General features: G+C 34.3%; 1 protein-coding gene across 1 annotated transcript; it reads right to left on the reverse strand.

The window, feature by feature from the left end:
• Window positions 1-6,791: 6,791 nt before the first annotated feature.
• Window positions 6,792-54,955, reverse strand: LOC136029306 (cathepsin L-like). Its single transcript, XM_065707572.1, has 13 exons — window positions 54,786-54,955; window positions 44,723-44,859; window positions 43,593-43,778; window positions 36,556-36,594; window positions 31,814-31,944; window positions 27,850-27,935; window positions 25,591-25,736; window positions 23,013-23,109; window positions 19,943-20,058; window positions 17,191-17,343; window positions 16,136-16,229; window positions 11,634-11,707; window positions 6,792-7,005 (listed from the first exon to the last, which is right to left on the reverse strand). The coding sequence occupies exons 1-13, from the start codon at window positions 54,847-54,849 to the stop codon at window positions 6,931-6,933; spliced, it is 1,398 nt and encodes a 465-aa protein (XP_065563644.1). The 5' UTR covers window positions 54,850-54,955; the 3' UTR covers window positions 6,792-6,930.
• Window positions 54,956-72,089: the final 17,134 nt, after the last annotated feature.

Genomic DNA, 72,089 nt, shown 5'->3' on the forward strand with positions numbered 1-72,089 from the left:
GACTTCTAACACTTTAGGGAAGTGATAATTATTACTACCAAGCAACAGAAACTCCAATCCTCTTGTTCCTTAGGAGATTCCTGCAGCCATTGTACTGCAGTAACTGCTAGTAAAGGATTTAATATAGTATATGAAAATGTTATACTAAATTAAAGGCCAGGATGTGGTAATTTCCTTCCAATACATTTAAATACTTGACCTCAGCTCTCGCATTGTGGACTTTGGCTCAAGGACAAGCAACTATCATCATATTTGGCCCCATGCAAGAATTATCCAGTATGAATCTGATTGAAAATTCCAGTATGTTTTGATTAAATACTCAGGCTATGAAGACCTTCGACGAAAATTACAGAGCCAAGGAAACCCGAACTGGAAACAAATCTGGTTGCATTGATTCTTAACGCTCTAATTTTCTTGTCTGCTGTTCAGGAATGACTATTAATTGCAAATGTCATTCTGGTCTTTAGCAGGATTTGGAGACATTAGTTATTCTCTGGTTTGAGGTAGTTTCTGTTTTCTTGAAGTTCGATCTGATTATTTATATATTGTTATTTTTATCAGCCAGGAACATTCAGACAATCAAAGAGGTACCATGCAACGGAAGGGTCAAGAAAAGAACAAATAAACCAAAAAAAAAAATTCTGTGAAGTTGTGTAAATGACAAATTATATTTAGCACACATCTTTAGATTAACTACACTTCGATCTGACTATTTGACAGTCGAGCACAACCACAGTGTTAGTGGTTTGTGTTCCTTTTTACTAGACTTCAGATTTAAAAAAAAAAATTAACAGATTTAAACTACTTTCTTGTTTTTAATCATGTTTGAAGTGATAGCTGCAACCTAGTAAACAACAAACCACAGCCCAGACTAAGCAAAAATTTAAAAAATGTTTTTAAAAAAAACTGGCTAGTGAGAGAAGTCACTTCAAGGGATACTTTCACTCAAAGGTGTTACCTATAGGAAATCAGCACTCAAATCCTTATATAAACGCAAAAAAGTCAGTTGCTGAAGGGTCTAGTCAAACTTTTCCACAATCTACGTTCAAGTAAGATTTTTTCAATAGCCTAATGACAAATGGAGAATCTTTTAAAGACATGTTTGCAAACTTACCAAAGATCATTTTTCAGCTCAATGACTACATCTTTTCCAACAAGAGATTTGAAAAATGAGAAAAATAACTGAAATGGAAAAATATTATGTAAAAGTATAAAACTAAACTGAACTAGTAATGGTTGGTCTTGTCAATAGGAAATCAATAGTATAGTTACAGTATTTAGTATTATATTGTCAAAATCTCATTCAAGCATTCAATATAGACATGATGGTTATCCCTTCTCCTCTATACCATATACACCTGCATTTGATTCCACCCACAGGGACAGCCTTGGGATATACAAGCTTTCTCTGAGTCCAATTGTGTAAACAAAAATCACCTGATTCATTAAACAATATCTTCTTTGCTTTTTCACAGAAATGCTTGAAAAAAATCAAATTGCTTTTAACAAATGGTAAGTTCCTTGCAAATGTGTTTTTTTTTGCTTGGCATTTATGGAAAAAGCACTTTTGTACCCCCTTCCCCCTCACCTCCAGATTTTTAAAAATATCTTGTTTGTGGTATTTTCATTGAAAATACTGTTTTTGGTATCTACATTGGAAAAATAAAAAAAAACTGCAAATTTGCCCCCTCTAGATAAAAAAATGCATTTTGCCCCCACCCCTCCCCCTGTCATAATTTCTGTGAATTGGCAAATGGGAGTTATTTGCTAGAATTAGCTGACCACCAAAAAGTGTAGTACGCAGACAATGAGGAAACCCTCTTCAAATGACATTACCTTTAAATCATACCAATGTTTTTTGTTTTTTTGTAGGTTGCCTTGTTTTCAAATTTTTACCTATCCTAACAGGCATATACATATAAATTTGGAAATATGATCTGTACCTGAAGACAGTAGATCCAAAAGCCTTGTTTTTGGATAATCAGCCCCTTTTATAGCCTACCCATATGTATTATTACTTGAAATCTCCATATAATGGAAAAAATAATAAAAAAGCCTATACCTCCATAAATTGGTTTCCATCATGGTACTCAGATAAGGAAGTAAAAGATAATATTAAATAAGAAGAAGTCTAATCATTTCCCTGGCCATCTTAAAGTTCATTTTTATGGCTCTAAATAAGGAGCATGGTAGAATTAGTGCCCCTTGCATCCCCACTTAAAACTTTATGCCTAAATCTTACTTTATACTTTCACTAGAAATCTGGACAATTGAGATGGCTTTAGAGGTATTTATTAATTCCATTATGACACTAAAAAATGCACTGGTTTTGACTGATTCTCAGTTAGTATTATCTCTGCTGGGTTTAGTCCATCTTTACTGTATAATTCAGATGTAAAATCAGCTTGTAAACTTATTTGCAAGTTGAGGAGCAAGCAAATGAGCTCAAAGTCCACAATATGCCAATTAATGTATTCAGAGAAACTTCAAAAAGATGCATCAAATTGTAATTTCATCTTTTATCTTGTAACATAACTGGGAAAAAATTTAAAACTTGTATAGCATATAAGAAGTTGTAATTAAATAGCAACCTTGAGCATTGGATAGAATGTCTAATGGTAAGTTTGCTTTTTGGTTTTATTTTTCAGGCCAATCTAATTTTTGCCTTGTAATAAACCTTACCATTTAGTTGCTTAAAATTGCAAACAAAGGTAGGGTGATTTTAAAGTATACCAAAAAAGAAAGTGAATAATATCTGTATTTAAATGCCCACCTGATGGTCCCATTTATAGCCCTAATAATATTTTTATTAGTAGAAGGCTAGAATTAGGGCTATGGAGAGGAAAACATGTTAAGGAAACAATTCTTATGCTACTTCATAAAATGCAGAAAACAGTAGTTAACACATTTTTTCTGCAGCTCCGCTTACTTTAACCCCCCCTCCCCTCTGATGTGCAAATATATAGCCCAAATTATATATTTCCCATGTTTTCTGTTTTTAATTTTGTAAGCAGTGATTTAATTCAGGCTATATGTAGACAGATTGGGTAAAATTCTAGTTAAGTGACTTTTTGCTATCTCAGAAATGGTTTGGGTTAAAAAAATGAACCTTTCAGGGATGGGTCTACAGGCTAAAGTATGTCCTGGGAGGATATTTTAAAGTACCCACCTCTACTCCTTCTCTCTCTAGAGGGCCCTGAAATTTGCCTACATGACAGGTGAACCTATTGAAATTTTGACAAAACAACATTTTACCTTAATTTTCAATTACTAGTTACCTTTTCTCTGCCTTTAGTTCTGAAAATGCAATTCCTGTTATTTGAGTAGAATTTTGAGCCATATCAATATTTTTTTCCAAAATTTAGGAAATGTATTTGCATATATTTAAAACCTTATAAAATGGAATTAAGCAAAGTTATGAAGCTGAAAACAATTTTAATGTACTTTAATTAAGCAGAAGATCTATTCTACATGGTTTCACTTTCATAAGACACATATTTTAAAAGGTCATCAAAGGTCAGGGGCCTCTAGAGGGAGAAGGAGTGGAGGTAGTTACTTCAAAATACCTTCCCAGGACATACTTTAGTCTGTAGCTTCATCCCTGAAAGTTTCATTTTCCTAACCTAAACCTTTTCTGAGATAGCAAGAAGTCAATTAACTAGAATTTTACCCAATAGTCCAAATTCTAGGGTTCTATCTTTTCCTCTATTGCATAAATTCAGCCATACCTTATAGCAGTAAAATTCTAGTCAATTGACTTCTTGCTATCTCGGAAAGGGTTTAGGTTAGGAAAATGAAACTTTCAGGGATAAATCTACAGGCTAAAGTATGTCCCAGGAGGGTACTTTAAAGTACCCACCTCCACTCCTTCTCCCTCTAGAGGGCCCTGAAATTTGCTGACATGACAGGTCTATACCTATTGAAATTTTGACAAAACAACATTTTACCTTAATTTTCAGTTACCAATTGTGTTTTCTCTGCCTTTAGTTCTGAAAATACAATTCCTGATATCTGAGTAGAATTTTGAGCCATATCAATGTTTTTTTTTTCAAAATTTGGGAAATGTATTTGCATATCTTTAAAACCTTATAAAATGAAATTGAGCAAAGTTATGATGCTGAAAACAATTTTGTTGTACTTCGATTAAGCAGAAGATCTATTTTGCAACCGTTTCACTTTTAAAACACACATGTTTTTAAAGGTCAAGGCCCTCTAGAGGGAGAAGGAGTGGAGGTAGTTGCTTCAAAATACCTTCCTGGGACATACTTTAGTCTGTGGATTTATCCCTGAAAGTTTCATTTTCCTAACCTAAAACCTTTCTGAGATAGCAAGAAGTCAATTAACTAGAATTTTACCCTTATAGCTTGTATGCCTATATAAAACCAACTGTCTTCCCAGTTTGCAATTTATCTTACTGTTTGATTGAGTAGATAATTTCTCAAAATAGGCTATTGTTTGAAATTATTTTAAAATGTACAGCCTATAATAAGAGAAGGAAACATAATAATCTGATTATTAAAAATATTCCTTGAAATATACAAGGTTCATTGAGGGAAGGGGTGTATTTGTGTAGATTAGGCTATGTTGACTGCACATTCTTAAGATCTTTAAGATGTAGTGGACCTATTCCAAATCTTTATCAAATTTTAGTTTAGAATAGTTAAATTTCAAATGCTTTAAGGTATTTCTGATCGGAAACAGGCTAAAATAGTGGCTAGAAGCAAACAGAATATATTAAACCATTTTGAAAAGTCAAGCAACGTGTTTTGAGCTTGAACTTTTACACTGCAATGCAATACGACAGCGTTTTCTCCTGTGATGTTGATCATTTGACGTTTTCTAACGGACGTTAAAAAGTCTTACCCTCTGATAGACTGTTGTGTTACAAGCATCCCATGTCAATATTACAAGGCTGAAATATCAGACTGAATGGTCGAAATAGATGATCCGAGGTTTTATTGGATTTAAACAATTTTTTTCTGGCAAAATTTTGCCTGGGTTTTGAGTTTGAAGGGGTGATATATGGAGTGTGCCAACAAAATCGTCCAGTGTGCCAACAAATGCGGAAACATGAGCTAAATTAAGACGCCTTGGAGCTTTGGGGGAAGTTCCCCCCTTAGCTGTACCCGAGTCTGTGATGTTAAGCAAGCTGACTATTAGCTTCAATTAAAATACCAAAATTTATATTCCAGTCTAAGAATTTTAAATTTTAACTCCTTCTTAATAAAAGAAAGAATAAATTAAGATAATGTTTAGTTTACGGTAGTGATGTTTTCGTTACCGCAATGTAAGTTATAGAGTTGCTTCAAAATATCGCAGTCACCGCCTGCAAGTGACAAGTACATTTTGGGAAAAACCTAGTTACAGCTTCCTCTACATGCAGTTTCCAGTTACATCAATGGTGCAACCCAAAGTTCTGAAGATATTGTTAGAAATATTCCCAGAAGAAACAACCCTATTTAGGATTATATGAAAGAATTACCTATACACGCTGCATGAAAATCTTTAGAAAACCTTCAATTTTTTCTATTAACCTTTAAATTTAAGCATTTCTGAAGAAAAGCCTTTCCCGTGCATTACTGATATTCATACCCAGAAGAATTGAAAAATTAGCTTTACCTTCTCCTCGGAAGTTGAAACCCAAGTTACATATTAGTAGGATATTGAGCTTACTGCGTCTTTTTGAAATGAGAGTCATGGAAAATTGTGTTTTATCCAATTCAAGAACCTTTCAGTACAACACATTCTCCTTAGCATCATATATTTGGACAACAGTTCTTTGGACTCGTGATTACGTAGGGATTATTTGGGCAACAGTCCTGCTACGATTAGATCGTAGTCTTTAATCTAAACGCGTTAAGTACATAGTAATGGTCTCTTATCATGTGTTTGAATCTTAGGACTGTCAAACTGTACACAGTTTTAACCACTATTCGAATACCTTATCGCTCTTTAACCATAAACCCTTCTCCAAACATACAAGTTGTGTATGTATGGACTGCGATATGGCAAAATATTTCAGAATACTGGACTTTCGGACTAACTGCTAAATGAATCTTCAGCAAAGAAAGTGTCATCGTTGATAAAGCAGAAGCTTATTTAGGGTTCCACCCAATCTAAGAGGTAAATCTGATTCCTAAGAAGAGGAATAGCTGACGGTTTGAAAAAAGAATAAGGTCACAATTTCTAAAATTACTAAAGTGCCTTTGGTGTCAGAACAGTTTCATTTTTATATAAGAAACTTTAAAGATTGTGGTGCCGCAAATAGACGCTTACTTGTGTGGAAAGGTTCCAAGATTTTGGTATAGAGACTCTTCACCTATCCTTTAGTTCACAGAAAGACCCATTTTGTGTTGAAATGGGTTATTACATGCGCTGTTAGAGAACTTCAGGGCACTCAACAGTAAAAAAAACGCTACAATTTTTTTTTAAAGAAAGAACCTAAGGATTATGATAACAAACACCTGGACCACAATAAACTACTATTTCTGCTAAATCTCATGTCAGTTTTGGTTGGTCTTGACAGGAAAAACTGATGTCAACAGTTGCGCTTGTACCCTATCTGATGCGTAGCAATGATAATGTCATGGAAAAGCCAATGCAGGTATCAGACCTTTTTTCTTTTATAAAAAGTAGATAAAAAGTAAGAAACGTTGACCCAAAAATATTTTAGTAACCTTTTCTCAAGGGTCACCGAACACTGTGTTCTAGGTACCAAACAAAACAGCCATAAAACAGTCAGCTAGTCATAAAAAGGTATTCCTACAGTTGGAATAAAAGATAAAATACGATTGTAAACGCTTTGAAAATCATATAATTGACTAATAACGGAAATACTAAAAACCACAGCAAAAGTAATTAAGAATCCATTCATATAAGTAAAGCTTTACATATATAATAAAATGAAAAGAAGAGATTCGCGTTATTGCTTCACTCCACAACGGCACTGGTGACCATTGTATTTATACCGCATGTACCATCACCCCGATAAACACGATAGTATCCCTGAAAAGAAAAAAAAGGCTGTAGATACTTGTGCTAAATTTCATCTTAGTATGTTGATCCCTGAGAGAAAAATAATAGTATCAATTTATAAACCACCCATATAAGAAAGATAAATAGTGGAGTATTTGGAAAGAAAAACTACAAACAGAAGGAACAGTTATAATACAAATGGATCAAAACTATAATAAGACGGCAAGCGCCGATACGACATTGCCATCATCTTATTGTGTAAATCGATCAGCTTCTCAATGATATTTGGAAGGGGAAAGTTTTCCACTATAAGCTTTATTTGATGCAATTTTTCAGCATAAGAGACATTTACAAATAGAAATGCGTAATTTCCCCTTGTTTAAAAAGAATTGCAACTATATTCTATTGATCGTTACCACGATTATGAAAACTGAATTCCCTCCGTATGAGAAAAATCAAAAAACACTTGGCGATATCAGTTGGCAAGAGCATTGACAACGTTCATTTTTTCATTTTCTAATTCATGTGCACCACAGTACTATTTGTAAAGCTAGACGTTTATAGCTTCTATTAAGGCCATCTTAAGGCCTATTTTGGTGGGGTATACCAGCAGCGAGGTCGTACCCGATAATAGCAAGATTTGAGTCGATCCTTCCCCACCTCAGGGTGCAAATTACACTACATTGCACACCATTTAGTTGTGTGATGACCAACTTCCAAATCAAAGTTCTCATTTAGGACAGTCAGCAGTCTCGTGGATGAAACTTTAAGTTTCAACCTGTCTTACAAAGTAACAAATACAAAGGGACAACTCGAACAAATTGCCCTGGAAAGTCTGATATGTACAAACAAGTTTCAGCCACAACTGGGATGAATTTACTAGTCGTACTTGAATATCACTGCAACTCATTTCAATAACAGAAAATTCTTCCGATGATGGCTGGATAGTTCTAACGCTTTTTCTAATAAGACATAAAACTGACCGTAAAAAAAGGAATCTTCCTTAATAGTACTTTAAACCCTGAAATGACTTTCAATCTTAGTCATACTAAAAAATAATGAAATATGCCAAATTTCAACAATTAATCAGAACTTATTCTTGGCAACAGATCAAGTATTTTTTTTTATTGATACAAGTGATGTTAACAGGCTACAACCTCCCCCTCTTTCAGTCAGAGATGAAGTTTGGCATGTAAACAACAATATCAAGAATACGGATTAAATCATTGATCATAGGCTTTAAGGCCCAGGAAATTTAGATAAATGTTTCCAAGATTTTCAATTGTAACTGGGTTGCATGAGTTTGTCATGTTAGTAACCATTGCTGACCAACCAGGACTAAACTAGGGACTAGTCTATTAGATGAAAACCTGCAATAATGCAATTTGGATTTACTTGCAGATTTAGACCATTAGTGCTGTAGGCAATTTTTAATTTCCAATGGCGCATCATCTGCAAATAATATAGCAAAATCATTTTCTTGTATATATCAAAAATTTGTAAAAGAATTTTTAAAAGTATCTTTCTTCAAAAAATCTTTTCCCCCTACATATTATCAATCAATCATTTTATTAATACTAAAGCACTATTACAAACGTAAAAAAGTCATTCAGCCCAAGAAGCTTTGCTTGTTATGGGCCATACAACACAATAATAGAACACTAAAAGAACCATAAATAATACCCTAAATCAAAAAATATATATGAAATGAGGAAGAATAAACACTAGCATAGAGTAAAAAAAAAAAAAAAAAAAAAAAAAAAAAAAAAAAAAAAAAAAAAAAAAAAAAAAAAAAAAAAAAAAAATGCTTCAAAATGCTTGATTGCAACATGAGCACGAAATTGTATTTTTTCAATAAACAACTTGCTAACTTTTCAAAAAATCTTGATGCTGTCATTGATGAACAGGATGAGCGATTCCACCAAGATTTGAAGGTCATATAGGCCCGGTGTGAATATAGATGGGATGTACATAATGGCTGGCTATTGCTGGAGCATCAAGAGAGAATTTTCACGGATTAAACACTTAAGAAAAAAAGCTATAGGTGGAATTATTTACCTGTGAAATATTTTCCGTTAGGTAAAAACAAATCTACTATTTGTGTGAATATAAATAACTACATACGACCTTTTCATAAATACTAATTTAATGTGAAGAGTAGTAAGTTTTATCTTTATCTACCACCATATGCACATTTTATGCGACTTTCAAGAGGAAAAGATGTTGCCATATAGCTTAAAGGGATGACACAAATGACATAAATTGGATTTGTTTTTGTATCCTAAGACCTACTGTTAATAAAAAACAAGTTGTAGATAGAAGTCAGTAAAATGACTGTTCCCTAATATTATTTAACTAATCATATGACGCATTGGATAAAAACCTGCTAAAACCAATGGAACAAATCTGTTCCTAGCTTTACTAGAGCTAAATTTGAGAGGAAGGTAAGTCAAGTTAAACTGTAGAACAAAATTTTTCAGTCATAAATATCATAAAAATCTTCTTGTAGTCGTTGATCAACAAAACAATATTTAATTATGACTTGTTAATTAAAAATTACATTTGTGAATTTGTTTGAACATGAGAGTTTGATGGTATAACAAAAAGCATTATTGATATTTATAAATAAGTTTGTTTATAAAAAACGAGGTTTTCATTGATTGCAAATAAAATTATCCTTGTAAGCTACATAATACAGTTCAAAAAAAAAAAAGTTAAATTTTACCATTTCATCCCAAATACAAATCATATTCGCTCCAATAAACAAGTTTTCAGCACTGCAGTTTGTAGTTACGAGATTGGAAGGAAACTCGTTACGAGAAGTTACAAGAAACATTCCCCAAAAATTAATGCGAGGGACCCCGACCCTGCTTGAATCTTTCGGCATAAAGATAATACTTTTTTTTAAATCTACTCTTTATGAACAAGATTCCTGGAATCAGGTCTGTGTGGTAAATAGGTTTAAGTCTCAGAGGATTTTTCAAGCGGAGAATGTTTCAAAAATCGAAAATGTACATTCTTCAGCCGAAGTTTTTTTTTAACTTTCTCGAGGAGTCTGTGTAGCAATTTTAGGATAGGAACTCCCCAAGACCTATTCACGAGTATTCCTAAAACCAGACAGAGTCAAACCCTAAGTTGATTTTTTCTAAAAGGAAGGAGGGGAGGGGAACTCACATACCTGACCAAAAGATCTATCGGGAACTAAAGGTCGCCCATCTTCATCATTATTATAGCATCATTTTAAGCACCATCGATACCATCGCCATGGTCAAAGGTCATCATTATGGACATTATCAGTGCTAATATTAACTGCCGAGTCATTATGAATTTTTGCTGTTTTTGAGGTCGAGAATGACAATTAGTGTCTTCGTTATTTTTCACGCAATGCTGATCACCTTAAAGATATTTTGTCCTAGGCATCCTAATCATCGACGTCATAAAATAGCCCTCTCAAAATGACCAACAAAGATTTAATCGCCTATAAACCCTCCCTCCTTCCGAAACGTTTACTAAACATCTTTCATTACAGTTTTCAACGTGGTCGGGGCGTCAAGAACATTGACTATGCCCCGGAGAAAAAACCATTCACTATCTTCTGGAATTTTGCAAAAAAAGTTGAAAAAATATGTAGAATTATGAAACTATCAAGGCTTTAAAGACGATACAAGCCTTAAGGTTCCCCTTCCTGCGCCGGGGTTCAATAATTGATTTTGTGTGCATTGAGTTTTGCCAGGTTGACTTTTCTCTGGTTGAATTCTCCACGGGTTAAGTTTTGTCCGACTGAATCTTTTGTCCTGAGTTTTGCGTTCAGCGTTCTTTCCAATTTCGCTGCTAGTTCATTAATATACATCTCTTTGAGCGAAAACATATGAAACTGACACAATCCATATGGTGAATGTGTCTGTTTTTCTTTTTTTTTGTCATTTCAATTTTTCTATTATGACAATACAAATCTGGTTTCATTGCAAATATTATAATAAATTCCGTCATTTCAGGCAAAAAAAGAAGAAAAAACCACCTCCTTTGAAAATGAGAGCCAATAGCGAATTACAGCTGATTCCTCCTGAATCATTGCGTGTAACTAAGGTTTACTGGTTGGTAATTTAAGTTTAACTTTATTGATACCAGGTCACCATTTTATTTAGAAAACACTTGGGCTTAAAGTTAATTTTTAGGGACTCGGAAGTTCTTCAATTGCTTTTGTTTCTTTGCCTTTTAGAAGGTCACGTGAATACTCTATACTTAAGCATTGCTTCCACTAGTCGAAAAGTAATTCTATTACTCATCACTAATCTTTCATTACTTCAAATACACTTTGAAAAGATTTTCCCTATTTCCCTATTTTTCTATAAAAGTTCCTTCCCTATTTACCTGACTAGTAAGATAACAATACTCAAATGAAACCGCAATTCTTAGCCGGCGTTTCACTGAAGAGAGCAATGTCCAAATCAAATATTACAAGAAATCCAAAGATAAGAGGATTTTCGCCGTTTTTTTAAAAAGAAAGATTCTCTTAGCATAATTTCTACTCTACTTACATATTAAACTTTGTGGAAGAATTATTCTTACGCAAAATTGTGCGTAAGAATAACTCTTTCTAGAAAATTCGTATTAAACGGAAAAATATAAAATGAAGAAGAATATACGAAATTATTTACCTGCTCACCCCATCTTGTTCCCCAGCTATTTTTCACAATCCAATATGGCAAAACTTTTTGTTTAACAGGAGTAACTGAAAAAGAAATTGAACAGAAGATTGAATAGAGAAGGTTGAACAGGATGAAATAGTATTTTCATGATGTAGGTAAGCTCAAGCACCATTGCTGATAAAACTAAAAACCAAAATAAACAAACAACGATAGATCAGTTTTCTGATTTTTTCTTCATATTCATGATGAGATTTTAATACTGAAAATACGCCCGTTTCGAAAGTATATTTAAGCTGATGCTTCTGATCACATTTTACCTTTCGCAATAGGGAATTAAAATGCTCAAACAACTAAAACCATAATCATCCCATTTGTCAGTATCTGAGATCTCATACAGGCCTTGTTTCTCTTCACAAGTATTCTATTGAGTAAATACAATAGCTCCTCTTAATAGTTCACTTATTTTTTATTCAAATTTTCAATTTGTTATTTATTGTTTGTTTGAAGTGTTTTGTTCATCAGGATAGGGTTCGCCTATTCGCCAGTAGCAAAACCGTAAGATAAATTCTGATTGATTCAGCTTAACTAAGCTCAGATCGATTGAACTTCAACTTTGGCTTGATCCAGTTCTGGATGCTAGCTAAATGCCAATTACGAACGGGTTTAATTTTAACTAATTCCCAGTTTTACTGCTAGCTAAATCCGAAAAATTAGTAGTCACACAGTGAGTGGGTTCTGAAAGTAGATTAGTTTTGAATTGGGATGACAAAGGTCTTCCCAGATCCAAACGACATAACTGACACATGCTAAAAATTAGGTATTCACTCTCAAAACACGTATTATAGATTTCCATCCATGACACATTCTTAGAAGTAAATATGTTTAGAAAAGATATAGAGGCTATATTATGATAAGGACAACAAATGCTTCAATACCTTCATTGTAAAAACTGACTGACAAATTTTTCTCGCAATATAAAACCTTCTTTAACACATTTTCTCATTTAACCGCTGAGAAATAAACTTTGCCTGCCAACGCCTGGAATCCTTATTTTAAATCTAAGTAAAACTACTAAAAGGTCAGATATACCCTTACGAAATAAAATTGCAAAAGGAGAGGATTCATCAGGATATAAAGATAGGTTTCGCCTATTCGCCAGTAGCTAAAACGGTTCCTAGTGGGGGTTTATGTCATTGGACATTTTACATGACATAGTAAAACGATACGACTAATCGAAAGCCAAGTAGAAGATTTCAATTTATGTGTATCAAAATTTATCAAAACAGACGCTAAATATCCAAATAGCTAAAACCACATCCATTTTTTTCAGATGCCTATAGGACTCGTTTCTGCATCACTATTTGTCTAGGTCGCACAAGATAAAAACTCATTTCTGGTAATGCACGTATTTTAAGCAATGCTTAAAAATTTCGAGATTGCATAGCAAGTGATAGCCCATTTGAAGGGTTAGAATCTGTCCACCTCCTGCATAGTAGCCCTTAGTCGTGGTTCTAGACCTGGACAGGGGGGGAGGCATCTGCACTCCCTCACCCCCAGTTTTTCTGACATCTGACATCAAATTACTTTTACTTTATATTTTCGCATTCCTATGGTATACATTCCCCCTCCCGGAGATTTATGAGGCCTATAAACACTACTGGTAAACCAAATAATTCGTTCGAGTAAAAAAAAAGTTTTTCAACAACTGTGTTATTGAAATAAGCAACGCATTTGTGGTTAGCAATCATTGGCAAAAATAGCCAAAACATAAGATTTATATGATCTACATAAATTTCGAAACATCTTACATCCTTACTATCATCACCTTTACTAAGAATGCTATCAAAATATGTGAAACTGTCAACCCAGTCAATTTTCTCCTTACCTAACATCACCTCTTTATCTATTATTCTTAATTTAAGCCACTTCTTCTTTTTAATAGAATTCTTTAGTTAACCCTTCTACTAGCTCAATCAGTGGGCAAATCTTCTTTGACCCTATATTATTGATACAGCAAATAATTTTTCATCATGCTATAAACAGGGGTATTTTATCATCAGATTGCATTATCCCGGACATGAACGGGCTTGGTTTGGACAGTCCAACCTAAGCTCAACAGACAAGCACCCTTGAAGAGATCTAGGTCATCAACAGGATCATGTTCATCAATTTCATATAGCAAATAAATTTTGGCTAGACAATTTGTTTTAAAATACTCAACTGATTTATCAGAAACTCAAATCAAAATTTTGCTAACCAAATCTTGCTTGAACAGAATTAATTTTGAAATCTTACTATTTCTTTTTTGAGAATATAAGTAAGATTTTGAAAATCTTACTATTTCTTTGCGATTTTTTCGTTTTGTTAAAAGACACAAAGTACTTGCTCTATTTTAAAAGGCTAAAAAATGTGAACTAAACAAAGCATTGGACCGTTTAGATGCTAATAAATAAGTTTTAATTGATCTTAAAAATGTTACTAATTCCTTTCCAGATTATTACAAAATTTAGTTCCCACAAAACCGTTATTGATTCATAATTTTTTAAACAAACAATCTGTTTTCACATTCATGATCAACATTTTATTCACTATAAAACTCTCGTAGTATTTCGAACAAAAATGAATAAAATTGCACATATCCAACAATCCTGTTAAATGTCATAAATCAACGCCACGGAAGCAATGGCGCATTTAAGTTAAAATTTCCTTTGCAGAGCATAGGTCAGGACTTTGGACAGATGATCTGTTGAAAAGGCCAGTTGATTCTTGACATTTAAAATGTCAAAAAGGGAAAGTCAAAGATAACAAGGATTACTATGAGTAGAAACTGCTACAATGTCACACAAGAACGGTCACTCTCTCCATCAGATTACCGCCATTTTTTTCGGGGGGGAGGTACGCGTTATAGCGTTTGACTGAACACGTTGTAATATTTTCAACTGATCCATTTACTGAAAAAATGATTCGAAGTTTCTGGTTATGGTTATGAACACAAAAAACGATAATTAGAAATGTTAAAACATTTTATTTCGTTTATGAGAAGCTATTATGTCATCTGCAACGAAAAGAAGGCCGCTTAAAGATATTTAATATTTCTCCATTTTCTATTTAATATAATTTTTAATTTTAACTACTTTTGTTTTCTTCAATGTTACCTATGATTTGGGCAGCTTTACATTTTGATGCATGCATATGTTCTGCATAAGAAAAAAGAATTGTTGTTGGAACCTCGGGTTACCACCCTGAAAAAGTGCGGATCATTGACAGTATTGCTTATACTCTGCCACTGCTTAAACTCAATTTTCATTGTATCTTCTATAGACTTTTGAGGAACTGGTACTAGTAGAATTCTTGCTCAGGGATAAGTACCTTCTAGGTACACTGTTTTCATAAAATGGTAAAATAACTCGGTCGTCTATATCCAGATCACGCTATGGATATTTTTATTTATTTATTTTATTTAAGAATTAACGACGCTTCTTGACTACTATGGTCCGTGCGTCGGCCCTGCAGTGCATTCCTGCAGCATGATTCGATCTCTGGGTCCCGTGTTACCAAGCTAAGGTCAAATCCACTGCGCCACCACAGGACTGAATATTTTTAATAAAAAAATAAGGTTCCATTCAAAACATTTTGCTATATGTCAAACTGTTTCAACTAGTAAAGTACAACAAATATGATTTTCATTTTTTGCCAAGAACACAAAAATCGGTATTTTCAAAATTTTCGAGGGCAGATGCCCCGCTTCCCCCTAATTGGCGGAGTTGAAGGAAAGGTTGAGTTGTTTTACTCATCAACAAGACAAACTACTTCGTCAACTCAAAGAGGTACTGAAGTCTGTTTTTTTAAGAATAAGCAACAGGAAGACTTTAATATCCCTTTTTTATCTTATCAACAGTATTATTTTGCAGACTAAAATTCAATCTTTGTTTTCCAAATATTATAAAAAGAAGCTCTTCAAGTACTGTGTGGAAAATTTCAAACAAATCCTTCTTCTCAAATTCAAAGAAAACTCCCTAAGCCGGTTTGCTAAGCAACACCCTACCGTTTGAGAAATTTCGGAATTAAAATAAATTGGACATTGAGCGTATTGAATACAGACGAAACTGGGTCTGAATGGTATGGTTTTTAATATATTGCAAAATAGAATTTTCTTTCTTGCAAAGACAAAAGAATTTGTCCAGTAAATTCTACATTATATTGACTGCGTCGACATTTATTGGAAACATATTATACTTAAGCAGCGGCTTCATGTGTCATGAATATTTGTTCGTCCTTATCGGTTAGCTTTTGCATCGTTTTTGTTTCACTTCATTCCATCTTTTCAGCCTTATTTCTTTGGGAACCGATAAGAAGTGTTTTGCTGATCGAAATAGACTGAATGCGTTATACTAAACATTAAATAGGAATAAGTCGAAACTGCCGAAATTCTAATCAATTATTTGCAAACAACTCATCAGTTAAAGCAGATAAATAATGGAAAGAAACACACGCATACGAAAATAACTTACTTTCAGTTCCATAGCCAACAATCAAAACTCCATGGTCAAGGTTTTTGGGATTGCAGAAAAATTTCTTTGGATGTGATACTCCACGACGATAAAACTGAAAAAAAAAAATTTGGTTTACGGAAATCAATAAAAATTCAAAGAAAGTTTCTGATCGAACCTAAGTTCATCAGGATTTCATGGCATAGGTACGAATAGGTTAGACCCTTAGAAGGAGGAGAATATCTTAGTGAGAGGGAGGGGGAATCTTCCTATACCACGGGTACTTTTGAATCAATTTAGGAACATTCCTGTTAGGAACATTATTAATAATAAAAATTTCCTCTTCCAAGGTTATATCTGGTGGAGAAGGGTTATGTGTCCCCCCGCTTCTCGAAAAATAAAGAAATACGCACCTTCCAGTCGTTTTGTGGCTCCCATGGTTAAAAATAAAACCCCCTACCCAAATCAAAGTTCCAGGGAATGGCCTGGCCTCTTCCCTTGAAATCCGGACTCTATTGTGCCTCTTTATAACTCATTTGACTCTCTCATCATAACCATAGCTTTCCGATATTATTAAGCTCGTGGTACCCATTCAGGTAGGATCTGTACCATTCAAGTCTCATTTACATTACAACAATTCTGTGTAGAACAAGTCTTATTTGTAAAGTAAATATGTGTTTGATAAATTTTAGTGTCAAATAATTTTACTTTTATCTGAAAAACCGAGAATCTTAAAAGAAATAAATTCAATAAATTATTACAAAACTATGGAGGTTTTCAATTCAATTTTCTTATTGGCATAACCTAATTGCATAAGATTTCTAGGATGTACATAGTTAAAAAAGTGGTTTTGTCATGCTTCATTTAACTTTTTTTTTAACCCAATTAAGTTATAAAATTGTATTTAAAATGCATTGAAAGATCATAAATGCTTAGCATATTAGACATCCAATTCAAATGATCATTCTGTATTGTTTGTACAAAAAATTAATAAAAATGAGTTAAAAACAGCAAACAATATATATTTATAGATAAATTAAATAATGAAATACATACAAAAAAAGAAACCTACTGACCTGCATAACATTAGCATTTATTCCAACACTAACAGGACCATTTTCAGCTAACCACTGGGCTATCTCTTCTTCGTTTTGAGAAATCTCCAAAAAATCTTTTATTTTAACTATCTGCTCCGATGAATCGATACTACATTTCTGCCCTCCACGACCCTATATAAATAAAATTTTACAAACAAATAATCTGTGAGAAACGAAAATTCGACTCTGCCATGCCCGACTGAGTCACTAAAGCGTCACACTGGCAGGTCAACAATCTTTCGGCGTGTCTCACTACTTCATGTCAACGAACAAACAAGGAACAACAAAATCCTCTAACACTATTACAGAGCTGAAATATTAGACTGAGTAGAAAACAAGCTAACCTTTTTCTTATTACGAATTAATTACTAAAAAACAGCAAGTATAAGATTCTTAATTAAGTATATTTTAGTTCACTGGTTGTTGTGCTATTGGCTTCACACGATAACTACTATGCACCTGGCACTGTTTCAATGACGAAGGCAAGTAAACTCCTTGTCTGAGAAACGTTTCTTCATGCCAAGAAAATGTGAGTTTTTGCATGAAACCCATAAGCCGAACTCTGGAGTAGTAGCACGAACTGAATATCCAGATTGGAAATTTTCCGATAAAGTGCTGGATGAGGATTTTTACCTGACTTTGAGCCAGGGTTTTCACTCCTTTTCTAGCTTCAGTATATTTTGAGCACAGTCTGCTTTTCAAAACGAAAAAAAAATCATATAAGTGACAGAAATAATTAGTTTAGATTTGAACTTTATTAACGATTAGCAGTTAAAGTTTTGTGGTCATCCTAAGAGGGGTTAAAGAGAAAATATTCAAATATTATTTTTTCCTTTTTACGACAAAAACAACGCGAAAAGGGCGTATTTTTGGAAAGTCTATTTTCCAGCAACTCTTTAATTCTGACAATTCCCCATTTTATAGTAATTGTAATACGAACAAATAAAACATATAAAGGCCATTATAATTTCAAGGCCTTTCAATACTGAAGTTTTGGTACTAGCTTTTCTTTTCTATGTTGCCTCATCCGGCTAAATTTTTATTAGAGAAAAAAGATGCTTTTTCTATCGATAGTAGAGAGCAAGATCAAGACTTATTACAGGCGGGTATTAACAAGCTTAAGAGGGACCTGTCTACCCTTTAGCCCCCCTCCCTTCGTGAAAGCACTGAGGTAGAGATCTCTACTTCAAGAAAAATAAAAGGTGCTTGAAACATTTAACAATAAAACAGGAAAAACTTCAAATGATGAGAACATTCAAAAAAAAAAAAAAAAAAAAAAAAAAAAAAAAAAAAAAAAAAAAAAAAAAATCTTCATAGTTGGGCCATATCAGATAGCTAGTTTTCATATTACATTTTCCTTTAGAAAACCAGGCAAATTACAAATCGGACAAGCTCTCACCCAAATTTATATGACACGAGCTTGATACAATAAACCTCAATGAATTAAAGCGGAATTAAATTGAAAAGGAAAGTAGTTGTTTTGGAAGCTTCTATCGTTTTCTCAAGGTTGAATTTTCTTTGCTTGGGGGGACTCATTTTCTTTGCATCAATGCGTCGTCGTTGGAAAAGGAGTAAGAATATCACGACTTCATAAGGACCGATAATTATCCGTTTGAATGTTAAATAACAATATTGTTCAATTACAAGGTCGTGCGTTTGTTAATTTTACTAATTTTTTCATGCTGCATTCATTAACAAACAACCTCCCCCTCCCCCACCCCCCTGAATTTTTGATTTTAAATAATATGGGCAGATGTTTCTTTTGACGACTGCCCTAGTTCTAAATCATTAAAATGAAAGCAAGTTTTAATCAGCGAAAATCATAGATAAAATTTAAATTTGAATCTTCGTGTCCAGCAATGAAGAGGATGTAAGTTCGTACAACGATTCTGGAAATTCTAGGTTTCAAAATATTGCTTAAATGGAAGAATTGTCATAAATAAACAACTGAAATATGGCAACAAACCTAATTTACAAATCCTTTACAGTTACCTAATCTTAAAATAAGCTATCTTTGTTAGCAGAGCAGCAGAGTCTAACCTTATAGAGAAGAGTTTTTATTTCAACTAACTGGCAGGTGCAATGATTTAAAGTAGTGTACCACTGAGCCAACTTTTTTGGGGAATTTAAATGCCTACTCAAAGGTACTTGGGTACTTCTTAGAAAACTTTCTTCCGCCTTTTTGAATTAGCTTTTATCTTAATCACCGAGTATTATGTTTCTTATTTATATTTGAAATGGCTCATAGAAATTCAAATAGTTCTGCCCCAGGATGGATGGATGAATAATAGACTATCTATCAACAAGTTAAATGATATCTTTTTTATACAATTCTGAAAAAGGCTTATTCCAGCTTTGCCTCTCACTCGTACTTCCTGTCTTGGTTTTTCACCTAATTAGCCATGGCTTGATGACAACTGGATTTTAATTGGAAATAAGAATCTATTTTATATTAATTTTTTACAGCCATAGCGCAAATAGCCTGATTATTGGAAATTGAAATGCTTTTTTACGTTTTTCTATTGTTAGACATAAAACAAAAATGACCAAGAAAGAGAAGAAATCGAGAAAGAGAATATTTTGAACTGTTGCCGTCTGTTTTGAAAAAAATGTTTTTATTTTTAACTTATTGTTGTTTTTTTTCAGTTTGGGAAACCATCAAACCTTATTTGTTTATATGGTGCTGTTAAAGGATAAATCCCAGGCTCTCCCACTGCTACTTAAGGCATACCTTATAAGGATAATCGTCTTCTGTCTCAAGTCCTCCTAAATCTTCAATGGCTTTGTAAGCATTTTCTGGAAGTCCTCCATTACATCCCCCATCAAGCTTGTCACAGTCAAGCAACTCTAGAACAAAAACCTAAAATCAGGCTCTAGTTTGGATTTATTTCGTATGTAGGTCTAATCAAAGTAAAACTTATACACATTCTCAAAATCTCACTTTTATGCTTTTAGTTCCATGAATAAATCGCAAAAAATTATTTATAATGGAATATTAAATTTGATTAAAATCCATTCAAATTAACTATTATGACTAAAATTCAATAGGTTTGATTAAACTGACTAAATTTAGTCTATATCAACCAAAAAACTAATAATTTATTTTTCAAAAATAAATTAAATTATTAACTGTTAAATTTAACTTTTGATATTATGATTTACTTATTAGTTTTTCCTTACTAGACAAAAATAAAATCGACACATACCAGCAAATATTTAGCATACTACACTCATCTGCACCAAGAAAGCCAAAATCTGGGCTTGAAAGACTGCGTAATTGATGGATTCTCTTTTAATACCATTCCTGTTGAAAATTTACTAAATCTAAATAAGTTTAAATTCAATGACACCTCAAGCTTAGAAGTCCTGTTTTTTTTTGTTCTTTTTTTTTACGATCAGTGAAACTAAAAAGCCTCGAATTTTACACCTGTTCTGTGAGGAAAAAAACGACGTTATTCAAGGAAGGGAGGTGGTAAAGGTGCCCCTCTCTGCATATACCTTTTTCAAAATTTTAACAGGAGACATATAGATCCTCCCAACCAAACTTGGAGGAAAATCCTTCCCCTTACCCCGTATGTACAGGTATGTACACATTGGTGTAGATAAAATATTCAGTATATTGGTGAATTACATCTATATTGGTGTAGATAAAATTCAGTATATTAAACAGTTTAGCTATGTTTACAAAATTAGGACATTTATTCTTGTTGAATATGATAGAAGAAGTAGAGCAAGGTAGCATGTTTAGACTTCTAGGCCAACATATCATTGACAGCCAAAACTCTAAAGAAGTTGCAAATGCGAGTGAGAGAGAGAATAATGCACCTTCTAGCTAATTCGAGGGAAAAACAAAACCTTTTATAGAAGAAAGATATTCTTAATATGTACCAGAGATGTCCGAGTCAGATAATCCATCTTATAATCGTATGCTCGCTAACAAGGTGCAAGCAAGTTATTGCAGTGCGTACATTATTTTACCGTCGTTAAACAGCTCTTTCTTCTCTTTTCTTTAACCAGAAAAAATTCTCGATTTACTTCAAATCAAAGAATTCGAAATTACCACTTCTCTTTCTTGAAAAGTTTGACTGTGGTATTCAACGAATACGAAGAGATTACCTAGAGATTACCTATCTTATTAAATGAGCAATAGCTATACATAGAGACTGATATATTTTTTCTCAAAAAAGACGATCTAGATAGGTCATCAGTTTGGGAAAGCTCATATTTTTCCCAATTCCCTTTTAATAAATCGTCTGCTGATTGAAATTAGAGACGCTTGAACGCAACATTTTGGCATCAAACGCCATAATGAAAAAAGGAAATGGTTTCTTTGTGAAACCATGTTGTATTTATAAATAACTCGAATGAAAAAAAGAAATCACAAATGCAACAGCAAAAAGACAGAAATAAACATACACCATAAAAAAAGCTCCATGTTTTCAATACACTGATGAAGTTAGGGTAATATATTTATTCAGTTTAGATGTAATACATTTTTTTTTGCCAAACTGATTTCTCACTGTTGCGATATACCTTTATTAAGCTTTGAACTTGTCATGATTATAAATAAAAAAAAATCCAGAATCACCACAAAGCCGTAAGCAAGATTTTAGCCAGGAGATGGCATGCATTTAGGAACGAGACACAACTTCATAAATTCGTAAATAAAAGAAAATAATAGATATTGCAGTGAAAATTGCAGCAATCTTAACATTTTTGAGAGGCCACAAGTCTGAACTTTTCCTTCATATTTTCCTAATTAACGTATAACAGGTCAACCTTACAAGCCAGTCAATATTTAATGATTCTTAGGAATTTTTATCGTTCCGTTATTATGCATAAGGATTACTATCACTTATTAGATTGCCTATTAATAGCATAATAATATACCATACGCACAAAAACAAATATTTACTTTGCAAGTTATTCAATTAGCAAACACCAAAATTCTTGGTATAATTCCCTTGGCTTTTCCTCATTAAATCAACCATTATATATGCTCAATATCAAACCTTAATACATGAGTGAGATTTATCCCTGTTTGCAGAAGCAACAAGAAACAACTGGCAAAGATTTGCCGAAAAATTCTTGAAAAATGACCTTAAAGCAACATAAACCCGAAAACCTTAAACCGCAGATGGGAAGAATCAGGCCGACCCCCCCCCCCGAACTCATTTAATCTCATCCCTTTCTTGTATATGCCTTTGAAAAAAAACACACCAATGCTCAAGAATTTGAATTTCAAACATATTTTAGGTTTTGGGATCAAATTACACAAGGATTAGACATCTACTGCGAGATAGAATAAAATTCCAGCGACCAAAACTATGGCGGAACAAACACTTTCATAGTAAATAACCATAAATGAATATATCTTCAAAGAGCACTATCAAAACAAAAACACGAAAAGTCTTGCAATACCATACATTAACTAAGCACTCCAGCACCATACAACATCCTTAGAATTGTTTACAGATAAATTTACGCCGTACTTCCAAAATAAGCAGATAGCATATATTTGACAATTCTTCAATATCTCCCATAACATGCCAAGTTAATCTGATGTCATGGAGGAAATCCCGGTAACTATTACTTAAAGACCATTGATACTGATATTTTATTGAAGCTGAAATTAATCCGTTCCGAAGACAAATTAAACACTGAAACTAATACCATAATCATCCTATGGATTTCTCTTTATTTCTTTCCATAGAGTGAAACTCGGTCTCCTGGTACTAAACATTATAGATGAAGAGGAAGATGTTAGAAAAAAGAACAAGAAAGGATGAATATAGCTTTACCTTGCTCTGAGAATGAAAGCAATTCTCCATGTTTAATGCTATAGACACCTTCTAAGTTGCCAGTAACTGAAAATGCCCAACAAGAGCCACAGCTACCCTAAAACAAGTAAAACCAGAGGTAAATTGATATTCGATTAAATGAAACTTCCAGTTCTAAATTCTCCATGCGCGTAAATTTTATTATCCTAACCTTTCTCTCGCAAAATTCAATCGTAAAACAATTGGTTTAATTAACTATGTGACCAAGTTCTAAACCAAAACATTAAAAGTCATTGTTAAAAACAAATATTAAAAAAAAATCATTTTCAAAATTTATTGTAGTCTAAAATAATATCTAAATATTTCGAGACTGAATAAAAACGAGACTTTATTCCCTATTTTTTCAATTGCTGCTTCCACTTTCAAACAGGGATTATTCTTATGGAATCATATAAACGACATTCTAATGATTTCTCTGCATTTTCTCAACGTCGTTCTAAACAGAATGAAAACTATTTCTGGGAAAAAAAAGAAAATCTTCGGCGATAGCAATTTGAAGCAACTCGGTTGTCTCATTGATAATAGTAAGTATTTGGTCTACTCCTTTTAGACAAATACTTGGTTTAAAAGTTTGGGACTAATAAAAGGAGACAAAAAAATATTTTGTAATCATGACCAGTCGATAGAAACTCGGCCACTCGGCTTGATAAACTTACACGACTCTTCGAACTCGACACTTGAAATTTATTTTTTGCAGGGACATACATTTATTATGGAATCATATGTTTGGCATTCAAATATTATAAAAAAAGGGGGAGGGGTATTTGTCTAGATTTAGTAAATTATCTTTTCCTTAGTATTTTCATTGAAAAAAGCTGCCCCCTTACCTACATTTTCGTGGACTGACACAGCAGCTCATCACACTAGGAAGCACTGCCACTAGGCTTGTTTTCCGATTCAAGTATAATTAGCTGCTTCCGTAGCTTGTGATACCTCAAGGACGGTTGAAAAAAAAAACAGTAAATAGTAGAAGTAAATTCGATAATACAATTCCATTAAAGGATCATACGAAAAAGGCTAAAATATTTTTTCCCTTAAGATATTTCTTACTACGAATATGAAGCGACTTTTGATAAGTTTTGCAAACTATCATGTTTCTGTTTGTCTATTCGACATGTTTCTTTTGAAAATATGTATATGTTAACCCATGAGACCGACACTATAAAACACTGATTTTATTTCAAAGGCATATACAAGAAATGGACGAGCACAGCGATACTCAAAAATTTGAATTTCAAACATTATAACAAATCATTATTATTTTTACATAACGCTTCAAAAGAAATTCCATTTCAATCCGAAATTGAATTTGACACGAACAAAATGTGGCGCAAAAACCCAGTACAAACCTACAAAGATGCCATAAACAATACAACTCTTTATTATAAGTTATTGGGAACCCTCAACATTTTATGTATTCACTGCTGAGCCCTTTATTTTCCCTAGGAAAGAGTAGTAAACAAATCTGACTCATTTTGAGGTTACTACTTACCGAGTGCCGGGGCTCGTGTCGAAATCAGCTACATAGCTTTTATGTCTGCGGTTAGAAGACGACCAACCATTAAAATCCATATATAGAAGCGTGCTGGGGCCCGACGGGGATATATATATATGTATATATATATATATATATATATATATATATATATATATATATATATATATATATATATATATATATATATATATATATATTTGGACTTCTATCCAGCTTATTGGAAGGTATTTCAATTCTCTCACTGTAATTGTGGGAACTGAGCTGCATCTAAACTTTTTTGGGTATGTTTGTCTTCCATTAATCCATGGCAAAACAATTCGTAATTCGGTCAATCGAAAAAAAAAATCGATGCATATGTATACAGATCTCTTGTGGTAGTAAAATATTCGGCTTAATAAATTAGTATTTAGTTTTTTAATAAATAAGATTTAGTTTTACACTTTGTGTAATATAAATAAAATGTGTTATTATCGTTCCTCTGTTTTTTAGACATACAACCATTGACTATGGAAATTTCCCCTTGGAACCAAAACATGCATCATGAAAACCATGATCGTGTTTTATTAAAAGCCAGTTTCGATTAAATAATCAACCATATAAGCGACATAACAACAGCTACGAATTATATTGTTGTATGGTTAAATAGCCTTTGTACTCATTAACTAGCCCCCTTAGATTGTGATATAGCCTCCTTAAACGATTGTTATTAAAAATGATCCGAGTTTCCAAGTGACTTTGTTCAGCTTCAAGCAAAGAAGGTACTTTGTGTCTATCATTTATCATATTTTTAAGGGGGGAGTGGCCTCAGGAGGAGAATTACATTCTAACTTTTCTACTAAATGCATCTTTGATCTCAAAATTTACAATCGAATGAGTTCCCCTCTCTTAACTGCTATGATCCTCCACATTTTATGACGAGACAGAAGACAAAATTTAGCAAGAAAAATAATGTTCGAGGCAGATGGCTCTTACTAAATCAGTGTCACTGTATTGACTATGATAAGCGTAAACGGGTTGTAAAACCTCAAAATCCAAACTTACTTGATTCTTCACAGGCGTGACTGCTGACTTATTTCTCCAATCAAATTCTTCAGGAGCAGATTGCTTAGGAATTACTGCTTTCTTTAAAAGTGTTTCTTGTCTTTTGTAAGACATGTTTAAGCCCTTGTGATATTGAAACTCTTCCTCTAAATAATAAATATATAAGAATAATTAGAAAAATTAAGGCGAACTGTTTCGTACTAGAATGGTTGAACTTACCTAATTTACTACAAATGATTGAGCCCATGTTACATCCTGTTTTCTTTTTAGCCCTTTATAATAGAACTATTTAAATCGCCCCCTAATCGGACAATTTAGCCCATCTCGTTTGACCAAAGTATTTAATTTTTGACAGAGAACAATACAAACGCAGCCAATATTTTTCTCTGCATTGTAACATTGTCAGCATTTTAGTATGTTTTCTCTCCAATCCTAAATTATATGCTTAACTAACTTTTTCCCCAGGTTAAGAATTTATTTAGTATACAATATCCAAAGACTTCAGAATAATCTAAACCAAATCTAACTAAATATTAATCAATCTCTTTGATTCCTTCTTTTTTTTGTGAATAGTCCATCGATACATTAAAAAAAAAATTTGGAACATAGAACAGACCATAGAACGGAACGCGTATTTTGAGTCGTTCCATGTCAAAACACGCATAAAAAAAACCTATTCGAAAAAATCTTCAGAGTAGATTATGAATGTAATGATAATGATACGAACCCAATTGCCAATATTTGTTAAATTTTAGGAAAAATTAATTTAAATTTGTTTTAAAGTAAATATTGCGAAAGTGAATGCCAGTTTCAGACAAACTAATTAGAATGATTATGTAAACCCGCATACGAAAATTCTCATTACTTCTAGTCTTCTTGTACATCCTCCAATCTCCTCACTCAGAATCTCAAATTTTAACAATCTTCCAGTATTTTCATAAGTTTGTCACATAATACGTTTTCAAATCCAAATTTACAACTGAGCTTCTCTCAAAGCAAGTTCTGCGCAAATACTTCTCTTTAAAGTTTTATATTGAACCCGAAGAGGAATTAAAATGTAGTTTCCTAAGCATGACTCCATTTAGCTTACAAAGTAAAAATTTTTGTGTCAGCATTAGTTAATTGATAGTATTTCTTAGTTGCAAGGCTCTCGAAGAAGAAGGCTTATTATTTGAAAATTATAAGTTTACCAGGTCTTTCCTGTTCAGTTTGTTCTTTACTGCTTAATATGTTTCTGTTACGGCACAGTGGAGTGTAGAGCTTCAGTTAAAATATGAACACCGTTATTTACTAATTACATGAACACCATTATTTACTGATGTAAGTTGATTTTTTTTTTTCAATAGGCTATGTGTTAGTAATTTGATTTTTTTTTGTAGAAAAAAAAGGTCCCAGACATGGTTCCACAATTAAATTACAATTTGTGTACACTGCATTTATAAAATATTTACTAAAAGGTTCTCCCTTTTTGAATTTTTTTTCTCCTTTTTTTGCTAAGATGTTGATTATAAAGAGGATGGGATCTTAGAATCTATTTAAAGACCATTAACCGTTATCGTTAAGATTTTTTTTTTTTTTTTAGTATTATGAAATACAGAAATTACCTAAAGTAGTAGCTACTAAGTAATTTAGATTCTTTCTGCAACCAAAAAGAAAGTCAATTCTGATACTATGGTGAAAGTACTTAAAGCGGAAAATAATAATAAGTGAAGGAAGACCGAAAGTTTATTATAAGACTAAAAAGAGTCAAAACCTATTAATTTTGCTTCTTTTTTTGTAAAAGACAGGATATTTTGATTACGGGACAGTATTATAAGCTAACCCGTACAAATTTTGTTTTACTCGTGAGGCGCCAAAGAATGATTTTTAATCAAAACATAGACTGGAAATCTACATCATTTACACCGCACCATGCGGCAACCCTGTATAAAACTACCTCTGAAGCAAGTTTCTATAATCCCTGTTGTTGTGAAAAAATGGCGGCGACAATTTTGTTGATATTCGGAAACGGATGTCAACAAACACAAATAATTTCGTACAGAAATTATTTGGGACGTATTTAAAACGAAAATCTTCAAATGGAAATTATCAACTAAGTATACAAGGGTTTCAAGCATGTATCGAAAAAAAAAATTTAGAACACATTATTACGTAAAGAAATTTTCATTTAAAATTTGTTTTGCTTGGAAGTTCTTTTAATATTACACTCACAACTAATCAACAAATTTGTAATGATAAAACATAATTAATGAAAGTTACGTGTCAAATCGGCAAAAAACGTGTCTCCGTAAACAGCTGTTCCTTGTTCGTTTTCTTGAAGTTCTTTAATAATATTTTGGTTTTGCCTGGAAAAGAAACAAAACAAGTTTACAAAAGTTAATTGCAGAATTTGCGAATGAGGTCCAACTTCGGACAACTTCAAATTTGAAACGCAGAAACTACTTTAGTAAAATAAAAGTAGAGAAAATTAAAAGAAACTAACGTAAAAGAATGTAAAGTTTCGAAATGATAATCATAAAATATTCATGCAAAGATCCAAATACTAAAAGACGACCACCACTAATTTGACTTTAGAAAATTAAAAAACAAAGGGCAGTCAAATCAGCTGAATGGTTTATCACACTAGTTACTTTACTGGTAAGAAACTACTTCACTTATGGTTCCTTGTAAACAAGAGCATAGTCTTGGTGAAACAGCCACCCCTCACAGCACTGTTATGGCCTTCATCTATATTGTTTCTCCTGGGACCACTTAGAACCCAGTAACCATTAAAGTTCAATCGATATTAAAGAAGACAATCAGCATTGATTTGAATTTTGACCTTGAAAAACTATCAGGTATTGGTTTGAAACACAAGCTGTGGTGTTGAGGATCCTGGAGACTTGGATATCATTGATTGCCATGTATTTTCAGGGTAGTAAATGAACTGTCATGTTTCATCGCAAGTAACAACCAACTCGAACAAAATTGGCTCGTTCTTTACGCATTCTAGCGTGTCCACGCACAAATTATTAAGGCACCGCTATTGGTAATTGTATAGTCGAACAATCACTTGAAAGGAATCATAACAGCTTCTGTATTCACGCTAACTAGCTTACTCACTGCATAAACATTCATTCTATCACTTCGTGAACTTAAGAAATGTTTTGGCTAGTAACTGCAGATATGTCCCATTACTCGGGAAGCTGTTTATGCCATTTGGACGCACTCGCTGTAGATAAAGTTTTGTCCCCAAGGCGTCAGTTAGCTTCTCGAATGTTTGTGTAGCTGATTTTTTAGGCCCACAAAAATTTGACAGAAATCGTTTATTCAGTTATCAAAACACATTTTCCGGAAGGGATTTTCCACGATTCTTCTTTTGGTTGTTACATAAATGTTAGGATATTTTTCATTGCGTGAAGTTTCTCCTAGTTGCTTTGCTGAATTACGAAAAAAAAGCGAAAACCTCTCCTCTTTATACAGGAAACTGAACCGAACATCATATAGTCCAGCATTCCAACAATCAATAGGGTACTACAACCGTTAGCAATTGGACAAATATAGGCTAGTGGGAATATGTCAAAATGAGTAAGAAAAATGATATTTTTCGAAACAGAAGAAAAGACGACTCTCTTGATAAGTCAATAGTCAACTAAAGGAATAAAAAACAACAAAATAAGTTAGCCTACTTAGTCTTTCTAAAAATGTGCTCCTGTAGGTAAGTCAACTAATTAATAATCTAAAATTTCTCATTAAAAAAAAAAAAAAAAAAAAAAAAAAAAAAAAAAAAAAAAAAAAATAATAAAAAAAAAAAAATTAAACACATCAATATATAGCTCAGATTTATAACAGTTCAATGCTATATACATTTCTTTTTAACCTTTATTTGGTAATGAGATATTGGGTTATATTTTTGCATAATTTCAATCATTCAAACACAATTTTTTGACCCAGTTTACTGCCAATTAATGGCACCGTTTGTCCTTTGCTCCAGCGATCAGGAAAGTTGCACATTCTAGAGTTCCATGGTGAGATATTTTTTCGCTTGTTTTTTTGCTGATTTTTCACACATGCTCTTTACTTTTAAATTTGGCGCCCACTAAGTGTTAAAACTGCCTACATGTTTGTAACACATAAAAATTGAGTTCCAGGATGGTTCAAATTCTTTTTTTTAGATGTATTTGGTTTTTCAAGTTTCCACTAAACCAATTTAAAAAATTAGAATTCATTACTAGTGTCCTTGGTACTTTAAGAATATTCGATATTGCATGTTTAAATTAAGCCGCCTTATGTATGGTTTGGTTGTTGTTTTTACATATATCGATATAAACTGTATTTTGAGCTTCAATTCACAGTTCAAAATTTTGGGTTTAAGTCTCTAATACATAGAGGTTATAAGCCTCTAATATATAGCGGTTACGGGATCTTGTTGTACCACGAGGAGTTTTATAGTACTGTTGACATAGGGAACCAAAATCTGTACGACTATTTTAAAAAAGTGCTAATACAAATTTGACTTTGATAATTTCAGTTTCTCAGCCCCCTGAAATCTCTAAATCAAAGTTACGTCAAGAGTTATGTCAGCATGATAGTCTTGCACCCTACATGGGAGCAATCGACAAGCAGGGGTTCGAGATGATCCAAATAAGCACAAAGAAACACTACGGTGACTTCAACATTGACTTGCTTGATATTGAGGCTTATAACTCAAGTAAGAGCGAATCATTATATAAATATAAAATATTTAAACTCATAATTATATATGATATAAAACTATAATATAAACTCAAGTAAGAGCGAATCATTGAAATCAAACTCATTTATTTTTTTTATGATTAAACAGACCTTTGTTTCTAATTTTGACTAATCAAAACGCTTCAGGAAGGATTTTTTTATATTTTGAACCACTGCCAACCCCCCCCCCCCCCCCCCTCAATACCAAACAAAAACTAGAGGGATTGGAATCCAGCGTACCTATACAACTTAGAACTCTATCTTAACTGTAAGAATTACAATTTACATATTACAACCAAAAAACTGAATTTCATCTTCATTTCCCAATATTCGATATCGAAGATCCACTGGCAATTTAAAAGAAAAAAAAAACATTGTTTACCATTCAAATTTCTCATACCCGTTAATAGACCTGACACTTTGATTTAACTAAAACTTATAATATGTTCTATTGGTTGTGGTGGAGCATCGAGTCTAAGAAAACAAGAAGAAATTACCATAGAAGCGCATAAAAAACACTGAAAAATTATCTTATTGCAACCATCTTAAAATACGAGCCCACTTTTTATTTGAGTGAAATTTGAGAAAAATATTTTTGATTTTTTGGAAAAAAAAAATTTTCTTCGCGGAAGCTATGTCAAATCTGACCATTCTTTTTGGTAAATTTCAAAGTATTTCTTAATAAATTCTAAAATGAATCCCTCATTTTTAATTCCTTTTAAGGTCACTGACCATCTCAAGTAACAATTAGATTTTGTAAAACATTCCACGGTTGAGGCAAAAAGTCATCTTTTCCCTGAGCAGTATAGCCCTGTCTAACGTAGAAATGAAAGAATGGCAAACAGTGTGTCTGTAGTGGAGGCGATGGAATGCTTCGATATTACAGAATTTTGTAATTTTATCGAATCGGTAAATACTCGCTCTGCTCCTTGCACTTCCACACTTAATTCAATTTTGTTGTGCAATTAACATTTTATGTCTTTCAGGTTTCTTGAAATAAAATTTTCAGCCTTGAGACGGTTGTTGAGTGTCTGCTCAACCACATTCAGCCGTAAAACCATGATTAAAAAAAAAAAAAAAAACATTACAAAACGCATCATGATTGGGCAGAATAGAATGCTTCATCGCAACACTGACAAACCGGAAACTGAAAAAGGTAAAGAAACGGCACTAGACTTTACAGTCTATACCGACGGTGCTAATCTCCGTGTCATAGCCTTTCAGCCAGGAAATGTCATGGAAACCGGCTATCCTGGGCTGTTGCATACCTTTTCTGGTTCCCTTCCCCAGGTTTTTCCAGAAACTCATTTCGAGCTGGGTCAATTCAAGATGAGCTTACTTAGTCACTCAGCTGACCCCCGTTCCAAACCAAATAATTGCGACAACGGACTGGAACACCAGCCCTGAAGGACATAGCATTGCAAGTTCACCCCGTTATTAATATCCATATTTTACACTAAGAACCAGCATTTATAGGTAATAAAATAACAGCTGTAATAGCTATAAATACCTATAGATTTCGAAACGACGTTGCATCTCACGCCTGCTGGAATAAAGCTTTTTATGTTCAGCTAAAAACTTTTTAAACCTTCTTGCGAGTTTCTTTTCTTCTTTCTTCTCGTTTCTCGAGTTCTTAACTTCCTAAAAAGAGGAAGCCGGTAAATTTCTTTTCTCGCAGATTCTTGACGTTCCTATTTTCGTAATATAGTATTAATTGAAAAAAAACAATCATACCAAATTTCACGGGTCCGTGATTTGTGTCTTTTCAGTTTAATTCATTTAATTGCAAAATGACAAAACACAGAACATTAATCTAAGTGGCTGCCAAAAGAAAGATATAACAGCACTTGAAACTGGCGACCGCATTTACAACAAACACTTAACAAACAAAACTCTTAAAAACAGAACAAAACAAACAAACGAAATAAATAATGATAAACAAACAACCAAATTATGACCGATCTCTAATAATGAAAATGGGGGAAAAATAATAAACAAAAATCAAAAAGAGAAAAGAAAAGGAAAAACAAAACAAAAAATCATCTATGAACCAAGACCCCAAATATTTTTTTTTCTCTTCAATAAACTAAGGTGCCCCACCACCCATATGCTTTACGGTAGAGAATTCCAAACCATAGGACCTAGATATCTGACAGAAAAACCTAGTCTAGTTCCACTTCTGTATTCAGTGATTAGATTATCAGCATTGCGGGTACTATAACTATGAAGTGATTTATTTTCTCTGTAAAGACCATGAAATACCTGACACGACAATATTCCTGCTTGGTAGCCACGAAGTCACCCTAAGCCTTTTAGGTTTATTATAACATGGATCATTGTCATTAACATTTTCCAAGCATCCACCAATAAGTCTTACATCTTCGTTTTGAAGAATTTGTTCTCCTTTAAAATTTGAATAAAACTTGCTTGACCACAACACACATCCATATGGGATATATTGGTGGACTAAAGCATTATATAAAATTAATAAAATTTGTGGCGGTGAAACACTCTTAACCCTTTCAGTCATTTTGTTCTCAGTTGAGAACATACCATTATCTGCCACCTAGTGTCTTATGTTACAGGTAAATATGCATTCAAATTAGCGCGCCATAAGCTTCATTCATCAAGAAATAATCTGAAAAAAGTTTGAAAGTTCTAACTTCAAAACTCCATTTTATACAAAAGTTTGAAGTTGAGGAATGGATGGATCTCAAAATAGTGCAGAACCAGGTAAGACTCCAGTCTATGTGTAAGAATATGGATGAATCTAAGGCCATAAACAACTAATACTTAGACAAGATAAGTAGAGACATCTAGTGGCCAAAAATAGACTAACTGCGTGAACACTGGAGGGCAGGCGATTTTTCTCAAACTACGTGTCCTCAACCGAGTACAGTGTGATCAACGCATAGCAAACTGAGCAAGCGGCGTGTAATTTTTACATTGCTTTTTTCGTTGTTTCTTTCAAATAACGAAATTTTCCCGCCTTCGGTCCTTCGTTCACTTGGTTGATAATACTTCCAAAGACCCTGATAACTTGGATCGTCTTTGGAAAGTGCGACCTATTATTGATATTGTGCAGAAGAAAACGCAGACTATTTCTCCGTCTGAGCACCTCTCCTGTGACGAGCAGATGGTCCCTTTTACTGGAAACCTTGATATCAAACAGTATATTCGGGGAAAACCTTGCCCATGGGGCATCAAAATCTTCGTGCTGTGTAATGCGGATGGAAGAGTACTCTCTTTTGAAATTTATCAGAGCAAAAAGACGAACATGGCTGAAGAGTACAAAAGCTTTGGCCTCGGAGCAGGTATGGTTTTGAATCTTGCTGGACGACTTCAGCTTGTGGAATTTACTAAAATTTATTTCGACAATTTCTTTACGTCTTTGGCTTTGCTGGAAAGACTAAGTGAGATGGGCCTCTACAGAACAGGCACTATACGAGGCAACAGGCTTCAGGGAGCTAGGCTGGAAACTGATTCTGACATGAAAAAGAGAGGAAGGGGATCATTCTGTGAAGTAGTGGCTAGTAGTGGAGATACCTGCTTGGTGAAATGGATGGACAACAGATCAGTTATCCTTGCATCGAATATGATTGAAAGTGGAGCAGTGAACAAGGTACGCAGATGGTGTAAACAAACAAAAGCCTACTTGCAGGTTGACCAGCCCCAAGTTGTATCCCTGTATAACCAGTATATGGGTGGAGTGGACAAGATGGATCAAATGCTATCATATTACCGAACATTCATTAGATCTAAGAAATGGACCATGAGACTGATCTTCCACATGGTCGACCTATCCATCTGCAATTCATGGCTAGAATATGTAGCTGATCGGAAGGCCAAAGCAGAACGCTCGATGGACTTGCTCTCCTTCCGCATGGAAATAGCAGAGGCGCTTACGTCTGCTGAAGGCATGACCCCCAGAAGAAGGGGTCACCCAAGGAATCTCACCTCTAGTGAGGAGGACGAACATGAAAATGTAGACGAATCAGCATCTCGCAAAAGAAAGATGAAGTTTCAGCGTCCGTGCTCAGCAGTGAAAAATGATGCATTCTCTCATTGGCCTCAAAAAGTAAAGGGCCAGAGTAGGTGTAAAAACTCGCCATGCGTGTTGAAAACTCCCACTATGTGTTTGAAATGCAATGTTCCATTGTGTCTAGAAGAGGACAGGAACTGCTTCAAAGAGTTCCACATTAAAAAGTGAAATTTGTCTGTACCTAGTATTTTTTTATAACTTCTCAATAAACTCACTATATCTGATGAAAAACTACAAAGTTGATCACACTGTCCTCAACTGAGTACACGCTAGAAAACATAGAAAGGTTCCTCCAAAAAATCTAAAAAAAATTGACGATGATTAGGTACCCCAAGGTGTCACGCAGTCTGGTTTTTAGAATTTTCCATCGAAGGAAAATAATTCGTGACTGAAAGGGTTAAAATGTCGAATCGCTCCAACTCCTTGTGCAATTATCGTTGCGACAATACCACTATGTCGTTTCTATGAAAGATTTTATTCTAGGTAGAAATAGAGGTATCGCGTCTCGTGCAATTGTTTTACTGGCTTCTTCGAAATTTTTTTTTTTTTACATTAATGTCCTTGGGCTCACCTACTCTTGAATATAAAATAAAACTTGTATTCGCATTACTAACAGAGAGTAAGCTTAAACTAGTAAAAATATAAGAACGATTTAAAACACGATTAGCTTTCAAAATCAAAAAATGAAACACTGACTTGAAAATGTTAAAAGCAGTGTCATCACCAAACGAGGTCAGACAAGAACCTGGCAGGTAAAACCTCATCGTATCAACATATATCAAATACAGTAGAGGACCAAGCACCGAGCCTTGTGAGACCCCACAAGCTACAGGAAATGGGGTAGAAACGACGTCGTCAATCATAACATTAATAAACCTACCGTTCAAATAACTTTCAAACCATTGAAAGTGCATGATCCTTTTATATTTTAGCATTCTAATCTTGTTTAAAAATCAAAGAATACTGTTAGGGGAATTTTGTTCCTTTGTAGACAATTATTTACGTTATCAACGAGGTGAATAGCAGCATGACTAGTTGAGTGGCATCTCCAAAAACTGGAAATAAACACTGAACTTAGCAACATCAGAACTCGGTTCTTTTCTGTGTGGTATCCCCGAAATCCCACCATTTTAATGCTTTTTCCCACGACTCAGGACTTGCTCGTTTCTACGAATCAGTCTGCAGCCAAGCTTCACATTCCTGTAGTTTGCACTTATCAAGCTGCGTTAAGTGGAAGCAAATTTCAGTACGCAGCTTGCACTTGTCTGGTTTTGGTATCAAATTAAGACCTATCTCGGTTTCGCATGCCGTTCCCAGGGGACACCTGATTATGGATCGAATGTCCTTAAATGATTCCAACTTAAACAAGATATAACAAGCCTATCTTTCAGCTCAAAAACAGGTGCAGCATGTTAGGTTCACACGTCCAAGATGTGTCTTCAATGATCTATAATTCAGCTCCCTGGATGGTTCCAGCTAGATTTAACAAAGTGCAATATTCCCACTTTTTCTACTAAAATATGTCTCTGACAAATGGGCCGATTATGCGATTTAAGACTCTGTGACTACCTGGCTCATACCTCCACTTCTTCTGGAGGCGCATCTTTTAAATACTTGAAACCACTTCGAGAAAAATAGTTATTTTAAAATTGGATACAAAGCCTTAGAGGAGGAGGTGGGGGTAGTTCTATATTTTTGCGGAGGCAAAAAGGAATGGGTAGGTGTTGGCTACTCTCCGACTATGTTGCACTCTCAGAAAAGAGCAAAAGGATTGCGATTTCCCGTTGAAGGAATCCCCTTAAAAATTCCTAGGACCATCCGTTCTAAACGAAACGGCGGTAAAAAAAAAAAATACATGAGAGACAAGTCGCTCTTTGCTAAGTCAACACTACTGAGTCAGCTCTGAGCACTTTCACACCCTACAATTTTTTTTTTGTTGATGCTGCTTGAAGCCAGAAGATTAGACTATAATTTATTTTATTATCTGTTAGCTTAAGTTTGATTAATGTTCCACCCAAATATCTACCCAAGATTTAATATAATAAACTAAACTATCATTCATTGAATTTATAAATTAAATTAAACCAGATCTACTTGCAATTTGATCAATGTCTTAATCTCCCAAAAAGACTTCAGCCTTTTAGATTCTTACGAACTACTGTCCCCACTTGAGGGATGAGTGCCAAAACTTAACACAAAATGTTACTCACCTTTTTGAGGTTTCGGTTTTTCTTCATATGGCGATTGTCCTGTGAAAAAAACAATTCTTAAAATAGTGGAGGAACTGAAACTGTAACAACTACAGCTATTTCCTTACTTTACCGAATTACTGCCAGCGAAAGAAAGTATACTAAAACTACAGGTCGAACTTGAAAGAATCCGAGTTGAAGTCTGAATGCTAGAGCCAAATTCCTTTTTCAGTTTATCGTCAGTCGTCTGCTTCCCAGAGATCACAAGTGTTTTCCCTCAATAGAAACCAAAACTCTAAAAAATGGAATTTTGATACCAATAGCTACATCAAAAGAATCGCATTTTAATGCTAATTTTAAATATATAAGTTTCATCAAGTTTAGTCTTACGCACCAAAAGTTACGAGCCTGAGAAAATTTGTGTTATTTTAGAAAATAGGGGGAAACACCCCCTAAAAGTAATAGAATCTTAACGAAAATTACACCATCAGATTCAGCGTATCAGAGAACCCTACTGTAGAAGTTTCAAGCTCCTATCTACCAAAATGTGGAATTTTGTATTTTTTGCCAGAAGGCAGATCACGGATGCGTGTTTATTTGTTTGTTTGTTTTTGTTTTTTCTTTTTTCTTTTTCCCAGGGGTGATCGTATCGACCCAGTTGTCCTAGAACGTTGCGAGAGGGTTCCTTCTAACGGAAATGAAAAGTTCTAGTGCCCTTTTTAAGTGACCGAAAAAATTGGAGGGCACCTAGGCCCCCTCCCACGCTAATTATTTTCCCAAAGTCAACGGATCAAAATTCTGAGATAGCCATTTTACTCAACGTATTTGAAAAACCTTATAACTATGTCTTTGGAAACGACTTACTCCTCCACAGTCCCCATGGGAGGGGCTACAATTTACAAACTTTGACCAGTGCTTACATATAGTAATGGTTATTGGGAAGTGTACAGGTGTTTTCAGGAGGATTTTTTGGTTGGGGGAGGGGTTGAGAAGAGGGGGATATACTGGGGGAACTTTCCATCGAGGAATTTGTCATGGGGGAAGAAAATTTCCATGAAGGGAGCGCAGGATTTACTAGCATTATTTAAAAAAAAAACAATGAAAAAATAAATATGAAAAAGTTTATTTCAGCTGGAAGTAAGGAGCAGCATTAAAACTTAAAACGAACAGAAATTATTACCCATATGAGGGGCTCATCTCCTCCTAATACCTCGCTCTTTACGCTAAAGTGTTTTTAGCAATGTCAACTATTTATTCTACGGCTTTTGTGATTCAGGGGTCATTCTTAATGAATTGGGACAAAATTTAAGATTTAGTGTAAAGAGAGAGGTACTGACGAGGTGGCGAACCCTCTCATATGTGTAATAAAAACATGAGAATAAAACATTCTTTTCGTAAGCTAGTTTATGAGTTACGTATATCTTTTACTAATAAAAAGATTCGTAAAAAATTAAAAGTTCTAGTTGCCTTTTTAATTTACCAAAAATTGGAGGGCAACTAGGCTTCCTCCCTCGCTCTTTTTTTCTCAAAATCATTCGATCAAAATTATGAGAAAGCCATTTAGCCAAAAAAAAAAAAATGCAAATTTCGTTTTAATTATTTCTCTGCAGAGCCAAAATCAAAACATGCATTGATTCAAAAATGTTCAGAAATTAAATAAAAAAAACAAGTTTTTTCAACTGAAAGTAAGGAGCGACATTAAAACTTAAAACAAACAGAAATTACTTCGTATATGAAAGGGGCTGCTTCCTCATGAACGCCCCGCTCTTTACGCTAAAGTTTTTTACTGTTTTAAAAAGAAGAGTTGAGAGAAAGAGTCAAACTTTAGCGTAAAGAGCGGGGCGTTGATGAGGAAGGAGCCCCTTTCATATACGAAGTAATTTCTGTTCGTTTTAAGTTTTAATGTCGCTCCTTACTTTCAGTTGAAAAAACTTGTTTTTTTTTATTTAATTGCAATCAAGAACTCACTGTAGTGAAAACAGATATTTATGTTGCCTTGTCTTGCAATAAGCTTGGCAACTTCACTCGCAAATTTAGAGAGGACGCAAGCGCAGAGAGTAGTCATACATAAATTATATCGACATAATCCCTTTTAGAATTAATTTAAAGGCGATGCAATTCAATCAGATTATGTGACACAAAAAGAGTATATTAGATATAAAGCACACTTTAGAGTCAATTCAAGCATTTGAGACAGAATGGTAAGCGTGTCATTCATCAGTCTGAAGAGTTTATGTACATGCAGAGAGAATTATTGAGCAACAACTTGTCGATTTTTTAATCAGAAGCAATGAACTAAAATTGTCAAAGCAAGATGCCTAGTTCTATGACCAAAGCTGGATATCAAAGAAAGAAGTATTAGACGGTATGTTAAAGTCTTTGTTTGTGCTGCCAATAATTTTAAAATTTAGTGCAATTGACAAAATAAATGAAACAAGACTAGAAATAGTTACGCTAAACGGGCAAGATTATTTATAAGGATCGACATCAGATCAAAGTCAAGTACTGAAAGGGCCTAAAAATAAAAGAAGAATAGGATGAAGAAAGACCATTCAAAAGACTTCCTGTTTTTAGTTTATAAGTAGAAGACGGAATTATTACTTTAATAGCCACAAAGGCCAATCGTATCATATTTTCTGCAAAAATAAATTAAGAAGGAAATACTACTACGTTGTTCAAAACAACAATTTTTAAAACATCAAGATTTTTATGTTTATTAGATTTATATTCTCCTTGCATATTATATGCAACATTTCGGCCATATTTCTAAAAATTAGACTTCCAAAAAACCATATTCATATACTTCTACTGCTAATACAACTCGTCACAGCATTAAGCCGCCTGAGGTCAACCCAATCGCAGTCTATTAAAAGTTTCCCTCTTTACACCCTACAAGGAAGTTTTTATTTCCTTTAAATCCTACTTTATGACATCCTCCCATCCCAACCACGGACGACCCGCTTTCCGTTTAACCCTAGACGGCGGGCCGAAAAGGACAGTCTTCGGCAAGCTGTCATCCTTCATTCGCAGAACGTGCCCAAGCCATCTCAACCTTTCTCTTATTATAGCCCTAGAAAGCGGGATTGAACCACACTTTTCGTACAGCCTACTGTTTGGAATACGGTCAGTCATCTGGGCAATTTCACTGGAAAAAATCTATCAAATCTTCATCCGCTTTTCAAAGCGCCCATGCTTCAGAGCCCCTGTCATCTAGACCACTGTCATCACAGTTGCTCCCAACATTCTGATCTTGGTTTACAGTCTCATCTTTTATACTTCCGAACTTTTTTTTAACTGCGAAAAAAAAAAAAAAAAAACACCATGAGCCTTGGCTATTCTACCTTCGGCATCTTCACTGCTCCCACCGTCTTAACTAATAATACTACCAAGATAAGTGAAGCTGTCCACCTGATCAATCTTTTCGCTACCCAACGTCACCTTTTCATCTTCACTTATTCCCAGCCTTAGTGACTTGGTCTTCTGAACATTAATTTTCAAACCTATTCTAGCACCCAGAACTCGCAAAACCCCTAAAAGTTCATTCATTTTGCTCACACTTTCAGCTGGGATACTTAAATAATCGGCATAATCTAAGTCCATGAGGTTTTTCCCTCCACATTTTATTTCGTAGTCTCCCATTGCCTTTCATAAGCTGCTTAAAACAAAGTTTATCAAAATGATCCATATAAAGGGGGATAGAACAAAACCCTGCTTAACTTCTGATTTAAAACGAAACCAGCTGCTAACCTCATTTCCAACCTTAACCGCAGCAGTATTATTCTCGTACATAGCATTAATCACTTTGATATATTAGTCTGGCATACCATACAAGGAAAAGACCTTCACTAAAGCTCTTCTATCAACAGAATCGAACGTTTGCTGTGTCTATAAAACAGAGAATCAAAGGTGTTTGATAACTCAGGCATTTCTAAATTATTAACCTAGGAGTTAAATTTTGATCGACACATCCTCTACCTTTCCTAAAACAACCCTTTCCTGCATGACTTTGTCTGCAGCATCTCTCAATCTAAAAAGATGCCTCGATAATTACCACACTCATTCCTGTCACCTTTCTTATACAGTGGGTTAAATGAGAGTTTTCCTAAAATCGCTAAGTACTTCCTGTTTTTCAAAAATCATATTCATAATCTTCAGTAACTTATTTCTAACCTCAGAGCCACCACATTTAAGAAACTCATTTACCACACTATCAGCACTTGGAGCCGTATTATTTTTTTAATGCTTTTAATACTATCGCTAATTCTTCCTCGCAAAACAAATCTTCTTTCACATTCAAGGTATCACAAGCTTTTTCAATTTATTCTATATCTTTTCCTGCAACTCTAGCTTTGTTTAGCACATTCTCAAAAGGTCCTGCCCATCTCTCTTTAACTCTTTCCTTATCACTAATTGTAGCCCCGTTCCAATCTCTAACTGGGACAAATCCGGATTGACTACTCTCTCTCAATTTATTAACGTGCCAGTACTATACTTTGCCGTTTAGCTGCATCTTCCAGATCCTTGGCAATTTTATCCAAAGCCTCCGCTTCATACCTCCTTAGTTCATATTTCAATACTTTCTCCACTTTCTTTACATTCCTTTTGTTTTCATATGATCTATCATTCAGATAATTCTTGTACAAGCCCCTTCTCCTCTCTAATTAACGTAAAGTTTTCTAGCTGCGCTTTCAACTTTCTTCCCTAAGACACCATCAGCAACTTCACTGATTGTTTTCCTAAAACTATTTCATCCATCTTCCACACTGTCAAGTTTTAAACTCTCCAGTTTATAACTCAACTGTTCCTGAAACTTTTCTCTCAAATTTTCATCCTGGAGTCCAACAACATCATAACTTCCCGGGAGGTAGTTACCCTTCCAAAATTTCAGCTTTAAATTAACCCTAGACACTACTAGATGGTGACCTTTACTTTTATAATCAATAACAACACTCCTGTATACCCTATTATCTTGTATTGATCCTGCCAGACTTCAGTTTGCAATAACACACTCAATAAGGTTTACTGTCTTAACATCCCGTGAATACCATGTTAACTTATGGGTCATTTTATTGCCAAAAACCGTATTGGTCATAACTGGATTGTTATACCTACAACATTGCAGCAGTCTGTAGCCATTGCTGTTTTCCCTTCCTACACCAAATTTACCGAGGCTGGGATACCATCTATCCCTATTTCTATCAACCTGGGCGTTAAAATCACCTAATAAAACCCTTTATTTCTACCTGGAACCCTGTCTATTTGCTCTTGTAACTGTAAGCAAAATTCATCTGAGTCAGTAGTGTCTGTCAGTTGGTTCTACAGGGGCATATAGTACTATAACTGATACCCTGAACTTTTTAGTCATAAAATGAGCGATTAGTATTCTATTTTTAATACCTTGCCAGTCTAAACAAGACTTAGCAGCTTTCTTATTCATCATGAGCCCTACTCCCTGTCTATGTACCAAATTCTTCTATCCATCCTTCAAAATAAATTCTATATCACCTAATTTCATGCGTCATACCCCAAGGATATGAATTTCTGAAACTTCTAATAAGTCCAGTTCGAATCGTCAGTCAAAATGTCAATACCATAGTTATTTCTTAACGTCGTAACATTCGAAGTTCCAATATTCATATTCTTTAAATCATTGAAATTATTATGCCCTCGGTAAAAGGAATGGTCCTGGATACCAGTGCAGGATGGGGACCAAAACATCTTCTCAAGTCTATACCGAAGCGCTTAAGTCAGCTTAGAACCGGACAGCAAGAAGTTCCTGGGCCTCAAGTATGAATGCTTTCCATGTACTGCTTTTCACTAAAACAACAATGACAGACCGAGAATTATTAAAATCAAGTTGTGTTAAATTGTTAATTTTGTAAGTTTTTTTAACTATTGAAAGCAAGTTTTCATGTAATTGTACATGTACAGCGAACATTTTTTCCCATCATTATCATTCTTAGTTCATTATATACTGTGACACGTGTCATGTCATGGCTAAAGTTTATGTGGCAAATATTGTTAGTTACCCTACACTCATAGAGGTACAAAATCCTGGAAGATCAGAACTTCTTGGGGAGGGAGTCAGGTGCCTCCATACCTACTTTTTGTGCTAGAAGTTTCTGACATGGCAATCATAAGGGAAGCTATTATAGTTATCCGTATACATTAATTTTAGATTGTGTATCGTATTGGCACTTTCAACTCTTCTCCCCTCCCCGTCATTGACACCAATTGGGGCGGGGACATTTTTTCACTCCTCCCTCCACCCTAGATTTCAGAAACACATTTATGTTGGGTTTTTCATTGAAAAATACCCTTTTTGGTATTTTCAGTGGAAAAATCGTAAAAAATTTAGATTTTAAAAGAATTTGTTCCAGAACAAATCTTTTTAGATTAGCAATATGTAAACAAAACTAAAGATTTCCTTTAACTTTCTTATATGGATTAACCATTATGTGAGCCATTCAGACACTAATTCACCTAATCCACCGAACAAAAAGCAGAGATAATCCAAAAGGAAGAACCACTGCACCAATCAACCATAGGAAAAATGAACACTATTTTTTTTTTACGTTTGCTCGTATGCTCAAATGCAGAATATGTTTTTAAGCAAGTTTACAAGTATACATATAGCTGAATTAGCTCTCAGGGAAATTACTATTTGTTCGATGGCTTAAAGGCTTTCTGACCTTTTGAGTACTTACCACTCCTTCTAGGGAACATCCTTTTGCAGTCAAAAATAACAAGCCAATCAAATACTTTGATGCTAAAACATTGATTAACGTAGAAAGCAGAACTGATCAGGCAGGTTCAAAAACAATACAAAGAGACACATGAAAGACTTGAATTGATCTATAATAGGCACAATAAAGCAGAAATCAAATACAGAGAACTTTCCCTGTTCCTACAAAGAAACATTAGTCAAAAAGCAAATATGTTATATAGTACAAAAATAAGACAAAACCAATACAGAACCAAAGCTAGACAAAGCAAAAGTTACTGAATAGCAAATAAAAACTGGACAATATAATATGCTAGATAGAGTATATTCATACTTTGTCTGCTGGAACACAGTGGGAGTCAATAAGTTTCATTTTTTCCTCCATCCATGGCTGTGAGATAACCTTCACGCTACAAATAAACTGTCTGTCTTCAGGACCGGGAGTGCATTCAGTAAATGACTCAGAACATGAAGACATAAACATGGAAATATCCAGGTAGTACAAGATTCCAGCTACAACCTAAACATTTTCTCGCATATTATTACATGTTAAAATTTAAAAATAATTAGCACAAACATGTGGCCACGCAATGTACCAAGCAATTTATACCAAAAATGATCTTTACACAGTAGACATTATCCCCTAGCCCTTATTCATAAGTAAAATATCTGAGCTAAGTTGATAATATAATAGAACAAAAAAAAGGTAGAAGAAGAAAGAAGATGTACACTGAATAAAAGAAAAAATAATAGGAAAAAATATGGAAAAACATTAGGTTATAAATTTAAACAAATGATCAAAGCAGGAGAAAAACTAAACTAAATATTCCAAAATAATTCAACTAATTGTGGTTATAAGCAAAGACTGATCCTTTTCACTTGTTACCAACCCTAAAAATGGAAGTTAAACAACAATTTATGCATTTAAAGAACATCCTTTTCATAGTGAAATCCAATATGACAAATTAATTCAGTTTAATAGCTATTTTCATGATAAAATTTTATTGGTGTCAGAAACAGGTGAAACAAAGAGTTGCAATTTTGGTTGAAAATTATTACATCAAACTCAACTTTGCCTGTTCAGCCAGGTTTCATCCTCAATCTTCATTAGGAAACAAAACGAAAATCAAATTTCCTTGAAGACAAATGATCACTAAAACAGAAGGTTGCAAACAAATGCATGTTTATACCATTTCTAGTTGTGTTTTTTTGCCAATGATAGTCTTATCGAGATAGCAGTCATAGAACATTTTAGGTCATCCAAAGGGAAACCTTAATTTTTAGTTTCCTTATTCGCAAACCTATTATTTATCATAACTAATCACTTAGCATCAACTATATAAGCCACAGAATAATACTATCGATCCAAAGGAAATTATATGTGAGTAGAAAACAAAAGAGTTATTTAAGTGTATTATTAAAACTACTGAACTATAATGCGCATTGTGCAACTTAAAAGCTCACCTGCTTTCTTCCTTTAATGATCTTTGAAAATACACGTTTGTTATCATCATCATCATAGGCATCCAAGGTACTCAGAGCAAAGTTTGCTGCTCCAACAACAGTTTCATCTTCAAGATCTTCAATGGAAGAAATCCCTCCTAAAATTAGTAACATTCTTAGATTTTTAATACTAGTATTCAGTTTCTCAGTGAGGATTGTTTCAGGAAAAAGTAGAAAACCAGAGGCAATAGAAAACAAGTGACAGCAAGAGCTCATATGGCACTTCTGACGAGGTCAGAAGAGCCAAGAGCGCATATGGCATGAGCTCTAGCAAAATTCTAAGAATCAATACATTGATCTAAAAGGAAAATCAGACGCCTAATGCCGGTCGGGATTTAAAAAAAGATCTCTGAGACATAAGGTCCTTCTAAATATCAAAATTCATTAAGATCAGATTACCCACTCGTAAGTTAAAAATACCTGGAGTCTACCAATGTCGTAGCTTCCCAGAAGGTTGCTATTCGTCCAAAATTTCAGCTTTAAATTAACCCTAGACATTACTAGATAGTGAACTTTATTTTGATTTTTAACGTCAATAGCAGCACCCCCTATATATCCTAGTATCTTGTATTGATCCTCTCAGTCTTTGGTTTACAGTAACATAATCAATGAGATTAGCTGTCTAACCATCATGTGAATACCATGTTAACTTATGAGCCAAATATTGTATTGGTTATAATTAGATAATTATACCTACAAAATTTTAGCAGTCAGTAGGCATTACTTTTTTCTTTTCCTACACCAAATTTGCTTAGGCTAGGACACCATCTATCCCTATTTATGCTAACCTAGGCGGTAAAATCTCATATTTAAAACATCATATTTGTACCTGGTACCCTGGCCAATGTAAAATTTATCTCACGAGTAAGGAATGCTACATACTCTACTCCCTATAACGCTGCAACTTTGATATTTCCCAGAATTTAGAAAGTTACCCAAATGTCTGATCAATTTGAAGCAAGTTTCAAGCTTCTCACCAAGAACTGGTACATAAGGTAAAGGAACATACCTGTTTGAAATTTTAGAATGCAAAGGCTGGGGTTCTTGTTTTTTTGTGCTTAATTTGCTATTTCATTTATAAATTCAATTGGATAGCCAATACAAAATAAAATATGCCTCAAATACAATAATTCACTCTCAAAATACTCTGAAGAACAAATTTTATATACACTATCAACTAATGAAATTGGGTGATATGAATGTAAGTTCAGATATCTGTCATTATGAGTTTATTTTCTGTATATTGAAAAAGCAATCTGTTATCTCCTATTGCTAACAAAACATTCAGAAAAGGCAGCCTTTACTGTTCTTCCAATCCTAGCATAGCTTAATTTTTTTTAAACCTGTTTAGATGGTCAAGAAATAGAATTAAGGACTCAAGTCCATATTCCTAAATACATAAAATTGTGTCCATGAATCGAGTTCAGAAACAAGAGCCAGACAAAAAAATTGAATAGCACACATTTCGATACCATCCATGAAAAGATTAGCCAAAAGCGGACTTAAAGGAGCAACCATTAGTTAACATACAATCTGTTGATAAAACTCTGCTCTAAACCTCAATAAAAGGAATACATATAGACTACAATTACCAATTTCATTATAACATGAATATCCATGCTTGTTTTTTTTTTTTTTAACATTATCCCTTTGGAAAGTAGAAATGTAGCATTAATTTTTTAAAGTAGTTTCAGAATATGTTTCCTTCTGGAAAGGAAAACAACTAAAACTAATAACTATACTAGGGAGAGCATAAAAAAATGCATTAAGTGGTGTTTTTGTACACCAGTTTCGTGGTTGACCTCTCCACAAGAAAACACTACAATGCTGAAAATTATGTCAAAACATTCAAAAATTCTTATTTATATCATTCTTAAGAGTACATCACTTTTCTTTACCCTTATCCCCTCCCCCAACTAAAAATATACAATCAGAATTCACTCCATAAACTTTCATAGATCTACTCTTTTTTTCAAATTAATTTAATGGGAAAGAATCAGCTTCAACGGCAACAAATATCAGTAATATTCATGGAGTGTGTATAATTTGGGCACACTAGGGGGAGTTAGGGGTAAAGTTATGTGTTTTTATGAATAATATCAAACGGAATTTTATAATTCTTTAAAAGCAGTTTTCACAATTGTATTGTATTTTGTTCTGAAGGGGCCAACCCTTAAACCAGAAGCATGTTTGATACATGTGCAGGGCAGTGGCTCTCTGGAAGGAGATATTACTGACTTAAAGCTCTTGCTTGGCAGCATAGCCAGCGTAGAGGGAACCAGACGTCAGCCCTGTTAGTCGTCTTCAGAGTAGCCTATTTTGGGCGCAAGGTAGGAGCTTCGTTGGAGTCAATGCACCATGCAATGAGTTGACAGCGGATGATATCTGCCCATCTAGTGCATGGTCTACCTTCTGGGACGTTTCCAGCCATTTGCAGTTGGATCAAAGTCAAAGAAAAGTTGGACAGGCGTTTGAGTAGGTTGGCAAAGCAAACGACTGTACAAATACAGTGAGTGGTACTCAAACTGTTTTAGACAGTGTTGGCAATTCAAAAGACCAGAGGATCTACATGTTCCATACCCTTTTGAGCCCTCTAATGCGCTTGATTTTGCAGAGGTGTTTCCTATCGACAGCATCTACATTCATCATCTCTAACTGAGTCAAAGACCAAGTCTCTGATGAGTACAACACAACGCAGAGTAGATACGAGTTTTTGTGAGAAGGCTTATCTGGGTTTGTGGAATATTGTTCTCAGAAGATGGCAGAAAACGGCTCTTGCCTTTGCCACCCTTGCTGATATCTCTGCTTTTAGATTACTATTTGAGCAGACAATTGAACCAAGAGGTGAACTGCTTAACTATCTCAACATTTTGGCCACATACTTCTATAGATCTCAGGGGGTCGCATGGTGTCCACAGCCATTATTTGGTCTCACTCCAGTTTACATTTAAACCAAGTTTGTTTGCAGCAGATGCTTTCGCGACAGTTTTGATGCCATCAAGATTTTTAAACACTAATGCAACATTGTCAGCAAAGTCAAGATCTGACAGAACTCTTCCAGCAAAATCAATGCCAAACGGATATGCCAGCAGTGCTTTGTTGATAACATGGTCCATGACAGAGTTGAAGAGCTTGGGAGCAGCAGTGCAGCCTAGCTGAACATAATTTCTAATTTGAAAACGTGATGAGAGCTGCCCATTTACAATGACATTGCTTTCAGTCTTATAGTATAGCTCTTTGAGCAGATTGACAATTTTCTTAGGCATGCCAGCAGATTGAAGGATTAGCCAGAGTGACTGTCTGTTGACAGAGTTTAAATCAAATCAAAAATAGAGGAAGAAAATGTATGCCTTTCTCTTATATTCTAGAAATTAAAGTAAAAAATTGAAAACCTCTTGAAAATTGAAAAAAGAAATATATGTTGTTTTCAATAAAGAGCAAATTATGTTCTAGTCTTGAGAAGGAACAGAGGTTGTCATCCCCATTCATGTTAATTTTTGCTTGTTTTGAGTAAATTTGATCTATGCTCTTTGAAAACCTGGATACACTTACACTCTTTTGATTTCTTTAAATGTGAGAGCAGAAATAGTAATAGTGGTAGTCTCAAAAGTTTCAAATTAATATCCCTAGTAGTTCTCAATATATTGATGAGGTTTCTTATTGGTAACCATACACACATTGCCTTTTAATTAAGTTTTAAAGCAACATTTAGTTTTACATCATAACAGGCCAATTGCATAATTGTGGGGGGTTGACATGCCCAATATCCCTAGAGACATAGCAGCTGGACTGTTCAGCTATGCTGAACAAAATGGCTGTCTCAAAATTTTGACTGGATGTGTTTAGAAAATAAATGGGCTTGGGAGTCATGTGGTGGCGCAGTGGGTTTGACCTTAGCTTGGTAATATGGGACCCAGAGATCGAATCATGCTGCAGGAATGCACTGCAGGGCCGACGCAGGGACCTTAGCAGTCAAGAAGCGTCGTTAATCTGATATAATAATGGGCTTGGGAGGAGGGTTGCTTGCCCTCCAATCTCTTTTTACTCTTAAGAAAAGGCATTAGAACTTTTAATCTTTGAACAAAATGGCTATCTCAAAATTTCTATCAGATGCATTTGGGAAAAAGAAGAAACAGAGTGGGGCTAGTTGCCCTCCTATCACTTTTGACTCTTCTGGTTTTGACTTTTGATTTCGAACTGAATGAGCCAAATCTCAAGTTTTTTAAATTGATTTTTCTGTGTTTATTGACATAGTCTTTTTCATGGAAAAAATATGGTATATCTTTTCAGTTTTCTTCTATAAGAATCCATAGTAAGAGTTGATGTTTGTTTGTTGGAGAAACTTTTTCAACAATTTTGAATCCTAACACAATATTTTTTGTAATTTAATTTTATAGCTTCTGAAGTTGACCTGAAAAATAAAACTTAATATCATTCCCAAAAGATTATGTCTAATCTCTTTGACAACCTTGATACACTTAAATTCTTTTTATCTATTTAAATTGTAAGAGCAGATATAGTAACAGTAGCATTCCCAAAAGTTTCAATTTAATACCCCAATTTTTCTCAAAATATTGCTGAGGTATCTTATTGGTGAAAATGTTTCAAACTTATTTTGTTTTCAGTAAAGAGCAAAATGTATTCTGGTCTCGAGAAGGCATAGGGGTAATCAGCCCTACTCATGATAATTTTTGCTTGTTTGAGTTTGACCTGGCTATTTATTGTAATTTCTTTTCATTTTGAGTTTCATTTATTTATTGATATTAATTTGTGGTAGTTCTACACTTGGAAGATTATTTGGCTTTATATTTGTTCATTATTGGCTTAATGGAGCTCTTTACTTTTCTTTGAAAAACTTGTCCTGTGAAAAAAAGTATGATAAACTAATTTCTGTTCGTTTTTCATTGATATTGTCTTTTCCATGGGGGAAAAAATATAGTATATATTTTCAGTTTTCTTCTATAAGAATCCATAGTATGGGTTGCATTTACACGTTGGAGAAACCTTTTCAACAACTTTTGACTCTCATGCAAACAGTATTATTATGGCACTTGGTATTAACCAAGTGACATAAAGTGATTGCAAATTCAGTCAGTCTGTCTGTCCTGGTTTTGCTAGTTTAGGCAATTCCAGATAGGCTAGGACCATGAAATTTGGCAGACCTATCAGGGACCAGACCAGATTAAATTAGAAATAGTTGTTTCCCCAATTCGGCCATCAGGGGGGGGAGAGTGGGGGGATGGTTAATTCAGAAAAATGAGTTATTTTTAACTTACAAATGGGTGATCAGATCTTAATAAAATTTGATATTTAGAAGAATATCGTGTCTCAAGAGCTGTTATTTCAAACCCTGACCAGACCCAGTGACATTCGGGCAAGTTGGAGGGGGAAACCTAAAATCTTGGAAAATGCTGAGAGTGGAGGGGTCAGGATGAAACTTGGTTGGAAAAATAAGCACAAGTCCTAGATACATGATTGGCATAACCAAAACGGATCCGCTCTCTTTGGGGGAGTTTGAGGAGGGGAGTGTTAATTCTGAAAAATTAGAACAAAATGAGGTATTTTCAACTTACAAAGTAGTGATAAGATCTTAATGAAATTTCATATTTAGAAAGACCTCGGAACTCAGACCTCTTATTTTAAATCCCGACTGGATTCCAAGGGAACCAGAAATCTTGGAAAAAGCTTAGAGTGGAGAGATTAAGATGAAACTTGGTGGGAAGAATAAGTACAAATCCAAGATAAATGGCTGACATAACCAGACCAGATCTGCTCTCTTTGGGGGAGCTGGGGGTGGGTGGTATTTCAGTAATGGGGGGTATACACACACACACACATATATATATATATATATATATATATATATATATATATATATATATATATATATATATATATATATATATATATATATATATATATATATATATATGTCACCAGGATATAATTTATAACCTTGCCCTGAGGGCTGTTGGGGTTTGTCATCCTTAAAGACATAATTTCTAAACCTTTCAATTATGTTGAACAAAATGGTCATCTAAAAATTTTGACTGGATGTGCTTGGGGAAATGGTGGGAACAGGAGGAGGAGTTAATTGCCCTCCAATCACTTTCAACTATTAAAAAGGGCACTAGCCCTTTAAATTTCTTTGGAAGAGCTCTTTTTGAAGCTTCTATAACAACAAATGACCATCTTGAAATTTCAATCAGATGCATTTTGGTAAAATATCAGGTGAGGGGGGTATCCATCCTCCAATCACTCTGAATATTAAACAGGGCACTAGGACATCTGATTAATAATCCAACTTGCCCCCTCCAAAGGTTATACAATAAGCCTTTATATATATACCTTATACATCCCCAGGGCATAAATTACAACCCTTGCCCTGAGCCTCAGGGCCTGAAGGCTCTGGGGAGATTGTTATCCTCAAAGACATAATTTCCAAATCTTTCAATTATGTTGAACAAAATGACTGTAAAAAAATTGGGTTGGATGGGTTTGGGGAAATAGCAGGCATGGGAGGGGGGTTAGTTGCCCACCAATCATTTTCAAATATTAAAAAGAACAATGGCCCTTTCAATTTCCAATCCAATGAGCTCTTTTTGAAGCTTCTAAGACAATAAATGGGCATCTAAATTTTTTTTATGAGATGCATATCAGGAAAATATGATGTGTGAGGGGCAGGGGGGGGGGGGGTTACCACCATCTGATCACTCTGAATCTTAAAAATGGAACTAGAACTTCTGATTACCAATCCAATGAGCACCCTTGAAAGTTAATACAATCATCCTTTCTATATATACCTTATAAGCTACTGGGGAATAACTTACAACCCTTGTCAAGAGGGCTGTAGGAGAGTTGTCATCCTCAAAGACATAATTTCCAGATCCTTCAACTATATTGAATAAAATGGCTATCTCAAAATTTGATTGGATGTGTTTGAGGAAATGGTGGGTGTAGGAGGGTGTTTAGCTGTCCTCCAATCACTTTTGAATATTAAAAAGAGCACTAGCCTTTTCAACCTACAATTGAATCAACTCTTTTTAGTTTCTACAACAACAAATGACCATCTCAAAATTTCTATCAAACTCATTTCAGGAAAATATGAGGTGTGGAGGGAGGGTATCTGCCCTTTGATCACTCTGAATCTTAAAAAGGACACTAGAATATCTGATTTCCAATCCAATGAGCCCATTCCAGAGTTTTTACAATGATCTTTTCTATATATGCCTTATATGCCCCAAGGGCATAACTTTTAACCCTTGCCCAGAGGGCTGGGGGGGGGAGTTGTCATCCTCAAAGAAATAATTTCTGGACCTTTCAATTATGTCGAATAAAATGGCTATTTTAAAATTCTGACTGGATATGTTTGGGGAAATGGTGGGCATAGGAGAGGGGTAAATTTCTCTCCAATCACTTTTGACTATTAACAAGGACACTAGCAGTTTCAATCTCCAAGCAAATGAGCCTTTCTTGAAGTTTCTGCAGCAACAAATGGCCATTTCAAAATTTTTATCAGATACATTTCAGGAAAATATGAGGTGTGTGTGGGGGAGGAGGGTATCTACTCTCCAATCACTCTCAGTCTCAAAAAGGACACTAAAAATTCTGATTAGCAATCTAATGAGCCACCTCTAAAGCTTATACAATCACCCTTTCTATATAAATATTAAATACCCTCAGAGTACAGCTTACAACCCTTTCCCTAAGGGCTGTGGGGGGTTGTCATCTTCAATATGTAATTTCTAAACCTTTGAAATATGTTGAACAAAATGGCTACTTCAAAATTTTTATTGGGGGAAATGTTGGGCATGGGAGGGGGTTAATTGCCCTCCAATCACTTTCAATTATTAAAAAGGACACTAGCCATTTCAATTTCCAATAAAATGAGCCCCTTTCAAAGTTTCTACAACAAGTCCTTTGATACAAAGTGCCCTGGCCCAAGACCAAAAAATAAATAATACCTTGTGTACCCACATTGCTCTTAACTTAGGCAGCATTATTGTGCTGCCCATGATTGACCCATTTTTAAGCCAGATATGCTGTGAAGACTTGATTCCTCTTTCCTGTGCATTCAATGGTGCCAGAAATTAACAAAAACCCAGAGATCCATTTCCAGTTTCATCTGTTTTCACTACCAAAAACTAAATTGAACCTACCACATTTCTTACTTTGTCCAGGAAAAAACAAGTTCCATGAAACAAATCTTACATCTTGGTTCTGTTTAGTAGATCCCTGGTGAGTGCATTACAAATTCTTTTTTCACTACCTAGATTAGACAGATGCCTTATACTGTGACTGGTGTGACCAGAAACCTTATAAGTTACACAGAACATCAACTTAAGCATGCATTCTCACAGGATGAGAAGTGCTCAGCAGAACTGCATCTTGAACACAAGGTCAAATTTTTATACTCTGCTGCTTTGTGACCAACTTTGAGGCAATTAGAACACTTTTTTGGCATGAAAATGAACTTTTGAGGCAAAAATTTTTTTGTAGCCTATTTTGATAGATTCACCCAGGAATGTCTGCAAATGAAATTGATGTTCAAAATGAACTTTAAATGCCTTAGATCTACCACACTGAACTACTTTAGAGCAGTTAAGAATACACATCATGAGCTCTGGCTCATCTATTTCTGATGGAGCAAACTTAATGACTGTAATGAAAGCTGGAGACTTTAAAGATGATGTTATATTTTTCTAGAACTGTTTCACATTTTGCTTTGTATGACAACTTTTCATTTATTATCAGAAAGCTTTAGTTGTTAATATCTTTTGAAGCAACTGGACATAGGCTGTCTACACATTGTTTCCTCTGTTCAGGCCAAGACAAGTTGGGACAATTCTTCAAGACTACCACATAAGTAGGTAGCTTTGCATTATGACAGAGTTGATTGGGAGGTGCAGAGGGGGTAGCAGCCTATGCATTTAAAGAGTATATACCCCTACCTCCCTAATGTGTATATATGCCCAGAATTACATCATGAATCTAAATATAAAATTCATTTGCTTCATAAATGAACTTTACCCCCCATTTTAGCCCATGGTTCTGCATAGGGGGGCAGCTGCACCTCTCCCCCTGGAACTTCAAATCTACACTAGATATGGCAAAAAAAAAACTGGAAATAAACATATGCAATGACAGAATAAAAGTCAAACAAGAAGGAATTATCCATAATGCCCTGGAAAGATTTGGCTCTAATCTAAGAAGATTAATGCTGAAACTTATCAATGATTTATGATTTTTGGTGATTCTTTGGTGGATGTCTATAGTTATTCTTTGGTGGAGGTAGATACTTCAGAATACCTTCCTGGGACATACTTTAGTCTGTAGACCCATCCCTGAATGTTTCATTTTCCTAACCTAATCCTCTTCTGAGATAGCAAAAATTCAATCAACTAGAATTTTTTGAAGATTTCATATGATCAAACTTAATGGCAATGTAAGGTTTTGAGAACTGCTAATAGGCCTATAAATTCAGCTCCCCCTGTCCTTCATCATAGACTTGGCTGTCCTCTCCCCCTAGATAAGAAGCTGTACATGCCCATTTATTAGCCATAGGCCTATGGTGAATAACCATATATTTCCAAATCTTTCTACAAGGGACAGGAAGTGTTTTGAGCCTTGTACCTATGCTTAATCCTGATTTATAAGGATTTAAATATATATTAATCTATTCTTCAAATCCATGCCATGATTTGAATTGATCCTTGCCATGGTTCAAAATTCCATTGATATAACATAAATTTCACTTTCAAAAACTAAAACCAATGAAAAAGAGATTGAAAACTTAGAATTAATGTAGTTTATAGGTCCAATTTTTGTCAGAACTCAGATAGGCACAGGCTTGTCATGCTTACAATCTTCTAAGCCCTAGAGATGAGAAAAACGTAGACACTGTAAGCTAGATCGCCAATAGATTCCCAAGATATATTTATGATCCTGGATTAATTCAGCAAACTCAACAGCTTTCAAGGTAGTCCCTATAGCCTACTCCAATTTCAGCACCGAAAAGCCTAACCTGTAATTCGATGCTGGCCATAAGCAAAAGCAAGGATAAATCCAAGAAAAATTGCGCACTTCATGTTATATATTGGGTGGGTTCCAGGGACTTACTGAAGTAACCGAATGGTTACTATTTCCGTTCCTAGCGGGAAAATGGTTACTGCCCAACACGCTGGGAACGAGAATAGTTACTGCCGGCAGTAACCGCAGTAAGTGATTTTCTTACCGTGCTCAAAAGAATGGTTAGCGCAGTAAAGGCCTTTTTTCGCGTCAACCAGCTGGTTTAACCAATGACAGCTTTGGTTTAACCAGCTTGTATGTTTAACGCAAAAACGGAAAAAAATTACATATGGTTGAGCTCAAACAAAACTGGTTCGCGAAAACACTTTTTACTTGTCGGTTTGGGCAAAAAATTTCAAACATAAAACATCCGTATAGTGTTAAGAGTGTCATTCTATTATAATTAAATGATTTAGCACTGGCTTAATTTCCTCCGGGTTTGACATATTTCACATTAGTTTGAGGTCAGAGAGAATTGAAAAATGATCTAGCATACTCTCTGGTATATTTGGAGAGAAAGGAAGGGTCTGAATTAGTGGAATCTTGGGTTAAATTGTTCAGGTAATATATTGGAAAATGTTGTATTCATACTGTAAAAGCAAAATTATCTATTAAAAAGTCCTAAATGATAAGACTTTAGCTTTGTTGAGCTACCCTAAACAGAGGATAAAATTCTAGTTTGACTTCTTTTTGTTTTGATTTGGAATTCTACTAGCCTACCAGGCTATAGATTAAATTTCCAGTCAAATTCCAGTTTAGCTACTTTTTGCTATCTTTGATTGGGGTTATGTTAGGTGAATGAAACTTTCAGTGATTAATCCATAGCTAAAAACATACTCTGAGAAGCTATTGCTAAGCTTATGTGATTACCCTCTTCTGTTTTTAAATCTTGGAATTTTGCATACTGGACTGGTCTGTAACTATTAAAATTTTGGTAAAACAACATCTTACCTTAATTTTCAGCTAGCAGTTTCTGTTTCTCTGGTTTTAGCTCTGAAAATGCAATTCTTGTTATTTGAGTAGAATTTTAAGCCATATCAGTGTTTCGTATTTAAATATAGGGAAATGTATATCCTGAAAGTTTCCAAATCTTGGAAACTTCATAAATTGAAATTGAGCAAAGTTAGGACACTAAAAACGCTTTTTTCTTGTCATTTAAGTAGAAGATTTATTTTGCAAGGGTTTCACTTTTATAACACAAGCATTTCTAAGGGCGTGGACCAAATATTGAGATTTCCAACTGTCATCATCACTAACCAGCAATTCTATGGGATTTAATCCTTATTTCATTAGACAATGTGATTTAAGGTAATTTAAGGCAAACGTTTTTAAGAGAGAGAAAGAGTAGAGTTAGATGCTCCAAAATACTTTCCCATGATATAGTTTAGTCTCTAGACCCATCCCTAAAAGTTTCATTTTCCTAACCTAAACCTTTTTCAAGATAATACAAATTTATCTAAAATAGAATTTTACCAAACAGAAGTTTAACCTAATAATTTGTAATAACATATTGTTCAGGCTAGCCTTTGCAATCCCTACAAATTTTGGCTCTTCACAATAAAGCACTATTACAGGCTTAGCCTAACAAAAGAAAGTAGCAAACTGCTTAATCTTAATAAAAAATAATCCAAAGGACTTTATATTTCTTCAATTCAAAATATATAGTAATTTTTGTTTTCAGTAGAATACTAGTTAAGTATAAACCAGCAAATGTTTAAGAATTTTTTGTGGGGGGACAGCTGCCTAAAATTAATAAAATATTTCTGATAAGCACAAAAATATAACAAATTAAGCTAAACTAGGAAAATAGTTTTTTTCTCACTGAACAGTTACCATAACACATAATGTGTTTTAAGATTTTTGCAGTACTTGTGCATTATAGCCACCACATTCAAGTTCTATTGAGAAGTTTAGTTTGGCTAATGTTAATGACATAAAATAAAATATGATGAATATATAAAACTTTATCAACAAAATTATGAAAACTACAACAAAGAATCCTGGAATTTGTAAATCAGCATCATATCTAAATATATTGTATCTTACATTGTGATAGATTGTTTTAATGCCCTACTGTACAGGGGTAAATATTTAAATTATGTGTCATAGGCAATTATCTGAAGAGTAATCTATTAAAAGTCTCCTGAGCTTACTAGGGAAGTTTTTTCTTTCTTTTTTACTTGCTTTTGCCTGTATCCAGTTCCTGATTGCCATATAAATTCCATATTCATAGTTAAATAACATAAGCCTTTGTATATAGACTATACCTTGTTGCTAATTTTTCTGGGCATAGAATGTTTGATTTGGTAAAGCCCTAGAGAAGGACCTGAAGAGAAAGAAACATAATAAAAAAAAATTCATGCTTCATAATTTTTAGAATAATAGCTGGTAACACATTTTATATTCAACTTTGCTCTACTTTACCCCTCAATCCTCCCAATATAAAAATGTATTGCTGAAATTTCCTATTTTCCATTTGTTTTGTCAATCTGTCTCTCTAACTTCATCCCATGTAGCTGTAAATTAAACAAATGTGACAAACAATAACTAGAAAAACAGGTGACAGGAGGTTAAATGCATTGAAAATATGAAATTTGAGCCATATTTCTGCACATTGGGAGGGGGATTGAGATAAAGCATAGCCTAACTTAATGATTTTCTCTTGCTATGTAGGGTAATTGGAAAGTCACTTGTATATCATGCTGTCCTTTTCAGTTTTAGTTGGATAGAAAAAATCCAAAGAAAGTCCCCTTTGAAAAGATAGGAGCCACAAAGTGAGATTGTATTTGTCAAAGCTTGGAGGTTTGTCCCTTCTGTCTGTTTAAACAAAACAGAATCTTAATTGAAGCTTTGTTCATTTCTATCTTAAGGGTGCACAACAATTATGATATAAGGTACTTTTCTTTACTCAATTGTCTTCTTTGTTGTCTAAAAGACTTTTTTTTAATCTAGATGTTTCATAAATTGCTCATTTTTACCAGAAGTTCATTTGACCTACTTTGAAATCCCTGGTCTTAAAATTACATTTGACTTTGTTAAAGCTAGGAGACATAGACCTTGTGTTTGTTTAAAGAAAGTGAATAAACATTAGTAATTTGTATTGCACTAAAGCCCTAGGGCCATCACAATTCCAAACAAAAGAGAAACTTCACTTTAGAATATTCAATATTGTCTAACATAACAGAAACAAAGAAAAAAAATTACCAAATTTTACTTCTGCACTCTACTGTCAACATGAGACATTGTCCAAAATTTTAAAATCTTGCAAAACATTCATCCCTCATCACATTCACCAGCCATCTCTCATCAAGCCTACACTTCATTTCTCATCTCACTCAATCCTACAAATGCATCAAATAACCCACTCTCTCATTAGTGCTTCCATAGATATGGTCAAAGTAAGAGCCATCTTGCTTACATTTTATTATATCTAGAGGTTTTCTGTAGCTAAGTCAGTACTTAAATATTTCATACACCTTTGTAAACAACCTTAAGATGGTAAAATAGGTTGGATTATCCAAATTTTTAGTTGCCACAATATATTTCAATCATTATTGTAATATAAAGGGCAGCCAATAGTAAAGGACCTGAATAAATATTTTAAGGTAATTAAAAAGGTTTATTACTCAAAAACTTGATAAAACTAAAAGGGACTTCTTAATGATTGATTACTTTAAAATATCTACATTATACACAACAATAAACCTTTGCTATAAAGGGAAAGTCAGTAAGGCCCAAAAACTATTCAATACTAATTGTGGTTTGAGACAGTTTGCTGAATGTCTAAATGATTTTAGATAGTAATGAAGATAAAATGTGGGCAAACTCAACACCAATATGCAAGTAAGTAAGTATGGCAGCACTGACACATCAAGGTCTAAAGTGGCAGTGCTAATTTCCACTTTGTGACCCTTTGGCCAAGAATTGCAATTAAGGGCTGGGGGCCAGAAATCTTGTGCTTTTGTACACCCTCCCTGCTTACCTTTTGCATATTTCTCCATTTGCCTATTTAGAGCTGGTTTAGATCTGTCTAACATCACTGACCCCCATTTAAAACAAATAAACAGGCAATACTAGGAATCAAACCTGTACCCCATGGACAAAGGATTTCTTACTAAGAGTGCTTTCCACTTAGCCAAGAACATTATTACAACCAGAGTAGAACAACTATTAAAAAAAAAAATATTGAAAAAAAAACAAGATGGATTTACAGCCATTTTCACTAATCTTCAATACACATTGTATTTTACTTAGACAAGTTATTGTAAGGCAGGTGTCAACAAAGCTCCAGCAGGGATTGCTTTACTTAAGATGCAAACTAGCATGGTGAATACTTAGCTGGTAAAAACCCAATACACTAGCAATGCCAGGAATTAAACCTGTACCCCTTGGACAAAGGATTCCCAAACCAGAGTGCCAACAACTTAGCAAGGAACACAAATGTGACCAGAGAACTATTATTTGAAAAAAGAAATATTGAAAAAAACTCAATTCATGGTTGTTGCTTTTCTCTACTGTCCCATAAACAATATATTTTATTTAGACAAATTAATTTTAAGACAGGTATCAACAAAACTCCATCAGGGATTGTATTTACTTAAGATACAACAAGCAATGTGATTGCATAGCTTTGTGATATTCTAGTCTTAAATAATGATAAAAAAGCAAATTTACATTTGCTATTTGTTTTCCAAACCATTTTAAGCAAAACCATTTGCAACAGCAATATGTCCATGGTTAGATTAGTGTCTATCCAAAATGCTTTACAACAGAAGGGACACATTTCTTGCAAAGCAAATACTCAGCTTTAATGCTATTCTGTGTCATCTCTAAAAAATTAAACTGTATCAGGTGTATTTTGATATAAGATATTTCTAAGACTTTTAGCAAGGGGGCAGGCATTTCTTCACAATTTATACAATGTGTAAAAGAGCACCAGGGGGTGAGATTGAAAAAAAAAACTTTCAGGGATGGGTCTAAAGGCTAAAGTATGTTCTGGGAAGGTCTGCTTACATGGAGTACAAAGAAACTGTTTCACAGCTTTCCTCAATCCACTTTATAAGGTTTTAAAGATATGCAAAGACATTTCTTAAATTTTGAAAAAAAAAATATTGATATGGCTTAAAATGCTACTCAAATAAAAGGAATTGCATTTTAAGAGCTAAAGCCAGAGAAAAAGAAACTGATAATTAAAAATTAAGGTAAATTTTGTTTTGTCAAAATTTCAATAGTATAGGTATAGACCTTTTGAGTAAGCAATTATCTAAGACTTAGAAATCAGAAAAGGGTTGACATAGAAGCCTGGCAGTACCTTCCCAGAGTGTTTTTGACCCTGGATTAATTACTGAGTTTCATTCTTGTAACCTATTCCCTTTCCAAGATAATGAAAATTAGCTAAACTAGAATTTTACATATTTTTTGCTTTGGATTCATTACTGGAAGTTCTATTTTCCTGACTTAACCCATTTCTAAGATAGCAAACAGTAGCCAAACTAGAGTTTGACCTGAAAATTTGTCCATGGCCCTATAGGGTAAGGCTGAAATGTAAAGAGTTCTGACAAAGATGCAACACATCTTGAAGCATCTAGTAAGAATAGTAATTGGATTAACAATGCTTTATAACCACTAGAATTTTGCTTCATCAAGGTTTTATCTCTGAAGCCAAATTACCAAGCTAAGGTCAAGTCTAGGGCATCAAAAGGATGAAACAAAGATTTCCAAGTATCTACATAAGTTTTCAAAAGCATATTCAAACTCTTGACTTCCTGTATTAAGGCCTATGTGAATCAAATTGCAGGATATAACCCAACATTTATCCAAATAGCCCTAATACGAAAAAAAAAACAAAATTAAACCTTACTTTTGCGTGGCTAGAATTCTATTTGTCAGCTTATAATTCTTATTTTATATAGACTTATTTATAGCCTACGATTTCTTCTTTTCGAAATCTACGCCTGAAAAGATCAACCAACAATTATGAATGGTAGAACCCTACGGTTAAAAACAATGACAGTTCTGGTTAAATTAGAGTTCAACCAGTCAATTGTTTTACGCAAAATCACTTTTCATGACAACCTGGTTTGTCACTGTTTCACGCAAAAACAGCGGTTGAGCTCAACCACACCGAGTGGTTGAGCTCAAACAGTCTCTTTGGTTGACGCGAAAAAAGGCCTTAAGTACATAATTCACCTTCTTCAACAAAAATCTCATTCAATAAAAAATAAATATTGACAAGAATGAATTAGCCTAATGGAATATCAACAATGGAATATCAAGCTATTTGCTTGGAATAAGGTGGGACGGTGATTTTGCAAAAGAAAGAGGGATCTGAGCCAGGTTAGTAAATCACCATATTTGGGATCAACATTAAAGAACACCCTGAGGAGTAGGCTATCTATTAGCAAGTAGGTTAAATCAATTTATTTCATTTAAAGATTTTCATTTTTTCTGGCATATCCAGGCATAATTGTTACCTTAAATCGCCATTTGGAATCATTCTAAGGATTGACTTCTTCCAGGTAACATTGTGAGGCTCCATTAAATTACCACATGGGAGCATTCTAAGCATTGACTCCTTTTAGGCTCTGTAAACAGGCCTAGGTGAAGTATTACACATAAGTTGAGGATTTATGGGCTGCCAAATCATTATTCTGAGACTGTCTTTAAACCTTTGAAGAAGTAGGCTAGGGTAGACTATTCATTGTCTATTCCAAAGGATGGTAATTTTATCCAATAAAATTCTAGTTGATTGACTTCTTGCTATCACTGAAAGGGGTTAGGCTAGGAAAATGAAACTTTCAGGGATGGGTCTACAGGCTAAAGTATGTCCTGGGAAGGTATTTCAAAGCACACATCTCTACTCATTCTCACTCTAGAGGGCCCTGGCCTTTGATGACCTTCAAAAATAGGCTATGTGTGTTATAAAAGTGAAACCTTACAAAATAGATCTTCTGCTGAAATGAAGTACAACAAAATTGTTCTCAGCTTCACAACTTTGCTCAATCCCAATTTATAAGGTTTTAAAGATATGCAAATACATTTCCTAAATTTTGAAAAAAAAAATGTTGATATGGCTCAGAATTCTACTCAAATAACAGGAATTGAATTTTCAGAACTAAAGGCAGAGAAAAAGCAAATGGTACCTGAAAATTAAGGTAAAATGTTGTTTTGTCAAAATTTCAATAGGTATAGACCTGTCATGGAGTCAAATTTCAGGGCTCTCTAGAGGGAGAAGAAGTGGAGGTGGGTACTTTAAAATACCTTCCCAGGATATACTTTAGCCTGTAGACCCATCCCTGAAAGTTTCATTTTCCTAACCTAACTTCTTTCTGAGATAGCAAGAAGTAACTCAACTAGAATTTTACCTTTTATCTGTCTGGTAAAAAACATCCTTCAAATTTTAGATATGCTCTAATTCTACAGGAGCAAAACAAAATGCTTTTTAAAGTTGCCATCAAGAGATTAAATATCAGCTAAATTGCCTGAGAAAAGCAAACCTAGGGAGCCAAAAACTTGAAATATGCTTAACTGCTTCTTCAATAGTTGCAAATAATCTGACAAAGAGTTAAGTACAGAATTTAAGCCAGAAAGGTCTTTTATGCTTTCTCTATTCTCACCAGAATGAAACACCTTTTATCTGTCTGGTAAAAAACATCCTTCAAATTTTAGATATGCTCTAATTCTACAGGAGCAAAACAAAATGCTTTTTAAAGTTGCCATCAAGAGATTAAATATCAGCTAAATTGCCTGAGAAAAGCAAACCTAGGGAGCCAAAAACTTGAAATATGCTTAACTGCTTCTTCAATAGTTGCAAATAATCTGACAAAGAGTTAAGTACAGAATTTAAGCCAGAAAGGTCTTTTATGCTTTCTCTATTCTCACCAGAATGAAACACAAATCCAATGTTGACTTGCACAAAAAACTCCTGGTAAGTTGTAATAATTGGTCCTTTAGCCTTATGTAGCTGCAATTTGTTGCAATGAGTGCATTGTTTACAATGGGAGCTTAAAGTTGTCATGACAAGCTGCATGGTTGTGTGTTCAACCCCTTAGGCAATTCTCTCTTCTTTATATGCTTATTGTTGTTTAAGAATGATCAAGCTTCACAGTAATCTCCTTTCATGACTTACAGTTTAAAATTTGTTAATGTTTCATTGATTGCAGGAGGGCTAGAAAGATGGACATTAGAACAAGCTATGAATTTGGAAATTGGCATAAGAGGAATACCATTTTCTGATTTATACAAGCAGGCTGCACCTGTTGAGAGTCAGCAGACTATGGAAGAAACAACCCAAGAGAAAGTCACAAAGAAGTTTTGTTCTGGCAAAGATATTGGTAAGTTATTTATGGTTTCAGATCATAGCTGCAGAGAAGAGAAGATTGATGCCAGATGCACATTTTTTTTTGTCCTGTTCACATTAGCTTGGAAAACCATTAGTCACATTAGCTGGGAAATCAGCAACAGACAAAAATATGACCAGCAGTCACATTAGCTGGGAAATGAGCAACAGACAAAATTTCATTTTGTCTGTTGCTCATTTCTTGTCAATATTACTGAGGGGTCACAGATAAGTACTAGATTCCTTATTGATAAATAATATGTGCTTGTATATATATATATATATATATATATATATATATATATATATATATATATATATATATATATAGCTTGTTGCTACTTATTTTTCTCTGGGAATACAATGTTTGATGTGGCATAAACCAAAGGTAGGACCTATAAGCCTAGAGAAAAATATGTTAAAAAAACCGATTTTTTATAATTGCACAATAATTACATGCAGTCCTGCTCTACTTTACCCCCAACCCTCCTAATATAGAAATATATAACTGAAGTTACATGTTTCCCATTGATTCTGCCAATATATCCCTCAACCTTTAACTCCCTGTTAATTGAAGCAACTATGACAAAGCAAGAATGGGGGAAAAGGTAACAGTTGACAGAATACATTGAAACTACATAATTTTGTCTATATATTTGCACATTAGGCAGGTTGGAGGTAAATTACAGTATAGAGATGCATGCTTTTAGAGATACAGTATAGAGATTGCTGTCCATGTTGTTTTTAGTTGGATGGGAAACATCCAAAGAAATTTTCCTTTGAAAAGGAAAGGTGAGATTGTCCAAAAGTGAGATTGAATTTGTCAAAGCTTGGAGGTTTGCCCCTTCAGTCTGTTTAAAGGAAAATGGATTCATAATTGAAGCTTTGTTCATTTCAATCTTTAGGGTGACCTATGTTTGTGACAATTTATTAAATGGTTGTAAAGGGATACTTTTGTTTATTCATTTGTCGTCTTTGTTTTATAATAGTTTTTTTTTAATCTTTAAATTGATATCCATTTCTTACAAATTTTTATTGATACCAGAGGTTCACTTGCAAGTTTTCACCTACTTTGTAATCCCTGGTCTCACAATTATATTTAAATTTACTGAAGCTAGGAAACATAGAACTCCTATCTATTTAAAGAAAATCAATGGATATAAGTAGGTTTTATTGTATTTAAGCCCTAGGGCCATGGCAATTAAAAACAAAATAAACAAGATTAACTTTAAAATACTTGACATTAAATAAGCATATTAGTCACAAAGAAAAACAAATAACAAAATTATACTTCTGTGTTCAGTTGCCAACCTGAGCAACTGTCATAAATTTTTAAATCTTGCAGAACATTCACCCCCTTTACATTCACAAGCTATCTCTCATGACCCACACTCTTGTCCATACATCCACATTTCAGGGAAATGGAAGGATCATCATACTGGTATTCTTCATTTCTACTGATATTTAAAGGGTTTGAAACAGAGTTTCTATGGCTAAGTCAGTACAACAGTAAAGGACCTGTTGGTCCTTTAGCCAGATAGTGCAATAGGAAGTTAGGGACCAGCCAGCCTATGCTCTTGCATGCCCTTCCTTCTTACTGTCCCTAGATTTCCATCTGTACTCATTTAAAGTTGGGCCAATTCTAGCTGAGGTTAGTCACATCACCAACCCCTATCCAAAACCAAATAAACTGACAAGACCAGGAATTAAAACTGTACCCCTTGGACAAAGCATTCCAACCCACAGCGCCTACCACTTAGCAAGGAACACAAATTTGACAAGAGAACAATAAATATTTAAAAAAAAACAGAATATTAAAAAAAAAATTGCTATAGTTGTCCCACTACTATCCTGTAAATGCTATAGGCCCATTTTATTTAGACAAATCAATTTAAGACAGGTATCAACAAAACTCCATCAGGGATTGTATTTGCTTAAGATACAATCAAGCTATGTGAATGCTTAGCTTTGTGATATTCTAGTCTTGAAATAATAAAAAAAGAGAAAATTTATATGTTCTATTTATTTTTCACCAGCTCATTTGAGCAAAATCATTTGTGACAGCCAAATGCCCATGGTTGGCTTAGAACCTCTCTAAATGCTCTGAAATAGAAGGAATTATAAAAATTATACTAATCAGCATTAAACTGGTCCCTTAAATTTAAACACGTGTATTTAATTTGAAAATGACGCCATTGCTAGTCAGCTTACTGTGCCGTTCCCACTGGCTCTACTACAGTTAAAAATGGGCAGTTACCGCACAGTAACTGCAGTTACTGAAAAACCATCAGCTGGAACACACCCGTTAATCTTTGAGCGTGTCCGAAATCTCAAGTATGCAGAATTAATTTCGCATCCGTCTGGAATTCTTCGAAGAATTCTCAGTCCGGACTAGAATTTCATCTGTAATTATCGCAGGGTTATGACGTCAAAAACCCCACGAAAAAATTCTACGAAATTGCAGCATTTATCTGAGTTTTTCAGAAGAAACTAAAGAAAGATAGTGGCGATCCATATCCAAAGCATAAGGAAAACCAGAGCATAAGGAAGAAAGATCTGTTTCCAGAGAGATTTCAAATTCCAAAAATGTGTGACAAAAGACTTCCAGTGTAAGTGGCTAAGAATATCTCAGTTAAAAAAAAAATTATTTGTGATCAGCAGCTTTTAGATGATTATTATTAAAGATGTAGATCTTCACCTTGCTCAGTGATCATAGAGCTTTAATTGTATGATAACTGCTAAATACAATGATCATTGACTTCTTGTTCTGTTATTCTTGAAGCAAAAAAATTAAGCTGTTTCAAACAAAGAGAAAACACAAAATTTCTCATGCCCTGCTAAACGATTATCTCTAAGCAGAGTAATAGCTAATCAGCAGTTTTTTGATAGTTGTTTAATAAAGTGATGGTTAATATTCTAGTTGAGTGACTTCTTGTTATCTCAGAAAGGGGTAAGGTTAGGAAAATGAAACTTTCAGGGATGGTTCTAAAGGCTAAAGTATATTCTGGGAAGGAATTCTAGAGTACCCACCTCCACTCCTTTTCCCTCTACAGAGCCATAAAATTTGCCAATCTGACAGGTTTGACAAGTTTAACAGGTTTGTCAAAATTGAAATTTTGACTAAACAACATTTTATCTTAAGTTTTAGTTACCAGTTGCTTTTTCTCTGCCTTTAGTTCTGAAAATGCAATTCCTGTTATGAGTAGAATTCTGAGCCATATCACTTTTTTTTTCTTCAAAATTAAGGAAATGTATTGGCATATCTTTCAAACCTTATAAATTTGGATTGAGCAAAGTTTTTGACCTAGGGTCATAGTCTCAGAATCTCAATCAAAGAGATGGAAGGAGAAGTAGAAATTGCAATGTCTGTGTTATCTATAGTTAACACGTTTGATCCCAGAAAAGATTTAACAAATTTTATCATTGTCACATCAAATTTAGCATGCTGACGAGCCTGATATTTGCCTTGTAGTGTCCTTTTTCAAATAATATTTATCAAAAATAAAAAAAGTCTTTTATTTTTGCTGTTTAAGATGTTTATGACTTTATACAGAATGTTATATTTGAGTATGGGTGTGCGCTAGGATTAACAATGCTTATGACAGCAAAGGTCTTTCCATTTGTGGCACCACAGAGTGTTGAATCCCTGACCCTAAACTCCTGAGTCAACTGTCATATTTGACATATGTGAAAAAATGTATTTAATTTTTTTTTTCACTCCTAAAGGTGTAGTTGAAAGTAGTCAGAGCCTTGGGGTGTGAATCCCCTTATTTGTCCTGTTGGAAGGAGGCTAGTACTGTACTTCAATTTTCATAGTTTCTTGTTAATCTTATAATCTCAACTTTTGCAATTTTCTTGTTTCTTTACCACTTCAATGGTATTCTATGAACCTGTTCTTGTTCTTTGTAATATGCATTTACTTTATTTGGGATATATGTAGGCTTCTCTTTGATACTCTACAATAGCATCCTTATTTAGATCATGTTGCATGTAGCTTTTTCTAAATATTGTCAAGTCTCTTAAGTCCCTTATACCTGATGCTTTCCCTACTGTTTTTAGTTGGTAAAAAAAAAAAATCCAAAGAAAGTTCCCATTGAAAAGAGCCCAAAAGTGAGATTGAATTTATCAAAGCTTGGAGGTTTGCCCCTTCAGTCTGTTGAAAGAAAACAGATTCATAATTGAAGCTTTGTTCATTTCAATCTTAATAGTGACCTACATTTGTGACAATTCATTAAATGATTGTAAAGGGATACTTCTATTTATTTATTTGTCTTGTTTGAATTCCAAATGATTTTTTTTAATTCTTTAAATTGATATACATTCCTTACAAATTAATTAGTTGCACCACAGTTCCATTTGCAAGTTTTGACCTACTTTGTAACCCTTGGTCTCAAAATTGCATATGAATTTATTGAAGCTAGGGAACATAGAACTCCTGTCTGTTTGAAGAAAAGGGATGGATGTAAGTTGGTTTAATTACACTAAAGTCCTAGGGCCATTGCAATTAAAATAAAACAATAAAGATTAACTATAAAATACTTGACATTACATAAGCATAACAGTCACAAAGAAAATCCATTCACAAAATTTTACTTTTGTGCTCAGTTGCCAACCTGAGCAATTGCCTAAATTCTTAAACCTTGCAAAACCTCACCAGCCATCTCTCATGACCCACACTCTTATCTATACATCAACAATTCATTGGAAAGGAACAACTACCCAACTGTCATTTTTTAATTTGTATTTATGTTTAATAAGTTTAAAAGAAAGCTTATATGGCTAAGTCAGAAGCCCAGTAAAGGACAAGGTGATCCTTTAGCCAGGAAGTGCAATAGGAAGCTAGGGGCCAGCCATTCTGTGCTTTTACATGCCCTTCCTGCTTACTGTCCCCACATTTCTTTAGGTAACTTTTTAAAGTTGGGCCAATTCTAGCTGAGCTATCAGTCACATCACTGATCCCTGTCCCAAACCAAATAATCTAGTAATACCAGGAATTAAACCTGTGCCCTTTGGACAAAGGATTCTCAAGCTAGAGAGCCAGCCACTTAGGAAGGAACACAAATGTGACCACAGAACAACAATTGTTTGAAAAAAGAAAATATTTAAAAAAACTCAAGTCATAGTTGCTGCCCATAAACAATATGCATTTTATTTAGACAAATTAAATTTAAGACAGGTATCAACAAAACTCCATCAGGAATTGTATTTACTTAAGATACAATAAGCAATATGAAAGCTTAGTTTTGTGATGTTCTGGTCTTGAAATAATACAAATAAGAAAAATTAGATGTTCTATTTGTTTTCCACAAGCTCATTTGAGACTGCAATGTGCCCATGGTGCATTTTATAATCTCTTTAAAATGCTTTAAACAGAAGGATTTGTAAAGATAATTGTTCTGATCAGCAAGAAAAGTACTAACATAATTCTCTAAACTTGGAACTTTTTAAGACAACTTTTTAGCAAAGCAAATGCAAAACAAAAGAATTCAGCTAAAAGTGGTAAAATATAGGACAAATCTAACTGGTCTAAATAATCAAGGCCTATAAACACAACTGCCTTCTAATCTCAATTCTTTGTGTTTCTGATTCTTAGCAGCAGCCTTGTAATGGAAAATCTCAGTTCTATTAGCCTACTAGATATGGTCTAAATGGTTCTGGAGACATTGACATTTTATTTTCTCTAGAGATATATTTAGTGCAGCAGTGCATATACACAATGTTACAAATCTAATGATCACCCAATTTGCATGACCACTAGATTTCAAAGGCCAGAGAAAATTCGATCCTCGAATCTAGTGATGACCTTTGATCTTGATTGCCATCATAAGAAAGTCATGGGCCTTACTTATTGTTAGACATAGGCCTACCAAAGACTATAGTAAATGCTAGATATACCCAGTGTCTGGTTGATTTCTGTTTCTTCCCCTACTACTGAGTTGCTGTTGAGTAGGGATTGAGCTTCAAAGAACAAATGACGAAAACAGTTTTCGGACTGAGTATTTAGAATTAACCCTGCATCCAGATGCAGCATTCTTTGTGAAATAAGATTTCGGACACGGTCTTTTGCTTCTTTATCAATTCTTCTTCTTACCAAGCAAACCAATTTATTACCAAGGGCTTCTACTTCGAGACTGTCGAAAACATATTTTCATAGCCAAAAAAACACGAGAAAACATGACAGCGTTGAAGCTGGAAAAACATGAGATTTCGCATGAGAATTTCCTTTTGTTTATATTTTGAATTCAGTAATCAAAAGAAACCCAAATTTGGCAGCATATCTTTATATCAGTCGTTTCTATTTATACTCAGTTTTCAACTAATAGGCATGTATGCTGCGCTCCTAGTAGTTTCTGGTTTTTACTCACTGGGGTTATGTGCTGGTTTGGTCTTACACCAACAAGGGAAATTCTTGGTCTCACCTATTTACCATATCCCACCTACTTCGTACTAGAACTTGACTCCCGAACAAGTTTTGGGGAGTCTAAAACGATGAAAATACTAGCCACTAATAAGCCCGAAAATGGGTTAAAGAAGTCACCAGCGAATAAAAAGCACATGTAGGAAAAAACCCAGTAAAATCAATTAGTTCGCTCGTTACTAAGGAACACAGCTAATGTCAACTTCCAACTAAGATAATAAAAACAAATCATCGGACAGAATCATTCTTCAGAAGTCACACTGGCTTTTACCATTTTAAGGTTCTTCTGCAAATGAGGATTATCCACCACTGATGGTCCAACCCTCTTGAAGCCACTCGGAGATTGCAGACATGAACCGATCAGATGACAAAGAGTTTCTATTGTCTGTCCTGATGTTTTTTAAAGAGCTGAACAACCTTTCCGCCGAAACATTGGAAAACAGAAGTGAAAGAAAATACATCACTACCTTTTGAAGGTCCTTAAATCTCAGTGACCAACAAGGCGTTTTCATTGACAAAATTTTCCGCCAGAAAAGCAGAGGACTTTCAGGTAGCTTAGACGGAATTTTTAGTATGCTGATATTCCTCCACTTACTCTCTAATATCTTTTTGTTCCAGCCTGGACTACTGTATAAGTTGAAGAACGGTAGCAGTGTAGGTGGCTCCGCGTTTGAAGTTTTACATGGTTCAAGCACGACCAACTGCTTAAATATACGTGCTGAAAACTCAAATGTAATCTGTATTTGATTAAAAAACTCCTGGTAGAACTCCCTTGCTGTTCTGATTATAATTTGGACATTGGGATCTTCGTATGTGAGGCTCCTTTCTTCGACATTCTCTCGAAGAATTGTAGCTGCCCGAAAGCTAACATAGATATCCTTAATTGGGAAGTATCCAATTTTAGTGCTTACATCCAAACACATATCAGGTCCCTTGATATGAATGGATAGCATAAAAGTACGAAGCAACCCTTCCGTTTTGATTTTGTTTTTGAAAATAAGAGGCTCTCCGGTCTAGAAGGTCTTATTGTAGTCAGTGATCAGCCCAAGTGCGTATTCGGCAAACAAGAAAAGCACTTTCATCTGTGGATTGGACAGTGTTTCCAGAACAACGTCGTTAGCATGTGTTGGGTCATCTGCTGCTGGACTTGTAAAGTACAGCCGAAGCGGATTCCACTGTTCCACGATCCGTTTCACAGTGGCGCACAAAAAATCGCTCAGGGCTCTCGAGCGATCATTGCAAGTTTTGTGAGGGAATTCTAAACCCTTTGGAAGCACATTAATATAGATTGCAGGAGATTTCAGGCAAACATTACCTATTATTCCTAGATTAACACCTGCAGATGAAATGATAAAATGATAAATCCAGTCCATTCAAAAAATAATAATAATGTTTTACCTGGACATTATACTTGTTTTATTTTGGGGTCATATATGACATTTAACGTATTTTCACTTACAATCTCGTGACACATTTCATCATTGCTAATATTCTGTTCAATATGGTATCTGATGGTAAACGGCCAATAATACTATTAACATCCACCAATGCTCTGCTTTTCATTGAATTGTCGCTAATTTCCATGGTGATATTATCTACCAATGACTTTTTTGTTTTGTCACAGATTTCACTGTCTATTATCACCTTATTTTTACACAGGCAAGAGTTTTGATATTGAGACAAGAAATAATTTATGACGTTAATGCAGCAATACACCTGTCTTCTTTTTACATTCTGTTCAATGCTAATACCCGAAAAATGGTGATAGGATTTATCAATTGATAGCCTGATACCATAAAAAAGGCAAGAATTTGACTCTAGTTGTCAGCTATTACTTTTAGACATGTATTATTTTTAAGCAATATCATGTAAGAAAATTTCATTCTACTCTATCCAATGTCATTAATATAGGTTTTTTCGGTAGTCCAAAAAAAATTTAATCTTTCTATGTCATGACAAAGCTTAAATATATTCCCAAAGATGTCACCAGTAGTGCTTGTTTCGTAGTTCAAGTATTTGTTTTTGTCAGCATTCAAAGCTATGGTAACTCTATCATGTACACAAACTTTCTTGAAGTATTTCATTTTCACTTTTTCATCGTTGCTATTATTCTGTTCAATGGTGGTATTTGTTGATAAACTGCCAAAGATACTATTAACGTTCAGTGATGCTTTGCTTTTTATTGAATTGTCTTTAATTTCCTTGGTGATATTGTCTGATATAATCTGGTGATATAATCAGAATGCATAGTTTGCAAGAAAGCTGTTATCTCAACGACCAGACCAGATGCAAAGGGATTGGTAGCTCCAATAACCACTTGTGGCACTGGCCGCTTTTCTGTGTAAACTTCCAGGGGATACTGGCCGCTTGTATTCGTTGATAGGATTTGAAGGGTAATGACCGCTTGAGAGCACTCCATTAGCTTAGAAAGAGTGCCGGTATCAAGATTGGAAGGGGCTACTGGCCGCTTACATCCACGATGCCTATACTACTCCCTTTGTAAA

Source organism: Artemia franciscana, chromosome 7 (assembly GCF_032884065.1).
Source record: "Artemia franciscana chromosome 7, ASM3288406v1, whole genome shotgun sequence".
Classification (NCBI taxonomy): domain Eukaryota; kingdom Metazoa; phylum Arthropoda; class Branchiopoda; order Anostraca; family Artemiidae; genus Artemia; species Artemia franciscana.

Excerpts from the sequence above, each read along its gene's own strand:
- LOC136029306 (XM_065707572.1), bottom strand. The coding sequence starts at position 54,849 with ATGAAGTGCGCAATTTTTCTTGGATTTATCCTTGCTTTTGCTTATGGC. Across the intron at positions 23,110-25,590 it reads TCACGCCTGTGAAGAATCAA|GGTAGCTGTGGCTCTTGTTG; the intron begins GTAAGTTTGGAT and ends TACTTGTTTTAG. Across the intron at positions 7,006-11,633 it reads GAACAAGATGGGGTGAGCAG|GGATACTATCGTGTTTATCG; the intron begins GTAAATAATTTC and ends TTTTCTTTTCAG.